This window comes from Lycorma delicatula, chromosome 1, assembly GCF_047948215.1.
Source record: "Lycorma delicatula isolate Av1 chromosome 1, ASM4794821v1, whole genome shotgun sequence".
NCBI classification, from domain to species: Eukaryota; Metazoa; Arthropoda; class Insecta; order Hemiptera; family Fulgoridae; genus Lycorma; species Lycorma delicatula.
The window spans coordinates 2785239-2842371 of NC_134455.1; the positions used below are offsets into that span (position 1 = coordinate 2785239).

At 32.6% G+C, this 57133-nt stretch overlaps 2 long non-coding RNA genes across 3 annotated transcripts in view; one reads left to right on the forward strand and one right to left on the reverse strand.

Moving 5' to 3' along the window:
* The window catches only part of LOC142318025 (uncharacterized), a 4250-nt gene extending 2931 nt beyond the window's left edge, over positions 1-1319 (reverse strand). Inside the window, exon 1 of the long non-coding RNA XR_012754777.1 lies at positions 986-1319. This is a non-coding gene — a long non-coding RNA (uncharacterized LOC142318025). The remainder of the gene's footprint in view (positions 1-985) is intronic.
* Positions 1320-10924: 9605 nt separating this feature from the next.
* LOC142321288 (uncharacterized) lies at positions 10925-53403 on the forward strand. Of its 2 annotated transcripts, none has more exons than XR_012755605.1 (3): positions 10925-11362; positions 46829-47001; positions 51014-51972. It is a non-coding gene; the product is annotated as an uncharacterized LOC142321288 (long non-coding RNA). The 2 variants fall into 2 exon arrangements; XR_012755590.1 differs by lacking the exon at positions 51014-51972 and adding an exon at positions 52704-53403 and having other exon boundaries at positions 10929-11362.
* The last annotated feature ends 3730 nt before the right edge of the window (positions 53404-57133 follow it).

Sequence of the window (57133 nt, forward strand, 5' to 3'; positions counted from 1 at the left end):
AAAAAAATGAAAAATTTGCTGTAACAATGATGTTAATCAGCAGACTTCTGATGTAAAAATGTACGATAGAGAAATACTGAGGAGTAGGATATTCCAGTATTAATATTTTACAAATGAATTTAATTATGTTAATTCTATTTTTGAGTTCATAAACCTGAGCTTTTCTGTGGAAAAATAGTGTAACTTAAAAATATAACTGAACCTTAGCCCATGAAATTTGAGCATTGTTTGTCACTAAAGCATGATAAAAAAGAAAGTCAAATTTCAGAAAAAAAATATAGTGCTCAGAGGACCTAAAGGGATTGGAGTGAGAAATAAATTTAATCAGGATTTAAATAACTGTCAGTTCTACAGAAAAGCTGTAAACAACAAACATATAAATTAGTAGTAACAGTATTAACTTATGATAATATAAAAAACAAATAAATGGGTAATATACAGAGTATATCACACAGTTCTACCATGACTTTCATAACCTATTATACTCGTGAAAATAATTGAAAAAGTTCATAATAAACATACGTCCTAAAATGCTTTGTTTACGAGTTATGGCTAGTGAAAGATTAGTACCAGAAAGATTAGACTCATGAAGGTAACACACATTATAGTCAGAAAGCATAGATTAAAAATAGCCAGTGTACCTGTGACTTCCAATCTACCACTTGTGCCAGTGTAATTAGCTGCACAAGTGGTCTCATGATTACCTTGTAATCTGTAATCTATCCGGGCATTCACAGTACTTACATTATTTTTACAACGAGGGCCTTTCTGGTTGAAACAGAGGGTTGAAATAGCAAAAATAAAAACATACTTGGCTAAGCTAAAAGTAATTATTTTTTAAAGCTGTACAAAGTGTGCAAATGATATAATACGTTTAGTTCATCAAATTTTCATTCCTGCTAATAAGTTAACCTTCTTGAAATTAATCACATTATTTGATTGTATACTATTTTTTTTAATATAAGATATTATTCAGAGTACTTACCTAGTTTATATGTACAAGTCTTTTGTAAATTCTTGTTTGTATTCATATAACATAACTAATACTCGTAAAATATTTAGAATAAGCTAAACACAAATAACTATGTAAACCAACTTTGGTACAGTTTTAAAATACGCCACTGTAGGTTGCAAAGAATTACATATTTCTTATTGTATATGACAACGTTAAAACAAACACTTAGCTTAATAAGTTATCAGAAAGAAAATATTACATAATATGCAAACTAAGTTTTGTTTATTTTTACATCACTTGTAATGGTATAAACAAATATAATTTTTCATCAACTTGCTGTAACACAGATTTTGACAGACAGTTGTTTTGACTAACTGTGGCGCAGTTTTTTTTTTTTTGTTTTGTCTAACTAGATGTAATGTGAGAGAGTCGGATGCCGTCGCAGCAATTACGCTATCTTGTTTCCATTCTCTGTAAACACTCCCTCTCACAATCACCACTACGTACAAAATTGCCGCAGTAATTAAATGTTTTTTCTTCAATTTTGTCGTTTTGTCGACTTCAAGTTTGTCGAAGCCATGTTTTTTTTTTACAATAGTTTTTTTTACTATTACTTCCTTATTGATCTGAATTATTTAGTTTTAATTTTCGATAGTATACTTTTAACATTTTCGTAATATATTTAAAAAGGATTTTTTAAATGTAATTAACAATTTTTTCACAAAACAAAAACAAAAGGATTTTTAATTACAGTTAGATTATATATGAAGAATGATTATGTATGAAGACCCGGATAATCGACTATTACGCAAATATTATTTTCAAAGTACTTCTTATTTTGATTAAAATATTTAATCATTTTCGTTAAAATACCACTAAATTAAAAAAATTGTTTAAAAGAAATTCTTTCACAGAATATTAGAATCACTGATGAGAAACGTACTTCAATATATACTTGAGGTTACTTTAAATAAAATTTCAAGCTAAACACAAACGCACACAAGATTTTATTAACACCCCTCTTTGTAATTATTAAGTGCAATATTATACTCGAATTCCATCTAATAGTTGTACACAATAAATAAACCCTGTCATTGTAGTTACTAAATCTGTGTATGTCCAAATATTTCAGTTTAACTATTACAATTTTCAGATTTTAAAACACGTGCACTACGATAGATTAATAAATGATAGTGTTGATTCGTGTTTTTACAGAATAAACCGTTTGAAAGTAAGGCATGTTACCAAAGGGTTCTGGCTTCGAATCCCAGCAAGACTCAATATTTTTACACCCTAAAAATGCATTTCATAATTAAAGAGAAAAAAAATTTTTTAACATGTTAATTAATAAATTAATTATTTAAGATGAATAGATTATTAATGTTTGTTTCAGTAATGCGTGATAAAAACTGTTACATAACAGTTCCGCGCAGCACAATCTGGGTAGCATCTCTTCGCTGAACCCACCGGGTTGTCTAGTGGTGAACACGTCTTCGCAAAATCAGCTGATTTCGATTTCGGGAGTTCTAAAGTTCAAATCCTAGTACAGGCAGTTACTTTTATACGGATTTGAATGCTAGATCGTGAATACCGGTGTTCTTTGGTGGTTGGGTTTCAATTAACCACACATCTCAGAAATGGTCGACCTGAGACTGCACAAGACTACACTTCATTTATATTCATACATATATCCTCATTCATCCTCTGAAGTTCCTCCGGTAGTTCCGGAGGAGACAGTAAACGAAGCATCTCTTTGCTATTCGTGATTGTTTCGTAACCCTTTCTCCCTCCAACCATCTATGAGGGTTCAAGATTAGACAGTCTACCACTTAATACATCATTTACATGATAGTAGAAATGAGAATATTATTTTATAAAACAATTAAATAAAGTCAAAAATATCAAATAAAAGGTGACACTTTACGCTTTACATTCGCTTTCATCGTCTGATTATTTTTATTTATTTTTGAATCTATTGCGCGCTTAAATATTACTTTTATGATCAAATTATGAATGGCATATTAAAAAAACCGTTAATTCAAAAAATGAAACCCAGTACCTTAAGTTTTTTAATCTGGTTACATTTTAGGTGTCTTAAACCGAAAATCTAACCTAGGATCTGCAGTTTTTTTAATCTGGTTAAACTATAGGTATGTGAGCGGATGTCTAAGTTGGGAATTAAACCTGAGACCTTCAGAATATCAATCGATTCTTTTCAAAATTTTAATTACGAACCTATTTACAGATGATTCTTAGTAAAACTGAACAATGTAAAGAATAAATCGATTCCGTATCTAATATTTATATTAATATAAGCGATTTGAGAAAGAAGCATTACGCAAGTAATTGTGTGGTGATCATTATCCATAATGATTTTTAAAGATGATATCAGGATAGGCATATTACGTTGCGAAGTGTCTCCAAGCAGAAAAATACCTTAAACTGAAGGTCTAAAGGTTTTAACTGCCTTTTTTAACTGGCAATATCCAGATAAGCTTAAACATATGAGTTAGTGTCCAAGCCAAGAATTGAACTCAAAACCCTCAGTATATCATTCGTTAGTTATATTAAGGAGGTGACAAAATAGATTATAAAAATCCGAGATCCGAAAAAATTTAATTCCTTGTCACTTAATGAACTTTCAATATAATTTTTGAATTAAATTTTTTATCCAGTGACACCCAAGTATTATTTAAGAACAACGAAATATATTTTAAAAGATCTAAATAAAATAAAATAAGGCTTTACAGGTATAATAAAGTGTATTAATAAATAGATGTGTGGATCTATGTATGCGCACAACACCCATTTGATTTGGATACTGTAGACAGGCTGAACTGTTAAATATGGTGGTCGGTTGGATATGATTACTTTTAATTTTAGAAATAATATTAATTGCCACCTCCTTACTTACCGATCATGGTATCTATAATTTATATCATAAAAGATGTGGTTCTGTTACTTTTCACTTTGAGCTCAATTTTCCAGATCGTAACCGGGTATCGAATTCGGAACTTCTAGTCTAACAGGTACGCAGCTACCTCTCTAATAGCGTGGAAGTCATGTTTCATCTAAAAAAAATTAATACTATTTTTTTTTTTTAATTCCTGATTTGATATTTAAACAAATATAGTAATAATATTGTATGGGCGCGCGGCGTGAGGGTATGTATTTAAATCTACTATATATAGAGCTTGATTACGTATATAAGCTGATTATTAGATGTAATTAAAACGAGTTGTTCTAGCAGTGGTGAAAGCGTCTTCCCAAATCAGCTAATTTGGAAGTCGAGAGTTCCAGCGTTCAGGTCCTAGTAAAAGCAGTTACTTTTATACGGATTTGAATACTAGATCATAGATACCGGTGTTCTTTGGTGGTTGGGTTCCAATTAACCATACATCTGAGAAATGGTCGACTTGTGACGTACAAGACTACGTTTCATTTACACTCAAACATATCATCCTCATTCATCCTCTGAAATAATACCTGAACTGTAATTCCCGGAGGCTAAACAGGAAAAAGAAAGATGTAATTAAAAAAATAAGTGAAAATTTCATTATAATCCCTTTGTGTGTGGTTGGCTGTTATATTAAAAATTCCATTTATAGTTAAAGTAGAATGGAATGGAATGCAAAGTTGGCAGGAGTCTATTACTCCCTACTTCATCGCAGAGCCTGGACAGAGTCCCTTGCTGCTGGATCTTTCTAATCGGGCTTGTTTTTAAAAGGGTCACTTTTAGTCTCGGTTCTTATTTTTCAATTTTTGTATATTATTATTATAGTGAGTTTAGGACGGATTTAATTGCATTCCAATTCCGTTGTTATACCAGCGTTACCGAACCCATTTTATGGGCCGACCGCGGAAGGCTAGGCTTATAAAGCCTGTCCTCCCGACGTAATTCCCCTTCAGACCGTCCACTGAAGTCCTTTCGGTGCTAACTCTTTAATAGGCTAGCAGGAATACGCCACAACGGGGCACTATCTGTGAGGAGGGATTAATGCGTCCCCTTTTCCGGAGGAGTCGCAATTGCTGGGTTATTTGGTCTGATTGTAAGTTTGAATTAGGAGAGGTTGTTAAGAAGCTCTTCATCCGCTTCTGGTATGGCTGCCCTTCAGGACGCATCTCTGCTGGGCTCTGTTCCGGACTCCAGTCCGTGATGTTGAAACGAGTGGCTGGTCTTCCTTCTTCTTCATCTTCTCCCTCTTCTTCTCCCGAAGACCTCTTCTTTCTTCTTTGGCCTGCACTTTCCAAGAATTGGTAGTAACCGAAGTTACATACCGTTAACCTTGTAATTCCCGAAGCCCCGAAGGGCTGAACGGGGGAAAGTGCAGGTTTCTTCGCTCTTCTGTGCTGTCAGTGGCTGCTGGGCAGGTCGCTGCTGGGCAGGTGGCTGCTGGGCAGGTGGCTGCTGGGCAGGTGGCTGCTGGGCAGGTGGCTGCTGGGCCGGTGGCTGCTGGGCTGATGGCTGCTGGGCTCGTTCCCTCTTTCTTCTTTCTTGAAAGGAAAGGAAGGTAATAGGGAACTTACAAATGCTGATACCTATTCGCGATCGCGGTTTTGGGGCGGCGATTTTTGTGGAAGAAGTAAACAGTAATTATTCACTCCACGTAATTATTAACCTTCAGACACACGTGTGTCTGAGAAGGGGTTGGGGGGACCGCGTGGCCGCAGTGAAGAAACCATTTGTTTAGTGGTGGCTGTTGGTATCTGCAACAGAAGAAACAGAACACACACACGGAAAAAAAAAAAAAAAAAAAAAAAAAAAAAAAAAAAAAAATTCTTAATTATAACTTTTCTTTCGGCTGGCAGGATGAGACGGCACGTCGAGTCGTTCCACATCCACGTTTCTCCCGTTTCTGAAACAAGAGAAACAGAACAAAACACGCAAGCAAAAAAAAAAAAAAAAAAAAAAAAAAAAAAAAAAAAAAATTTTAAATTTAGACCGCGTTTTTGTTGTATGCGCGACTTACCGTATTTGAAGTCTTCAAATTATATAACTCGCGAAAAACTAATCACTCGCGACCCCGGAAACGCGTCTGACGCACTATTCCGTTTATGGCTCATGCGATATGGAGGCCCCTAAGCCTGGTTTGTCGATTTTCGGCTACCGCACCGCACCATCACGGTGGTTCGTCCAGTACGGCGTGAGGCCGCTTCCTTACACCTGTCGGAGTTGGGTCCTCTCTGCAGATGTCCCGAAGATGACTGTGTTCGGACACAGCCGCTCTCCCGAACAGTCTGCGCGCCTGCGCCACCCCCACCTCGGACACGGATTGAAATCTCGCATCAGATCGGAGAGTGGCGTTCCTGACGAACCACGGAGCTCCAAAGATCGTCCGCAACGCTATGTTTTGGACGGCCTCGATCTTCTTTTGAAGCGAGGAGCTCAACACTGCCCCCCATGCCGGGTAAGCATATGTTAGAATCGGCAGTACGTACAGCCGAAAAATGAGCAGCTTAGTTGCCAGTGGGTACGGGCTGGCACTGTTCAGCACTGGGTATAGCGAGGCTCTGGCGGCCTTAGCCCTTCGGGTCGCATAATTGACATGCTCGTCGAAGGTAAGCCGCCTGTCCAACACCACCCCCAGGTACTTAACTGTTTTCTCAAAAGGGATTTTCTCCCCTGAGATTTCCAGCTCTCTGGTCGGTTTTCGTGTCTTGCATGTGAACATCACGGCCACCGATTTTTCACCGTTGACCCTGATTCTCCACATGTCGAGCCACGGTTCCACTAAGTCCAGCTGCCTTTGGAGCCTCCGGACCGCGTAATCCACATTTGCGGATTCGTAGAAATATGCCGTGTCGTCTGCGTAAAGGGCCGTTTTGACCCCTTCCGACAGCGGCATATCGTTCACGTACAAAGTGTACATGAACGGGGAAAGTACTGCTCCTTGGGGAACCCCAGCGGCTATTTCTCTGGTAGAGGAAATCGTTTCCCCTACGCGCACGACAAAATGTCGGTCTAGTAGATATGACCGCATCAGTCTGACATAGCGGTACGGGATCGCCGATCGCGCTAGCTTATAAAGCAGCCCGCTATGCCAAACTTTGTCAAAGGCCTTGGCCACATCCAGAAAAACGGCTGCAGTCACCCGTTTCCTGTTCAGGCCTCCGACAAGGTCATCTATTATTTTTACCAGTTGGAGGGTAGTTGAGTGACCCTCCCTGAACCCAAATTGCTCGGGCCGCACTTCTCCCTCCATGTATCGCCTCAGTTTTTCGAGAAAAATCCTCTCGAACAACTTAGACAATACCGGTAACAGGGAGATTGGCCTATAATTCCGTGGGAAAAGTAAACTTTTCCCCGGTTTGGGTAAACATACGACTTTGGCCGTTTTCCAACAATTCGGGAAATATCCAACGTACAAAATGGACGTGAATATCACCGAAATTGCCGTAATCACGGAGGCCGGTATGTTCCGGAATGCACGGGCGCTGATCCCGTCGACACCCGGGGCCTTGTCGGGGCTTGTGGCCTTAATGGCTGCGGAAACTTCCGCTTCAGTGACTTGGTCAATCTCTAGAGGGGCGTCCTCCACCTGTGAGAAATAATCTACAAGAAAGGATTCCACCTCGGTTGTGTGCTCGTCGTTCGGGGAGGGAGGGGGGTTTGGAGTGAACTGCTCCTCCAAGGTATCGGCGAATACCTCGGCCCTCTCCGCCTCCGAGTATGCAAGAAAACCTCGCTGCCCCACAACCGGATGGCGAGGCTTCTTCCCTTCTCGCAGTCTCCTGTTCAACCTGAACACCGAGGAGATGTCGTCAGAGACCGAGGCGAGGTATTCGTTCCACGAATCCTCTCGATGGCTTTTTAGTAGTTGTTTTACCCTGTCCGTTTGATTATAAAAGGCCCGCTTATCAGCGGGGGACAGGGTGATTCGATATCTCCTCCTCAATCGTCGTTTCTCCGTTATGGCTTCGGAGATATGAGGAGGGAGGTCGTTTCGAACAACTGCTCGAGTCTTGGCCGATGAGCTGCCTGCCAGGGCCTCGGTCATTGACGACGTGACGCGCCCGACAGTGTCGTCGATTTCCTCCGGGGTGTTCAGGAGCTCAGGATTTACCGGCCTGTACTCCCGCTGGAGGGTTTCGTAGAACCTTTTCCAGTTAACTGACCTTCGGGGTATAGGCGGGGGATCTCGGCCACCCCCTGCCTGACCTAGTTCCAACAGGACAGGGGAATGGTCCGAGCTGAGGTCTTCTATCGTTTCAATCATGAATGGGAGGGTACCCCCCTTCATGACTGCGATATCCAGCACGTCAGGCCTAGATCTGCCTGAGCGATGCACGAACGTGGGCACCTCAGGGCCTACGACGACCAAGCGGCGGGCTCTCGCCCTTTCGTACAGCAATCTGCCATTTGGATTTGTCAGATTGCTGTTCCATGACACGTGTTTGGCATTGAGGTCGCCCATGAGTATCATGGGCCCATCCCAATTTTCCAGCACGGCATCCAGATCTGCGCCGGTTACCGCGTCGTTCGGCTTGCTATAAGCCGAAACCAGCCGATACACCGTGCCCAGATGCTCCACATGCACACACGTTTGCTCCATCACGTTTGTATGAAGAACAACGCGCGTATGCATGTGGCGTCTGTGGACTAAAACCGCAGTTCCTCCAGAGGAGTGAGATCCGGGTCGAACTGGCCTATCCGTCCTATATGTAAAATAGTTCCGAAGGGTCAGTTGCTTGTTTGGGTTCAAGCACGTCTCAGACAACAGTATCACGTCTATCAGTAGATCCTCGGCCAGACGGCATAGTTCCTCCTTCCGGCCTACTACTGAGTTGGCGTTCCACTGCAAGAGTCTGAGGGTGGGCCTAACCATACCTGGACAGTACAGTCATGAGGCACTCTATTAAGGACTGAATACAGTCCTTGAGAGATTTTGCCTGGAGCAGGCGTGGCAAAACCATCATGATATCTGGCAGGATATCCTTCACTGTCATCTGCGACAGGAAGTCCCTGCCAGTGGTCTCCAACGGGGTAGCCGGTTTCGGATTGCCGCTGGGGGTGCCTTTTGGCGCGGCCGCCCTTTTGGTGGGGCGCGGGGCCACAGGGGCCGCGGTGTTTTTAACAGCCTGCTTGGCCTTCCCAGCCGGAGCAGGCTTTGCCTTTCCCGTCGAGGAAGGCTTGGCCTTCTTCGCCGGGGCCGGCTTTGTCGCCGCCTTTTGTTTTACCACCTTCTTGGTGGTCGCCGCCGGTTTTGGCTTGGCGGGTGTTGGGGAGGGTACCTCCCCTTTTTTCACCACCGCCTTGGCCACAGGTGCCGGCACCTCCGGTTTGGGGGCTGATATTCCCCCACCGGCAACACGGGCCCAGCTGCGGCCGTCAACAGTCGCGGGCTTTTTAATACCCTTGACCCTATTGACCTGCTCCTTATAATAAGGGCAGCCCCGGTAATTGGCCGGGTGAGGCCCCTTGCAATTAACGCATGAGGCTGGTTCCTCATAGTTAAAGTGAAAATTTATTCTCTTTAATATTTTATGTAAGTATAAGTTCCGCAAGCTTAATAATAAATTTTAAAAATCTGATGGACACTACATGACTTCCTTGTACGCCTATTAAATTACATATATACATTTTTTGCTGCACTTCATTTAATTAATTTCATTTGAAAGTGAGATACGATCCTCCATTTCATTAATAAAGTGGACATCTGCTGAAATATTAGTTTTTATTAACATCAAATATTTATACAATAATTAATTCAACAATTTTACATGAAATATTATGATAGAGTAAAAGTCCTTTTATTTCTCGTATTACTAGATAACTATTATTCGTATCTTTATGAGTTGCTGATTAACAAAAGTTTTAGATTTCTGGAGTGTCGTATAAACAAAAGTTTATAATAATTAAACTATTCCGTTTAGTGAACTCCTGTATGGTTACAAATGTTAATTTCTACCTAACAGTGTAAAATATTCATTTTTTATTATTGGATTATTTGGTGAATAATCAAAAATGAAAATCATACAGGAAAAAGAAAAATAACATGAAGAAATGTATCTCAAAAACTACAAGAAGATGAATATGAAGGGGAAGAAAACGTTAAGACCAAGGAAATAATAAATTAAGAGGATGATGAATATAGAGAAAAAATTTGAAAATTAGAGAACGTGTACACAAATTAAGAGTAGAAGAATTATATCAAATGAAAGGACGATTAAATGAATGGCAACAAAAAACAATTAAACGAAATGATGATCAACTCCGACTTAGGGAGAATATTGCCCGACAATATCAGAGGAGTAATGAAGTAAAATATAGAAATTTTTTGCAATTTATTAAACATCGGGTATGTATGCCTCGGTGTATATGTTGTTCTTATAAATGTCTATTTTCCAATCACTCAGTAGTTAACTTTAATATAGATAAAATTAAACAGAAATTCCACAATAATTAAGTAAAATTAAACAGAAATTAAACTAGAAAATCCAAAAATAATACGATTTTAAATTATAATTTTAGTTAATATTAAATAAGATGTTTCACCAACATCTATTTTACATATACACATATGTAATGCCTATTATTACATTTACACATTTTTAAAAGTACATAAAATTTTATTTCGCTAATAATTTTTTTTATTATCGTTGAATTATTACGTATTGTAAAAATTTTTGTTTACTATCACGGGTTAATAATTATTAAATCAATATATTTAAATTAAAGAAAAGAAAAGAAAAGATGAAAAAAACAAAAGGAGATGAAGCCTTCATTTTAAGATCAAAATATTTCATTAATTAAAATTTTAGTTTTAATTTGCAATCAAAAAGGGATGTGCACAACTGTAGGTTACAACAGTGCTAAATCCAAAATTTCAACATCCTACGGCTAATCGTTTTTGAGTTATGCGACATACATACATACATACTCGTACAGACGTCACGCCGAACTGGTCAAAATGGATTCAGGGATGATCAAAATGGATATTTCCGTTGAAATCTGAAGACTAACATTTTTCGCGATCACAATACTTTCTTTACTTCGTATAAGAAGTAAAAATAACAAAAATAATTTAATATTAGACAGCATATAATGGATGATCCATTGTAAAAGAAAATTGACGGTGAATGAAATAGTTTGCGAACCAAAATTTTAGATGGAATTATTTTTCATGATAATTTTGTTGTTTAGATGTAGTGGTGTTAAAGATGTCTACCGGTGACGATCGTTGTCGTAGTGGGGGTAAAGCAGAAGCAAGTGTAAACAGAGAATAACATATGAAATACAGCTACCAGTCTTGTGTTATAGTTATTGGCGGTAAAATATACATAGATACTCAATAAGCACTACAATTAACGTTTCGAGAGAACGCTGTTGCTTAACGTAACCTAATCCAGTTGTAATGTCTTCCAATTTACATCTTTTTATTTAGATATTCGTTATTAGTGATTAAGGTGAGTTTTATTTACTTTCTTACAATTTTTGAAATAATAATTTGCAGTTGTTTTATTCTTTGTTTGTGTTATTCAAATAAAATACGAGTAAATTAAACAATCTTTTTAACAGAAATTCTTTCGTAGAAAGATTAGATTACTGAAGAGAAACGTACTTCACTATAAAGTAATTGTACTTCAAGGTACCGTAAATAAAATTTCACACAAAAGATTTTATTCCCTTTGAGATTATTGAGTGCCATATTACACCCGAAAACCGTCTTTATTACGTTCGTTATTTAAACAATAAACTACCTGTCATTGTATTTACTCGAACATTCCATTTTTAAAATATTTATTAGATTAAAAATGTTAGAATCCAATTTACACTCATTTATTTTTACAAAATAAATTAATAATGTATCTAAATAGAGCGAAACATTATCGATAAAATAAACAAATAAAACGAAACAAATTAAATATTTGGTTATTTGACCATTAATTAACAAGGGAAGTAAAATATATTGTATATCAAATTTACTGTACTGATATAAGCAAAGTTTATTTCTTAATAAAAAGAAAGAGTTTTTACACATGGAATTTAAGACATTTCATTTTTGATATATTAACAAGTTTTAATTTGGGTAACGAGAATGAAGCTTACTAAGCAAGGTAAAAATTCGCAGCGGTATCGTTATCAAAAATATATTAATTTATTGGAGCTCCTGGGTTCATCTCCCAAATAACTTACCATTTGTTCACCGATCTTAGTTCTTGTCGTTAAATATTCATAAATGAATTTATTCTCAGGAATAACAAAAAAAAAAAAAAAAAAATTTGCTAGGAAAGAAAGCAGCAAATAAAAGCAACATTTTAATAAATTTGTAAAAAATATTTTTATTAATTTACTGGCTGTAGTTTTTAACATATATAGTATTTTTTTAACATATCTATTTAATAAAAATTAATTGTAAGAGAGGATAAAGCATCGGTAGTTAGTTTGCAGAAGAGCAACCAATACTTTATAATTTACGTAAGGTTCCGAGTTCGACTCCCGGTAAGAGCTTGATATTATCATGTAACATCTGATTACACATACATAATATTTAAAGCACAAATTATTCGAAAACAGTACAATGAGATATATATGACAATAATTCATTATGAGCTTTTATATTTAACATTTTCCATATTTAATTTATCTTTTTTTTAAGTTAATTAAAAAAAAAAAATCATAAAATTGTTGAAAATGTATAGTTGATTATTCTTTTAGAGGAAAATGATTTTTAATAAAAATTTAATGAACTTCCTTAGATCGATCGGTTGGTAATTTAACAGACTGGATATACCATAATCCTGGGTTCGAATCCCGGCATCATTCGGGATCTTATCAGTCACAGTTCATCTCATTAACTACACATAAGTAAAAATTTAAACAGAAATTACTCATAAATTACATGAAGATTAATTTTTTCTTTCGGAGAAACATTCGGAGCGAGCGTTAAAATATTTAAAATTTTATTCGTAACGTTTAAAAAATATTTACCGATAATTTATAAAAGCGTCGGAAAATATAGTAATAATATATTTCAATATATATATAATTAAAATTGTGCGCGCGTGTGTGAGTGTACAAATAAATAAATAATTTAATTAATGTATTATTTATTAAGAGATAATAAGATTTACTGAAACTGAAAATTATTTCAAAATTATTTAAGACACCGGTTCGCTTCGGTTGATATACAGAGAATCTATTCTTAATAGGAAGCTTGTATTCATCATAAAACACAGTTTAAACATTTAGTGACTGACAGGTCCTATGTTGCCATTTAATCTGACTTTTCCTTCACCCTTGGCCCCGTTCCCGCCAAATTTGGCATCATATAATTTGCTGCGTTTCGTTTGACTTATTCAACAATACGTAGAACATCCAAGCTAACCGGTAAGGAAGTGAAAAAAAAAAAAAATTATTTTTACGGTAAAATTTTTTTTTCAATTTTTTTAAATTTATTAACGAATCAATATATTATAATTTTACTATTATTTATAAAAAAAAAAAAAAAAAAAAAAAAAAAAATCGTAAAATATTTTAAATCTATGTTATATTCTCCATTTGACAATACGGTTGTACTTACTATTAATGAACTTATATCATATTTGTCGTTTTATGTATAGTGTTAAAAATTAAAAAAAAAAATCATACTTAATAACTTTTTTGTTTATTTTAATTTTTACGTTGTAAAAATACAGTTAGTAAAATAATCACTGATTTTATACAACCGACCTCTCAGTTTCTTATTCGAATGTATTTCCGTCCAGTGAAAAAGGAAAAACTGACTGGATTACGCTGTTTAACGCATTTCTTTTTTTATATTATATAATTTTGTATTTATTTTTTCGTTTAACGCCTACATCTCATGCCCAAACTTATAATTATTGTTTGCTTATTTTTAAATATGACATTGAAGTAGATAAAGATTTTGGTACGTAAAAAATTAACGGGATTCGAATCCAGAACCTTTCGGATATAAGTCAGGCACGTGATACATTTAATCTGATAAGTAAAATGAAATGTACTTTTTTGTCAACCATAACGGTAGTAATAAAAAAATAACGAGAAAATTGTGTTCTGTTGCCATTGTAATATATTACGTGTTGAGCGTATGTATCAATTGACCTTACAATTTCTAATGCAGTAAATTTTCTCTAAAAAATGTACTCTTCCCGTACAATTTTTGGGTCAATGAAATCAAAAGAATTGATTCGTGTAATACAAAAAATATTTTAAGTTTTGAGTTTGTTGCGTAATTAAAGAACATGGAGGGCGCGCGCAATACACACACACATACATACTGTTAGGTAGATTTCATAAGAAAGCTATCTATTGTAATGGGTACCATGATTCGATTTCTGGAAAATTTCGACATATCTTCACGTTTCTCCTCCAGACCCCAAAACCACCGTCAGTTCAAAAGTTTATATATGCATTTATATCTGTATCTATATATATATATATATATGTATTTAATTTTCTTGTGGATCCTATAACTGTCCTAATTTTGCGCCAATCACTTTCAAATTGATATATAACATATAACAACCAAAAATCTCTGTCGAGTTCATTATTGGAAAAAATCAGACCACGGTGGATATGGGGGCTTTTTTCGAAAAAAATATCGCTATAACTTTCCTATTAAGTAATTTCTTATTCTTTTAAAGTTCCTACTATTCTTTGCATAAGAGGCTAAAATTTATGTAAGTAAAGGTTTTTGATATCATCAATCATGCCCCAGGGGGTAGAAAAAATGGGGTTTCGAAAACAAACAAAATCATACCTCCCTTAATAGGCACAGTATCGAATCTGTTTAAAGTAATCGTTAGTCCTCTAAATATTACCTAAAACTTTTTTATGAAACAATTTTTGATATGATCAACCCTTCCGGTAAGGGATGACCAAAATATGATTGGAATTGTAAGAAGATGGGGCTTGTCGTATGCTAAACATGTGTAATATTTTTCCACACGCTACCATTGTCGTATTGAGTAAATTTGAAGTTTTTCTTAACTTTACGGTGGAAATCTTTTTTATCCCCTACTTAGCACCGATGAAATCTACCTCCGCCTTCCGGCGTGCCGAAAGGAATTTTTTTTTTTTTTTTGTTTAACTGTTACTCGTATATATTGTTAACAGCGAGGGCGAGTTGTATCTGAAGTTCGTCTGTATCCGTTCTTTTTGTACACTAAATAATTTATATATTTCTATTAATTTTGCACAGTATTACATATTTAGCTTGAATTATTTTAATATATGTATAAAATAAAACAGATTAATAAAGTATGCGTTAATAATATTAATTTTATTATAGTAAACAGTATGAAAATAATAATCGCGAAAGGAGAGTAGTGTCGAATAAAATATTCTCAGTTTGACGTCCGGTTATGCTTGTGATATTTAATTTTTTAATATTTAGACTGTTCATTTAATTTTTCTTTTTAGAAATAAATTTACATTTAATTTTTTAATTTATTTTAATCTTAATAATATAAAATAAAAGCTCAATTTGGCCACATTAATTTAATTTTATTAATTGAACTAAAATTTTACAGTAAAATTATTAAATTTAAGAGATTATTTTACATTATTTAAAACCCTTTTTTTTAAATTTAATTTACGCAAATTTATTTTTTTTATTTTTTAAACATCCCCATGCACCCGATCCTCGCCATTAAGCAAAACACAATCACCTCGGAGTGTCGTGGCAGCAGTCTGCCCACCCTAGCTAGCCCCCTTCTGGGGCTTCCCACCTGGGTCTCCCCAACTTCACTAGGATACACCGACATTCCTCTTCCGGATAGCCGCTTTGTCCTTCCGCTAAGGAGCTACCCATCCTGTCCCTAATCCAACAGTTCCAGATGTACGTTTCGCACATCTTTCACTTCGCGACCCACTCATACCTTAAGGCTTCTTTATGCCATCATCGGGGAGTTCCGAGCCCACCACTCTTGAATGTGGGCGGACCCGAACACTCTAGGCAAAAAGACTACCTCCCTGGCCCTACATGTCGCCACGCTTCGACCCTTTTTATTTTTAATTATAACATTCCGTCACACATACATGAGTGCACCTTATCCTACTTCTCCTGTAAAACAAAGTAATAAAAAAAATATATAAATAAATAAATAAAAATCCCCTTGATCACGGCGTCGTCAAGCATCGCGTGGCCGTTACTTCCTCAAAGCAAGAATTCCTCATAAAGTCCTGTTCCTAGCCTCGTAGAGCCGTCTCCTAATTATGCAAATTAGTTTATTTAATAGGTTGCTTGAAAATAATATTAAAATTATTTTTAATAATAAAGGTTAATTAGTTTCTTGTAATCTTTTAATATATATTATATTAAGGGGGTATAGTCCATCCTGTTTCTTATTATCCTCTAAGGCTTAGAGGATTATAAGAAGAATAATAATAAGAAAGTTCGCTTAGAGTCTAAGCGAACTTCAGTCATCATCTATGTGCTTCAGCAACATTATTATGTTTTTATTGTGTGTTTTGTTTGAATCGGCGTAAGCTCAAAATCGGTGAATGAAATCAGAAAACAGAATATTGGAATTTATTAAAAAGTATATAATAAAAAGTTTGTATTTTTTACCGCTTTTGTTTCTTTATGTACGATTATTATAAATATAAATTTCAATTTTCATTATTTTAATCGGTACAGAATAAATTCACTATGTTTTTTTATATTGACAATTATTTTCACGGTGTTTCACGAAAATAGATAGCTTAGGATAATAATAAAAACAGCAAACCATGATTTGAACTTTAGTTTTAAGAAGGTATCATCATTATCCAGCTGGTTCGGCGTTGTAGTGGTCTTATTTGCGTTCTTCAGCATTTCTATCCACCGGTGCCAAGTCTATACCTTGATGTTCTGTTAGTTCATAAAAGTGCTGATCGATGACATTTTAATTAAAGAACACGAATCAATCTGGTTGTTATCGACGGCCACTACCACCACATGGCAATAAAATTAAGTAATTTATACTACTATTATATTTTATTGAATAATAAAATATTATATTTTTATTATTTTGAGAGGGGGTAGGGAGGCTGAGAGAAACATAACGGTATGTCAGTTAACTATAATTTTTTGTATAAGAAGTTTTATAATTGATAAGATAATTAAGTTTTATGTTATCTCTAGGTATCAAATGTCTCAAATTGTATATATATAATCAAAGACAAAAGTATAAAAACAGTTTACCACCAAGTTTAAGTACCGTACTGTATGTGTGGCCAGCCACACAACAAAAAAATTTAATATTTTACATTTTTATGATTACATATTTTTATATCTTTACAATTTTAATGTTTTAAGTTTAATGTGTGATTTTTTAAAAAGAAAAAGTTTTATTAACCGATTTGAAGAAAACCCTCGAAAGCGCTATTATGAAATAACAATAGGGATAAGTTAGAAACATTATTGAATTCTATACTCTTGGTGGTAAACTATTTTTATACTTTTGTCATTGATATAATTAGTACAGTGTGGAATTTGAGCAAATACAATAACAAAAGAATTGGTTTTGCTAAGTTAATAAATATGTATCTATAAATTAAATGAAAGAATAAAAATATTTCAGTCTCTACTGAGATTTATCTCAATAAAACTGACGTATGCCGTTATGTTTACAAGTATTTTATTAATAATATTTACTTAATTAGTTTATCGTTTTCTTAAAAATTGAACTATAATATTTTAATTAATGATATACATTTTTATTATATTACTAGCCGGCCCTCCGGGCGGGTCGCAGTCGGAATGAGATTATTTTTTTTTTGTCTTCAGTCATTTGACTGGTTTGATGCAGCTCTCCAAGATTCCCTATCTAGTGCTAGTCGTTTCATTTCAGTATACCCTCTACATCCTACATCCCCAACAATTTGTTTTACATACTCCAAACGTGGCCTGCCTACACAATTTTTCCCTTCTACCTGTCCTTCCAATATTAAAGCGACTATTCCAGGATGCCCTTAGTATGTGGCCTATAAGTCTGTCTCTTCTTTTAACTATATTTTTCCAAATGCTTCTTTCTTCATCTATTTGCCGCAATACCTCTTCATTTGTCACTTTATCCACCCATCTGATTTTTAACATTCTCCTATAGCACCGCATTTCAAAAGCTTCTAATCTTTTCTTCTCAGATACTCCGATTGTCCAAGTTTCACTTCCATATAAAGCGACACTCCAAACGTATACTTTCAAAAATCTTTTCCTGACATTTAAATTAATTTTTGATGTAAACAAATTATATTTCTTACTGAAGGCTCGTTTAGCTTGTGCTATTCGGCATTTTATATCGCTCCTGCTTCGTCCATCTTTAGTAATTCTACTTCCCAAATAACAAAATTCTTCTACCTCCATAATCTTTTCTCCTTCTATTTTCACATTCAGCGGTCCATCATTGTTATTTCTACTACATTTCATTACTTTTGTTTTGTTCTTGTTTATTTTCACGCGATAGTTCTTGCGTAGGACTTCATCTATGCCGTTCATTGTTTCTTCTAAATCCTTTTTACTCTCGGCTAGAATTACTATATCATCAGCAAATCGTAGCATCTTTATCTTTTCACCTTGTACTGTTACTCCGAATCTAAATTGTTCTTTAACATCATTAACTGCTAGTTCCATGTAAAGATTAAAAAGTAATGGAGATAGGGAACATCCTTGTCGGACTCCCTTTCTTATTAGGGCTTCTTTCTTATGTTCTTCAATTGTTATTGTTGCTGTTTGGTTCCTGTACATGTTAGCAATTGTTCTTCTATCTCTGTATTTGAACCCTAATTTTTTTAAAATGCTGAACATTTTATTCCAGTCTACGTTATCGAAAGCCTTTTCTAGGTCTATAAACGCCAAGTATGTCGGTTTGTTTTTCTTTAATCTTCCTTCTACTATTAATCTGAGGCCTAAAATTGCTTCCCTTGTCCCTATACTTTTCCTGAAACCAAATTGGTTTGGGATGAGATTATTAGGTTTCCAAAATTGATTACCTCTTTTGTAAAAATTAATTATCTTGAATGATGAATATTGATATAACGAAAGTTAGATTAGAAATTTAACTGTAGAAAAAGATACTAACGAATAGGAATTTTCGCGCTAGTGATCGGTACATTCTGGTGCCTACTTTTTGGTTATAGTATATTATTTTACGAAGAAAAACAATCGCATAAATAAAAAAAATCTGACATGGGCACCGTATGACTTCCTTGTACGCCTATCTATATATATAAAAATTAATGTTTGTCTGTCTGTATGTCTCTTATGGCATCCTAAACCGTTCATCCGATAGCAATGAAACTTTGGGGAATGGTTAGACGCATGCCAGGGAAGGTTTCTGAATTTGTTTGGACCCGCTAGCTGGCGCTGGCGTCGAGATATTTTGAAAAATTGTATTTATGGTCCGATTTGCCTCATGTTCAGAATATGTGTTACTCACATGGAAAGAAGTATCTCTACAAAAAATGGACCCGCTAGATGGCGCTGGGGTTGAGATATTTAGAAAAATTATAATTATTGACCGATTTAGTTCATATTCAGAATATGAATATTAGTTACGTGAAAAGAAATATTTTTGCAAAAACTATACCCGCTAGCTGGGGCCGGTGTCGAGATATTTACGAAACAAATACACGAACAGACCTTTTTATCTATATATATATAAGGCATGTTCGTATGCGTGTCTGCTAAAGACCAAAAAACTGGAATGGACCGATTTACGCGCGGGCCAACGGGAAAAATGGAAAACGGGGAAAAGGTGGAAAGAGAAAAGGGAAAAACGGGAAAGGGTAAAAAGGAAACTGGGAGAGGGTTGAGGGAGAAGGGTGAAAGGGAGAAGTTGGAAAGGGAAAAGGGTAAGGAAAATAAGTGAAAGGTAAAATTTGTGAAGTTCCGTAATGTTCAGTTTTTTAATCTTTTTATCAAATTTTCAATTGTGTTCATTTAAACTCTCTCTCTCTCTCTCTCTCTCTCTCTATATATATATATATATATATATATATATATATATATATATATATATATACACTCAAATCTGGCACTAGCGAAGCATTGCCGGGTCTGCTAGTTAAAGACTCAAATATATATCTGAAATCGGGAACAAACGAAAAAGACGTCAATATATATAGAACTGAGGTTAATTATATTTTTTTGCTGTTATGTATATTCTTCAACAGTAAAGAATTTAAGTTTCTTGCTATGTATGTAAAATATTTAAATGATATTTTACTACAAAGTACGTAATTATTTTTTTCCTAATCTCGTCCTCACCATGCTAAAGTAACGAATGTAAAAAACTCAACTTTTCACGTACGACGTATTCGCTCCAGAAACTGATTCAGGACACCAAAATGTGCAAAAAAGTTCATATCGACATAAGTCCTACTTTGTTTTGTTTTCCTTCTGGACACCATTTTGTGATTTTCAACAAAAAAATTATTTCTCAGTAGCGGGTAAACCTACTTTAATTAAATTTAGAAAATATAATTTTTTATTTTACAAAATAAAAAATTTTGAAAACGAAATAAAAAATTAAGACATTTTTTATGCTTCAGTATCTTTGTAATTATTTGATAAAATTTTTACTTATTACAAAATTTATTAAGCATTTTATTCTGAACATAATGACACCTCATTTGTAAAATTCCGTTGACAAACAATCGAGTTGTAGGAGACAAATAACCCGGCAGTACGCTTTTGCATCGTTATGCAAGCTGAAATTTTGTCTCTTTCTATTTCCTCTATTAAATGTAATAAAAATTATCAGCTTTTAATATTTTAAAAGCCCTTGTTTCCCTTCTACGTTATATGCTTGGAAATGCAAACATTTAATCAGGGACACGTATTCGTATAAATAATGTAGTATTAAAATAATTGTAATAGTTCTTTCCTTTAATTCTGCAGTCTAAACATTTTATTTGCTTTGTCCTATGGGTGTGCGTGTGTATATATTGAAAGATAATGGACGCACAATTAGATCGCATAGTCAAAAACCGAAAGGGAAGAATATGAACAGATATGTTAGTTATTCATAACAAATCGTTTATGTAGCAGAGCGCGCTCTCACTCAGTCTCTCTCTACACAGATATAGATATATATTAAAACGTCTGACTGTTGTATAAGAGATACGAAATTTCAATGCTTGTGTTTTTATATACTGGACAGCTGTCGCTATTTTGTCTACTGTAATAAGAGATGACTCATTGCTTTTATGTCGACTGATTTATGTCTGATCGGTTCTCTTGCGGTTTCACTTCCTTTTTTTTTTAACGGTAATGTTTTTTTCTACGCTAGTTTGTAGTTGCTTCATAGTACTTAATTCGGTCATATTCTTCCTAGTAAAAATAAAAATACAATTTTCCTTCAAGATATCTTCCATTTGAATTATTAAAAAAAGCCAACATAATCAATCATTTCTTTAATCTTTTCTCTGTTTTTTCTCTAAAATATTATTTTTTTTCAGTTGCGGATCATTTCTTATTAGTTATTATTTAAAATAAGTCCTACAACCGTATCTGCAGCAGGTTTTAAGTAACCTGTGTGAAAATTAATAAAATGGGATAAAAAACCCTGATTTTATGTTTTATGTACAATAACTTTGTTAAATGGGTAATAAATCGTGTGTGTGTGTGTGTGTGTGTGTTATGGGTGCGCGCGTGTGCAGTTATCTTTTTAACTCAACAACCACTGACGTGATTTGAACAATCCTTTTACCAATATTTTAATTAAACTTTTAGAGAATGATTTTAATTAGAAATTTATCCAGGTATCTCTATTATCGTAGAAGCTTGAACTTTAGTAGTTTGTCAGAGTTGGATCAATTGTTCTTGTGAAGTAAACTATTAAAGAAAAAAATCTGATGTGGACACTACATGACATACTTGTGCGACTATTAAATTACATATTCACTTCTTTTTTAAATTGATAAGTACATAAAATTTTATTTTATTAATAACTTATTGAATTCTAATTTACCGTAAAAGATTTTTTTACAATCAAAGGTTAATAATTATTAAAAAATCAAACATGAACTTTAATTTTACAATTAACATTATACAACTGGTATATATATTAACTGTAAATAATTAACTTTTAACATTTTGCGTATATGTTAATGAATTAAATAGGACGATGAAGTGTATCGAACGAGTACTGCAATAGAACTTTACTCGACGTATCTATGTAGAACTGAATAATTATTCTGTACAAGGTTGCAGCTGCATCGGTAGATTTCTAAATGTTAAGTGATATGAAGCACACGTAGCTACGAGTGCCATAAGCCTGTATATTCCTGGGAATACACAGGCTTATGGCACTACTGGGTCGAATTGAAAATAAAACTGGAAACATTTTATTTGTTATTATGTCATTAGAATCTTTTTTTTATATAAATTACTTTAAAAAACGAATAAACTTTATCATAATATTTTTAATATATTTATTAAAATTAAGGGAGATTAATTATTATTTTAAATAAAATGTAATAAATATAAAATAGTCGACAAATCTTGATTTAATTTAATTATATCGAACGTCCATACGTCTAACGTTTACTTGCACAGCAATAATGACCGTTACGTTTAGGGGGGTAGTATTTGAATTGTACCACCGCGTGACAAGTACTGTCCAACGGTAGCCAATCAGACTCAACGGAAGACAACTACGCAGTTTTGTTTGTTAGCCTCACACCATTCTCGCATTAGTCACAGACTGACAAATCTTTTCACTTGAAGCTTGCTGCTACCACAAAAAATTAAACAAAAAAATAATTACCTCTTAAAATTTCTCTTCGCAAAATAGTCTATCTCTATCACCGTATGACTGATACAATTTTATAAATTATTGTATTATTTTATTATTGGCTATTGAATTACTTTTTTATTATTAAAGCATTTATTACTATAAGAAATTTATTTTATTTACATTTATTTATGATTAAACATTTCGCTTTAATTATAATCTGAATTTTTAAAATCTAGCACAAATGATGTATTACAATAAATAAAACTGTACCTTCAAAACTAGATTGAATATACCAGCGGTTCACAAGGGGTTGAAGCTTTCTACTATTTAATCAAATCTAATGTTCCATCTTGTTAAAATTATGTGTGTACATGTCTTCATCAGTAATGGAAGCGTTCGCACACACACACGCGCGGGCGCGCGCACTAAGGAAGAAATCTATTACTACATAATTATAATTTTTGCTTTTTAATTTTTATTAAAATATTAAATAACGTTTACTTATTAGCAAATGTTACGCATTCGTAAATATATTCACGAAAACATCAGAATTTTTAATTTACTAAACAATTTACACGAATCACAATTACCGGTACATTACAAAATCTGACAGCCCATTTCAGTATACTTTTCAAGTAATCACAAAACATAGTATTATATTTTAGAAAGGGTATATATACATAAACGTAACAAATGATAACGATGATGCAAGATTAGCATTTTATTAAAACACTTCAAAGCAAGACAGTATGATTTGACTCACTGTAAATGAAATAGGTTTAGTCATCTCATGAAAATTTGCTACCTTATCACGAGACGGTCCAAACATTTTATAAAATGTACAACAGAAATGTTGTTACTAATGAGAATAACAATTATGTAATTAGCAACGTTATTAATAATTAAATTACTTTTTACTATTATTAATAATAAAATTATTACTTTTTTAAATTCAATTTAGTATAATTAATGATATGTGAAGTAAATAATTATAATATATAACACTTTATTGTTCCTGAGGATGGATTAATAATCTGAAAGCGCTCGAACATTACTATTAAAGATTGTTGGTAAGCGAAAACTTAGGTTAAAAATTGGCGCACAGCGGAGTTGGTTTCAAACTCAAAACCAAATAGTCAACCACCTTTTGTCAGGACTCTAGAGGCCATAGCCCGTATTCAAAGAACAATATCTGCCGGTCCAAAAAAATCTATAGAGTAAATTATCGCAGCAAGATTGTGTAAAATACACATATTGCCGTAAGATTCTTCATAACTTAAATTTAAAACTTTATCGCGTAAAAAAATGCAAACAGTCAAACTGTACAACGGACAAACGGAAATGTCTTAATTGTTGCGACTGATTTCTCAAAAATATAGTCGATGAATAGTTAGATCCGAAGTTGTATTTCATGTCAGAAGAGGCACGGATTCATTTATCAGGACGTGTTAATTCGCAAAATACAAGGTATCGGGTGGCTAAAAATCCTCACCGAATGTTTGAGCGTCCACTTCACTTTGAGAAAATCGGTGTATGATGTGCTGTTTCTGATAATCGTATATAGAGGCCGATATTTTTTTTTAACCGGACTGTCAATACAGAAGTGTACCGTACAATTTAAAAATAATTGTACATTCAATTAACAGATCGTGAAAAATAGTACGCCTTCTTTCAACAAGACGGAGTAACTTGTTACATACCAAACTATTCACTTGTAGTAGTTCTTGCTGTTTTACAGAAAGAACCGTCAGCAGAGAACTGTTGATTTGGTGGTCTTCGGATTCCTCGCGTTGTTTAGTTGTGATTTTTTCTTTCGCAGCAACTTGAAGAATACGGTTTATGAATCAAACACCCATACTATCGATGAACTGAAGGCGAACATGCATTAGAAATCCATCGATTTCTATTTGTCAACGGCATTTCGTTGACAACAATGTGTAAAACGTTGTTGTCAACGTTCTTGTGACGTCTGACGAAAATTCAGATGACGCTCAATATGATCACTTGGAACATTTTTTACAAATATAAAACATATATTACAAAAAAATATAAATCGAGTACTAGCGTACCCCGTCGCGACTTCGTCCACAATATAGATGTAGCTTCAATCGCAATGCTTTTTTAATATAACAATTTAAGATAAACAAACAATTTATTACAATCCCAAATCTAGCATCCCATCGCGGCTTCGCCCGTACTCTAAGGTTACTTGCGCTTCCCGTCACGATCAGAGTGTCATGGCACGCTTCGCTCTCCCTTCCCGTTTTTTCCCGTTTCCCTTTCCTTCTTCAGTTTCTCTTTCCCTTACTTTCCCTTTTCCCTTCATCTTCCCCATTTCCATTTCCCCCTGCATCTTTCATTTTTTCACTTTTCCCTTTCCGTTTCCTTTTCCCCTTCTTCCCTTTTTCGATTTTTCCCTGTTTCCCCGGTTTTCGATTCCAGTTGGTTTCCGATGAATTTTCAAACATTTATTTTAAATTGGAAAAATATAAACCACAATGAATATTTGTTTTTTAAAGTAAATTAAAAGTATTTTAATTTTTCAAAGGTTTAAATATATTTTACTAAAAAAAAAAAAACTAAAAAAACTTTATTTTAATTTTTTTACAAATCCTTAAAGTTTTTCTGTTAATTTTTTTTCCATAAAGTATATTACAATGATTTTCTCAAAATTAAACTCTGCAAATTTGTTTAACAAAGTTATTCTACTTCAAACCTAAAAAACGTGTTTTTCGTTACTGAACTTTTCTGTCCTACGCTGGATGTCATAAAAACAGGGAATGACAGTTCTGGGTTTTGTTTTATTCAATTTTTCAGGTCATAAAACATAAGAAACCATCAAGTTTATCCCTTACATAACGCCTTAAAAATTTCAGTATGACCTCATTTCACCGGGGAACTGAAATCCGAGCGAAAGCTATGCTAGCCGTAACTCGACAAGAAGCCTTTTCGAACATATGTTTGTTCTGACATCTGACATATGTTTGACATCTGATTGTTCTGTCACCTAAAGTTCTACTTTCAATTAGACATGAAAGTAAAAGATATCTGTATACATTTTGTTTTTGAGATTTAATTAAATAATGTGTTTTATTCTGATTAGTGCATCCCAACCCCGTAGGGGGAAGCTTAACCCGTGGGGAATGGGTAACCCCGTAGGAGGTAACCTTGTGACGTAACCGGTCGCTACACCATCCCTTCCGTTCCGAGCCTTGAGGGGCTTTACCGGAGGTCGTCTTTAGATCCTCTTAACTGATTACATCTCACAGTCATCAGCCAGGCCTCGGCCGGGATGCCACCGATGTAAATGCCTCGGCAGACATTTGCATCGTCCCAACCCCTTAGGGGAAGACACTCGCCTAGTGACGTTCCGGTCGCCACCCCCACCGTTCCTTGACCTGTTGGGCTTTAACGGGAGTCGTCTATCGCCCTCTGACTTTTTACATCTCAGTAATAAGCCTGGACTCGTTGGGATGCCACCGATGCAAATGCCTCGGTAGACATTTGCTTCGGTGATTAAATAACTCAGCTTATTACCTTCGCTGTAGGCCTCATCCGGACAGACATTTGCATCAGTAAAATATAAATCAAATTTTGTATTTAAACGGACATCTTCACATCCAATCTAACATGATTCCCTTAAACTAACTAACCGAAACCGCGGAAGCGCGGATCCCCCGCCTAGTCAAAGTTTGACAGACCGTTTGAGACTGTGAATGCCTCAGAAAACGAACGAGTTGAAAGTTAAATCAGTGCTACACTCGCACCAATCAAAATTATATTTTACGTAACATAGAAATTCAGACCTTGCACCCAAATAAGTCGACTAAATTAGGTCATGGGAACGTAACCTCATTCCGTTCCGCGTAGGAGCCGGGGACAAACCCCGCAACACCACTCGGGGTCCCATCATGTAGTCTCGCGCGGCATTACCAGGTCACAATCAGGACCGCCATCGGCGGAGCGAAGCATTGATTAGTGCAGAATAATATATTGTATAAGAGTATATAATACTCAGGAATGCACAAATATGCTATTTCATTAATAAATAAGGAATTATCCCAGCATTTACTTGGATGGATCAAGGGAAACCGTGGTGAAACCTTAATCAGAACAGCATGACAAATTTCATTATCGATTACAAAATAAAATTAGGTGTGATTTAAGTCCATATTAATTATTTAAAATATAAAAACAGATAAAATAATATTGAGATAAATAAATGAAGGAACCAAATATAAATGTATAAGTATAAAATAATTCACAATTGAGAATGCGTTAGTGAAAATTATTTGAGATTGTGTTTTTGTTTACACAATGAATAGGACACGGAAAATTGCGGTTTTTTTACATTTTAATTAGTATAAAAATTTATGAACACAGTAATATTTTTTCTGTAGAACAAAATCATTTAATTGTTTTTTAAATAGATAATTGATCTTAAATAGTTAAGTAACAGAAGCATAATGTGGGCAACAAACATATCTTTTGTCTTTTAACTCGTGATTTCTCATAAACTACAAAAAATACAGTTCTGAGACCAATTTCTTTTCATTTTTCACTTCAGATTTTTATAAAGAAAATGAAAACCATTACATTTACTCTTTAATTTGGATACACAGTTTGGCTAAATTTTACCAAACTGTTAAAAATTAAAGTAAAATTTTTTGCCAGACAAGACTCGCTAACAAACAAAATTAAATTTTTAAAACTATTTGAATGAAATCTAAACTTTTAATTGAAGAAATATATTATCTTCTTGAGGGGTTAATGATTGAAATCGTTGAGCGACGATCTTTTCCGATTTCATCATCGACGCGTTTCAACAAGTTGTCTGTGATCATCGAGGGCCTCCTCGAACATTCTTCATCGTGCACATTATTCTATTATTTCTAAACCTTTCACACCATTTTCGGACGTTTCTTTCATTTATTACATTATCACCGTACACAGCAACCAACTGCCTATGAATTTCAGCCGGCTTAACGTTTTGATCGTTTAAAAAATGTACGGCTCCACGTATTTCACAGTGGGCGGCAACATCAATTTTCCTATTCATTTTATAACGTAATAACTCACACGTAATCAAAGATACTACAACGCTACAACTTACAGACAACAGTGCAGTGAGTGCATTACTAGCGAGGCCATGAACGACACGGTTCGCCTACCTTAAGGAGAGAAATTTCCGAGCGGTCTTTACTTTAGAGATATCCCTCGTAAGTTAAATCCATCTACGGATGTCTGTTGCATATGGAAAAATTATGCAAACCATAGAAGTATGATTTTACTCACAAATAAATATACATACAGATTGTTTATAAAAGAAGTCTTTGGTTTCAAGTATGATTTAAACAGCATTAAGTTTAAGGTAGTATAACTTACTGTACATTAGTGTCTATCCTGAAAGGGTAGATTCTGAAGTTTTTCATGGTGTTAATTCCATGGAGCACTTCGATATGTGCACCATTCGTTCCCCTGCAAGTGTTTACACGGTAATCCAGCTCTTCCCACATACTCGATAGCATGTCGAGTGTAATGTATGCTACTGCCGCACTGCAACAACCCTCTCCCATAGATGGTTGATGTCGCAGATTTTCTCCGAACAATGATTTTTACATGTCCTCTCAAAAAGAAATCTAGTGAGGTTTAGGCTCCTTGATGACCATGCGATCGGCCCTCCCGTTCCATTCCACTTTTTTTTTAAAAACCGATGTTTAATGCAGCACTGACACGGTTGCTGACATATGACGTCATATGACGGAGCGTCATCTAGCTAATAGAAAATTAATCCTTTTTACTTCCTTGTACGAAGTAAAGTTAGTAAAAAGTATTTGAGTTAAATTTCAACTTTTAATGATACAGGGCTACATTAATTCGGCATTAAGCAGGTAATAAAAAAAATTACAAAAATAAAATTATAAATAAATAATATTTATTTTTATTACTTTAAGTGTGAATAAGAATATCACAAAATTCCACGGAAAACTAAATGAACTGTTCCGGCATTTGCCCCATTGTATCAAGGGAAACCGTGGGAAAACCTTGATAAGAACAGTCTAACAATATTTATGTCTATGATACATTATCAGATTACAGGCATATAACATATATCAGTAAAAAAAAAACTTATACATTGCTATAATATTACAAATTTATAATAAATCTTTATGATTTATAAATTTCTTCCACATCTGATATCCATCCTTTTTCCCTGTAAAAAAACAAAAACAAAAAACTAAATTTATTATAATAATAACGATCTACAATCTTTTATCAATAAAATATATAGAAAAGGTTTTCACCTGTTACAACCGTCTTCAGGAGAATACAGAAAGAATTGAGTGAAAAAAAAAACATATATGACACGATTGTTCATAACAAAACTAGTATATTACTTCAGTTCTAACAATCGATTATGAATACATTTTTGAAAAAAAAAAAATTAAAAAAAGGCTTATATAATATGAGGAAAATTACAATGAATGTAACCAATATATAGATTAACAGAATAAAAGTTCTGAAAGTACTTTGAGAAATGAACTCAAACATAGAAATTTAAAATTACATAATCTATTCTGATCGGTTCGAGATAAAAATTTAAACAGTATTTTGGTCCTGTGTATTGATGAAATTTGCCATATTATATATATATATATATATATATATATATATTAATTTCTGGATTTTGCAACAAAAGAAAAACACAGATCAATCAATTATTTTTTTATTATAGAAAATAAAAAAAATATTCTGCTTTAATGAACAAAGATCTTTTACTATGCTTAATTTACAAAATGTATGAACAGAATTTTGCCTTTCATTTGAGTGACGTAAACAAATCGATTTCAACTTTAGGTGAGGGAGATAACATTTAATAATTCAATCTTTTTTTAACTAATATTTCTTCTGTTATTTCTTTTGGCTACCTAATGATGGCATATAGATCCGCAGTCTGGTCTTTAAACCCTTGCAGATTGTAATCTTAGTTAACAGTCATTTTACTGTTAAAGCTAAACATTTAAAAATTATATTTAGGTATAAAACAAATTGTTAGAGATGTAGGATGCAGGGGGTATACCGAAATGAAACGACGAGCACTAGATAGGGAATCTTGGAGAGCTGCATCAAACCAGTCAAATGACTGAAGACAAAAAAAAAAAATAAATATAAAATAAATAATAGAGTACATAGGGGGCTCTTACTCCCTAGTCAAATGTACGTATCGCATCGATTTAAAATATTAAATTTGGCTTTATAATTGGTAAAATAAAGTTAAAAGAAGTCTGGGACAGAATCTCCTTTTAAGAGTAGACTGATCTGCCGCTGACAATTCATCTTTTAGCTGCGCGATTACTGATACGGGCGATGTCTGTGTACTGTTATGGTCACAAGCATGAATTTAGCCGATGGTAGGATCTACCTAACAAAAAATCGACTTTGTTGACTGTAGTTGAATGAATCAACAGATTGCCACACAATCAATCCAGCAGTGTGGCTTAGGCCATAAAGCTTCACCGTTAATGACAGACCATTTTTCTTCTTGGCTTTTAAGTTCCAGGATGTTATTGCCTTTGGCATCTAAGAGTGTTTATTTAAATTAGTTAATTAAATCTTGTATTCTGATCAGTAAATAATAATACATTATATACAATGTTATGCTACTCCTGCTACAGCTGAAAGCAATGGGAAACTACAGCTGCTTTATTTAGAAGAAAATGTAACTCTGTAGTAACAAAGATGGAGGCACCTTCCTTGGTAAAATATTTCAGAGGTAAATTAGAACTCTGTTTGGATCTCTGGATGGGGACTGCTAAGGAAGGGGTCATCAGAAAATAAAAAAAACAGGAGCATGGAATGTTCCTGGTCATCTACGAATTGCAGCGTGGAATGTTAGAAGTCTAAAAAAGGTTGGTAGGTTAGAAAATTTAAAGAAGAAGATAGATAGATTAAATGTAGATGTAATATGAATTAGTGAGGTTTGGTGGGAAGAGGAGAACGACTTTTGGTCAGATGATTTTTAGAATAATTAACACAGCTTCAAATAAAGGGCAGGCAGGAGTAGATTTTGTAATGAACAAGAAGATAGGGAAGAGAGTAAGGTATTTCAAAATGTATACTGACAGAATCATTGTAATAAGCATAAAATCAAAACCTAGGTCGACCATGGTTGTTAACGTCTATATGCCTACCAAATGCTCATGATGATGATGATGATGAGGTAGTGTGCGTATAAGAAGAAATTGATGAAGCAATTACACACGTAAAAGGGGATGAAAATTTAATAATAGCTAGAAATTGGAATGCAAGCATTGGAAAAGGCGAGGAAGGAAATATTGTGGGTGAATATGGGCTGGGCAAAAGAAATGAAAGAGGAGACTGACTTATTAGAATTTTGCACAAAGTATAATTTAGTAATTGCCAACACCCAATTTAAAAATCATAATAGAAGAATACACACATGGAAAAGCCAGATAATGCTGCAAGGTATCAGATAAGATTATATCATGGTTAAGCAAAGATTTAGAAATCAACTTGTCGACTGAAAAGCTTATCCTGGAGCAGAAATTGATAGCGACCATAATTTAGTGATAATGAAATGTAGATTGGGGTTTAAAAACCTGAAGAAAAGGTGTCAGATGAATTGGTGGAATTTTGAAAAGTCTGAAGAAGAGGAGGTAAAGAAGATTTTTGAGGAGAACATCGCAAGAGGTCTGAGTAAAAAAGATAGGTAGAAAATGTAGGAGAAGAATGGGAGAATGTTAAAAAGGAAATTCTTAAATCAGCAGAATTGAATTTAGGTGGAACAAAGAGAACTGGTAGAAAACCTCGGATATGAGAGGATATATTGCAGCTGATGGACCGAACATAGAAAATATAAGAATGGTAATGATGAAGAAAGTAAAAGGAACTATCGACAACTAAGAAATACTATAAACAGAAGTGCAAACAGCGAAAGAAAAGTGGATTAAAGAAAAGTGTTCAGAAGTGGAAAGAGAAATGATCATTGGTAAACTAGACGAAGCATACAGGAAAGTTAAGGATAATTTTGTAGTATATAAATTAAAATCTAATAATGTGTTAAACAAAGATGGTACACAGATTTATAATATGAAAGGAAAGGTGGATAGATGGGTGTAATATAATGAAGAGTTATACGGGGGAAATGAGTTTGAAAATGGTGTTATAGAGGAAGAAGAGGAAGTCGAAGAGGATGAAAGGAGAGAAACAATACTGAGATCTGAATTTAAGAGAGCATTAAAAGATTTGAATGGCAGAAAGGCTCCTGGAATAGATGAATGAATTCCTGTAGAATTACTGTGCAATGCAGCTGAGGAAGCATAGATAGATTATACAAACTGGTGTGTAATATTTACAAAATGAGAAATTCCATCAGATTTCAAAAAGAGTGTTATTGTCATGATACCAAACTAAGCAGTAGCAGATAAATGTGAAGAATACAGAAGAATTAGCTTAACTAGTCATGCATAAAAAAATCTTAATTAGAATTCTGTACAGAATTGAGAGGAGAGTGGAAGAAGTGTAGAAGACAGATTTGGTATCAGTAAAGGAATAGAGACAAAGGAAGCAATTTTAGCACTCAGATTAATAGTAGAAGGAAGATTAAAGAAAAACAAACCAACATACTTGCCATTTATAGACCTAGAAAGGGCTTTTGATAATGTATACTGGAATAAAATGTTCAGCATATAAAAAAATTTAGGGTTCAAGTACAGAGATAGAAGAACAGTTTCTAACAATTACAGGAACCAAACAGCAACAGTAATAATTGAAGAACATAAGAAAATCACAAAATTGTATTGGGGTAGTAAAAATACCCCGCTTGGTAAAATAAAGGTGTCAAAAAGCTTGGCAACAGGAGGGTTAATTTAGACTGGGTCTAAGCCACACCATCAGACAGGAAAATAAATTATACTATGATATTTTAACAAAAAATATTCTATTTGAAAAGTTATATTTTACAAACCAGGAATAAATACTAGTTAATTTGGAATATAATGCATTATACTTGTTCTTTTGTGCATATTTATTGCTGTTTCAATTGAATATTGAAGTTTCAAGAGAATCTTTAGGAATTCTGAAAATTACAAATTCATAATTATGTATACATTTAGAGTCGTACATAGCTGCATGATTTCAGTTAAGATAAAGATAAAAAAGGACTCTAAATCTAACAAGAATTTCCACTAAAGCTGCTGGCAATCTTGGTCATTACTTCATAATAATGGGCAGAAAAAAAGTTTTGCACTAATAAGCATAATGTTTCTAGTTTACAACTATTCTACACAAACATGGAATGACTACTTATTTTTAACAGATGACCGAGATCGATAAGTGTTTCAAAGAGAAACTTTCTCTTTTGCAATACTATTAAAAATTTTACTGAAAAATAAAACTTTTTTTTCTACTAAATTTAAGTAATATTGTACTTACAGAACAGATCTTACAGATCCCAGAACAGTGCACTTGTCTCGTACAAGAACTCATAAAATATTAAATAATTTACCATAATCTGGTGAATATTTCATGCTCATTGTTTTAGATTTCTCTCTCTAAAGTTAATTAAAAAAAGTTAAAACCATGGCAAACAGGGCTGTAAATAAAAAAAAAGTATAGTAAACCCCTAAGCATAAGAGCAACAAAAGTTAATAATTTTTTATCAGAATAAATTATATCCTAATATTGTGAAATTTAATAATAGATATTGATCACCTTAATTCATTCTCCCTGACAAAGTTAGGAAGATTATTTATTTATTTATTATTTTATTTTGCAATTATTATTTAACCATTACAAAAAAAAAAAGTTGCACATTTGGTTTAAATGAACAGAGAATTATATTTACTCTTCCTGATTAAAAAAAAACACAATTTGTTCTCTTCACCATTATGTAATGTTAAAAAATATTACCACGAATTACATTACAGAAAAATTGTTTTAATACCATGTGTTTTTTTTTTGTACAATTCAAATAATTTCTATCCTAGCATTCAGTAGAAGTGTTACAAACTTGATTTTATATCAAATTTACTTCTATAAATCATTTAAATACATACACTCCTCTTCTAGTGGTTATATAAAAGAAGCAATCAAAAAATTCAAATAAAATTTTTAATAAACACAATATTGTTCAATTTAAAGAAAAATTCCCACCATTCTAAAAAAAAAAAAAATGTTAACGAATTACATGCATTTAATAAGGTGAATAGTACTATTTGTGCGATTTCAAATCTGCAAACTAGAATTAAATTGGAGAACAGGGTATTTAGTAGCACAAATTTAAAGAAAACCTGATTAACAAATTATATAACCTAAAAGTATGATATTACCTTACCTAATATCTGTTTTTCTTTAGTTTTCTTCTGAATCATCCTCAGGAATATCCATTTTCATTCTCCAGAAGTAATCAGCAAAAACTTTTTAGGCACCATTTTCCCTGGAAGCATGTTTCCATCTCTGACATATCCTGAGGAAAGCGTTCATCATGCTTATCAGTAAGATTGCTAAAGTTAAGTGAAAAAATTTCAAACGTGAATGTAAAATATGTAATTTTATTTAGACATATTTCTATTGAAGTCACTTTCTTGCTTAAAATTATTTTCTCTGTTAATTTTATCCGTTCATTTTTTGTAAAATCTTGTTTTTTGTAATAGTTATGATCTTATGTTTGTCCCAATTTTTTTCATATCATTCTTTTTTTTTTGTCTTTTTATTATCCCATTTTACATTTAGACACAACTATAATGTGGTAAGAATGTCTCTTCCTGGATGTAATTTCCATTCCATAATTTAGTTTGGAAATCTCTCAAATAGTCTAGTAGATGGATTTCACCAATATATATAAAACTTCTTTTATGAATTTTAAAAGGAAATCATTTTGATTATCAGTTTATACATTTTTTGTGTAGGAGGAAAATTTGCGACCAGACATATAGCAGCCCACACCATGAACTTCACACACCATGGGTGTGTGAAGTTGCCATCAGAGATGAGGACTCAGTAAACAACCTCCCCCTAAGACAAAATGCCCTGATACCCTTCTGTTGGCATTACTCAGGGTATACTGTTTCTCCTGTGGGACACACAGGGTGGTGTTGGGAGTCCTACACATATCACCAGTGGCAGCGACCCAAGGGCCCCTAACCACCTCCATGCATAGGCTATCCCTATCCCACTCACCCCATATGCTCCAGCAAAACACATGATCGATGGATCCTTTGTTCACAGTGAAACCTCCTCTCTATTTACTTGTGTGCAACTGGTCCAGTAGGGGTTCAGGGATCAATCTACAGCACCACAATTAAGGGGGAGATCACTGTCTACATCCAATGTTAGCAATGCTACAGATCTGCTGGAAACAAACAGAGGTCATTGTTGGCCCCAAGCCAATGGGTTGGAGAGTCCTGTACACCTTGACAGTAGTGATGACCCCAAAGGAGCCCCCACCACCTCCTTGTACAGGCTGTCACCTCACCATCTGCCTGTGAAGGCTAGCCCTCATGCAATAATTCCTGTGCCGTCTTGATTTTGAGGATACCCTCTGCCAAGGCAGCCACTTCTCGCCAGATATTTCACTGGTCAACATTGTCTTCAGCAGATTATCTTTGGCAAGCCCACCAAAAGCAGCAAAGCACTGGGATCTCTTGCTATCACCAGTTTATACTTAACTAAGAATTCTGAAGGTTCAGTTCTTTAATTTTTTTAATCTAGCTCATACTATCTTGACTACTTTTCCTTCTCATTATTATAAAATTCATACATATAATAAACCTCTATCAATCAGATAGTGTTGTTTAATTTCCCTCCATATGTGAAATCTGGTTTATTTAAGTCAATTTAATGTAATGCTGTAATGAAATCTCGCTCATGTTTTACAGTGGTAGTTCAATGTAAATTTGAATGAATTTTTGCATTTTAATGTATGATCAAATGAAAATTACTCTTTTGATCCATTTTTGTTCTAAACTTCAGCTCCAAGGTGGTGTTTGATGCCAGCAGGGTTCTTAGACAGTTAGAGTCTGAAGGTAAGCTGAGAGCGAGTCTGGTTCTAGTAGAGAGTACCAGGCCTGAAGTATTGCTTGGTGATGGGATGGAGATGAATGATGATAGATAGATTCCACCAAGGGGGAAGACTCCGCAAAGCTTGAGTGTTATCGAGCATTGCTTATGATTAACGCGGTGACGAAGCTTGACTTGGAAATCAATGTGGTTGGTAATGCAGTGGGAAAAAAAGTGCCTTCGGAAGGCTGCCGAGTATGTCATGAGGAGAGTCGATCGGAGGTACTCTTTCTGGTTGGTGGCAGATAGTGCTGCTAAGCCAACAGCCACGGGTGGAGACAAGGGTAGTGTTCAATGAATGGATATGGTGCCAACCCAAAGTAGGAATTTAGTGGTTAGAGCAGAGGGACGTTTCTTATGTGGATTATCTTTACTAACCATATCTTACTAATTCCATCAAAACATCTTTCTATAATTTTGCTGTCTCCTTGAATAGTTTCATTGATCTATGATTTCGCAATTGCAGCTGAAACTTTGATCGATCATCAAATCCCCTCATGTTAATTATCAAATTAATTTATTTTGAAACTTTCAGCCACTTTTAACTTTAAATATTTATTATAAAAATTGTGGCCACTTTCGAACTGTTAAACTCGCTTGTAAAAATTTGCACGATTAATAACTGTATTACTTACTTAATAAAGGTGGTAATAAATTTTAGGTGATTTTTAACCCTTTACAACATTAATCTTATCGCTGAGTTTTTATTCAAAAATACACTTTTCAAGAAGACTTAATGAATAATTATGATAGTTATATAAACAAGAGTATTTATTATTCACAGTTTTTACTGTTTACACAGATGCTCCCAACTAATGATTTTATGATTTTGAAAGTAACACAGATCTATTTTCTTTTTGCAATTGTACTGACCGAGGACCGGACCCACTTTTGAAGTATTAGTCAGTCCCCACCCAGTGAGAGGTCACCACCTACGCAAAATGGCCATACTGGCATCGGCCACACAATTGCAATTAGTTGCTTAGTGCAATTTCAGACACTGAAACAATCTTACGCGCCACAATATATTTTAAGAGCTTATATATGCATATATATATATATATATGTGTGTGTGTGTGTGAGTAGACTATTTGACATACTCCTGAAAGTAATTTCTTACATATAAAGACAGAAAATACCTTTTTTGAGAATTGTACATAACTACTATGACAAACACATAATATGCAAAAATAAAACAATAAAATTCACAACAATACAACATAAGCCCCGACCTGAGTACTCACCTACATTATACATGAAAACATGATTAATAAAATACACAAAATACATGCATAATACCAAAGATGCAACATCACCTATACACATAAAAATCAATACACTTAATACATACAAAAACTAATCTCGCCCAACTACATATATCTACATATATACAATACTATGAATAATAATGAAATACACAACAATAAAACGCAAGCCCCGACCATAAAAGAGAGCACTACATCAACTACGACCCATGCAAGGTACTCCTACTTGTCGTCCTCTGCCTCTCTTCCACACACAATAGCTTCAACCATGGCAGTTTTACCCCACCACGCTACTTCCAAGGTAAGCATCTTAGGGACTACATTCCCGACCCTTAACTTCCCAAACTCATCCATTACTGGGCGCCACACGCTAGCATAACATGTTCTGGGGAGTCAACAACCCCACAATACTGGCATAGGGGAGAAGCCCTCTTTCCACTTCATCCCAGTTATACAGAGGTACTGTAGGCATTGCCGTGAAGCTCCTTGAGCTTCACTGCAATCCCTACTGAGGTACCCTCCCATAACACTGCTTCCGGCAGTCGACCACATTGCACTTAGCTGCAAGCTCAGTGTTTGTCCAACAAAGCCCCCCGCATAAGAACGACCCTTTGCTCTAACCACTAGAGTCCTACCTTGGGTTGGCACCATATCCACTCATTGAACACTACCCTTGTCTCCACCCATGGCTGTTTGCTTAGCAGCACTCTCCACCACCAGCCGGAATGAGTACCGCCGATCGGCTCTCCTCGCGACATACTCAGCCACCTTCTCAAGGCAGTTACCGCTGCGAAACCGACCACATTGATTGCCAAGTCAAGCTTTATCACTGCGTTAATCTTAAGCAATGCTCAATAACACTCAACTTTGCAGAGTCTTCCCTCTTGGTAGAATCTACTATCACGATGAAACTATGCCGCTCATTCATTTCAATCCCATCACAAAGCAATACCTCAGGCCTGGTATTCTCTGCTAGAACCAGACTTGCTCTCAGCTTACCTTCAGACTCTATCTGTCTAAGTACCTTGCAGGTACCAAACACCACCTTAGAGTACCCACTACTATTAACATTAAAATCCAACACATGGACCACATCACTCCCCAGAGTACTGGTGGCATTGGGTTCACTCACGCGGGTAAACCATTTCTCCCACCAGAATCTCTTGTTCAGGACAACTACTTCCTCCTCGTTGACCCTCTCGATGACCAACACTCTGCTGGAGCTTCAGGACAATGTCTTTAATCTCCTTCTTAGTTTTGGTGTTCTGTTTTACAAGCAGGGTCAGTTTCCTGACTTCTTCCTCAACTACCCTGACTGCCTTCAACACCTCAGTGTCAGATCCATACCCCATAAGATCCACCATGTTCTTCCCCAGGCGCTGACTCCCAAATTCAACTGGACCACCCTCCTTAGCAGGTCCCTCTGCAGCCTGCCTACAAATGGGAGACCTAGACAGGCTCATACATGGCCTAAAGCCGTTGGCCTGCAACATTTCACAGCAAAATATCCATTGGTCACCTGCAAACTGTCTGTCAACCATGAACACGTTGAAGAACTGGCCAGTTTATTCCACCTGACCTCAATTCAGAACAAATCTATTTAGATATACTTTTAACTAAAGATGTTTCTCTCTACATATTGAACGATTCTTTTATTATAATACATTATATTTCCTACTCTCTATTTATAATATTTATACAAAGTCTGATGTCAATAACAAAAAATATTAATGTTTGGGTGCTTCTTCTTAAGTTTTCTTTGTCTACACTATTCTTTTTTTTTTTCTCATGCGAACGATCATTGTTCTTCAGTACATATATTGCACTTCACTCAGTAGCATATTTTATCAAATTACAAAAGAATTCTTTGATGAGTTTAAATAAACTTCATAGAGAAATACTGAATTGATTGTATAAAATATTATAATCCAGTTAATTAAAATCCTGCAAAAAAAAGAAGAAAACGTTCTTAGTATATTATGATTTAAAAAAAAATAAATTACAGTAATAAACAATCTATGTAGAATTCAAAGTTCATTATTAATTATTATTATTCATGCATTTCATTATTATTACTTCATGTATTTTGGGAGAGAGTAAAATACAAAATTAATTTTTGTTACAAAGGGAATCCAACAAGCTGGTAGATTTTCCAAGTTGGAGAAGTTTGCTACAGAGTGGTGATGTCTGAAAGGAGGTAGTGTTTGTCATATTATGCGCTCATACTGACTTACAGTAAAAGTACACGGGTGATCGCAGGTAAAAAAGAAGGAAAAATCCAGTTATTGGAAACGTAATACGTAAAATAAGATAAATAATGGTATATTAAGCATTTGATCAACCACAAGGGTGATTTACAAGGATATAAAGACTAGTACTGGAATGGAAAATGTGAATGAAAAAATGAACAAGGCTGACAGTCGGTTTGTGCATGTAATGAAGATTGAGAAGGAGCATAACTGAAAGAATTTGTGCAAGAGGAAATACAAGTCTGGATGAAGATCACAGAGGTGATGGCTCAGTAAACTTATAAAGGGCATAGAAAAGGAAGTTAGGGGTATTTCAAGAGTATTTAGAAGCAAAGGAAGGTTTAAACAAGAGAAGGTTGTTTCTGAAAGGCTTACTTCCAACAGATAGGTGGATAAAAAGGAAAGAAGAAAAATCTGCATTCAACTCACCGGATTGGCAAGTGTTCAGCATTGTTACTGATAAGCTGGTTTTCAGTTCTGTAGGACCCTTAGTTCTGACAAAACTAAGCAAGAAAAAAGTTTTAAAATAGGATTTAAAACATTACCACTTATTAAAATTCAGTTATCTCATGATCTGTTGATCTGAGAGTTAATATGATTATTAAATGATAAAATGATTTTAAAAAAAATAATCAAAAAACTTTTTACAATGTACATAAATTATCAAATCATTTTGTGTTTTACTCTAGTATTTTTACTATTCAATCTAGTGATCAAATTTCATTAATCTACGAGTCATTTTTTTGTGCAAAATGTATCTTCTTACTGTATCGTACTGTTTTTAACAGTTTTACAGATTGAAAAATTATTGTTCATTAAACTTTCCAAACTGTCAGACCTTTGTGTCTACTGTGGACAAGTTGATTCCATTGAACATACTGCCACCACTGGGAGCAATCGCAGGCAGAATGTTAACAACAAACACTGGAACATCTAGATCCTGATAATGTTATCCTGCATGCTCAGGACCAGGAGGAACTGGGCTGTGGTAGAATGCATGATCATCAATGCACGGACATCATCAAGGATAAGCTGGCGGATAGGTAGTGGGTGACAGCCAGTCTCCAGGAGTGGGCAGCAAGAGCCCACCCATGTTGTCATCTGCCAATGACTCCTGGTGAATATCAGATCCTGCCGCTCAGAAGCGGCCAGTATATGTATTGCGCACCTGTCACATGGAAACCATGTTCATGCCTCGCGGCCAAGTTCAGTTCCTATGGAAAGAAGGGATTGGTTTTTTAACAGGTGTGAACCCTGCACTGCCGTCAGAACGGGCCTGATGGCAGCTGGTAAAGCTTTTCCCTCCCCATATGGAAAAAAAAACTGAATAAGGTTTTCATAAGGTTTTCAATATGGAAATTGAATAAGGTTTTCAACAAATATCTGCGTTAAATCTTATGAATTTTTTTTAAAAATGACCAATTTTAAGATCCTTTAGAAATAATTTATTCAGTTTAAATCACTTGATTATCTTGAACTTGGTTGATTTATTTTTCGTCTGTAGAGAAATATAATTTAATCATAAAATTTTTGAAAAGACTGTACTAACCATCACACTCATGTTATTGTTAGTAAAGTTAGTTTCATTTAAGTAAATAATTGCTTTGCCGGCCTCCATGGGGTGAGTGGTAGCGGCACGGCCTTTCATTCGAATCCCGATCAGGCATTTTCACACAGTACTTGTCATTCATCTCATCCTCTGAAACAATAACTAACCGTGGTCCCAGAGGTTAAAAAAAAATAGTAAATAATCGCTTAGAGAATGAGTAATACACAAGAGTTTTTCCAGAATTATCAATTTATACAAATTTTGTTTTAATCTAAATGAAAATAAAACTCTAAAAAGTTAAAAAATTATTTCAAATAATGAAAGCTGGCATATTTTTATTTTAATTGAGAAATTGTTTCAAATAAAACCAGTTTATTTAACTAAGTTTGACGATCAGCACAATTAGTTTTAATAAATATTAAAATATTAATAGATATTAAATATTTTAACATTTATTATTACAGATATAGCACACTTATTCTTACCTATTTTCAGCAGCTATAAAGACAGAATTCATCCACCGATTTGATGATATCAAATCTAGTGAAGGGTTAGGCAGTTTTAAACAGATTTAAATTTTTTCAATGTTAAAAATTTACTGTTTTTGTTAGGATTCAATTAATGGTGGGTACTCTCTAGGGAAACTCAGCCTGAGACTAATAAAAAACGAATATTAAATAGCTAAAGTATAACTGTATTTTGATCTTGAGATAGAGTATAATGAAATTTAATTTAACAATATTATTTTTCCAATAAACTAGATGGAAAAAGCACAAACAAAACTGGAGTATTTAACTTTAATTTTCTTTAAAGTAAAAATTTTGAAACACAATACTTACTTCATCTGTTTATATTTCAAATGATTTTTTGCATTACCAATGCAAAATTATCCCTCTACTTTTGCTGCTTTTCTGTTTTGCTTGAATTATTTAGCTAACTTCTCACATTGCATTTTTTTTTAAGATGTCAAAACTGGTTTAGTTTTTCATTACAGATTCTATCCATGATTCTACTCGCACCAAAACATTTTCTTATAATTTGATCATTTTTTATTCTTTATCTTGTTAGGTTTTCCTGTATGTTGTTCTGGAGCTAGAGTTTCTGATTTTAATGTTTTGTCTCTCTTTATGCAATTTATGTCTAAAAAAAAAATCAAGTAAACCCTATCAGAAATTTCAAAGTTAGTGAACAGTTGGACTTTGTTGTAACTAAAGATCTCCTAAAACAGAAAAGAACTTTCTACTTGGATTACTAGTATTCTTCCCCAAACTTATTTGTAGGACTATTGAATTGGTGCACTTATTAAAATAAACTGAGTAACTTAGTGAAAAGAGATATTAGAAACAAATTTGAAAAAAGGAGAACTGACATTTAATTCTTTTCACAATCTGTTGCGCCTAAAATGGCCAGACAGAAAAAAATGTTGTGATTTTTTTTTTGTATAAAAATCCCTCGTGCAAAATATTTTCAAACTACTAAAAAAAATTAAATTTAAAACTAGTACACCTGACTCACCTTGCGACACATAAAATGTTCCACATAACAAAAATCTTCACAAATCTATTGTTAACAAATAAGCCTGTGTTAATAGGCTAGTTGACTGTTTTTGAAAAACCGGTTTATATTATACCTTAACGATCATTTACACAATGTATTCTGCATTTTTATAAACCAATTAAAATTTTCCTGCTAAAACTCTCCAAACTGTCATGGCCCCTCGTATGATGCCACGGCTTACAAAAAAATCAGATGTTTTGTGGAGTCTTTAAGATGTTGCGAAAATTACAAAGTCTAAAATGAATTCCAAGTTCTACAAGTACTATAAAGTGCCTCAGTGTGAAAGTATTACCATTAAAACTCCAAACAAATTGTTTATTTAACTGTATTTAATTATTTATTTAACGAACTTAATGTTCCGGGCTAAGTATATTAAAGTTAATATTAAATAAATTAACAAATTAGGTTCATTTTCAATATTTTTAGACTAAGACCAATTGTAGAAAGCAAAATTCTATCAGGTTTTCCCTTACTGTCATCTAGCCTATTATACTTGTTTATTTTTACTTACTGCCTTTTCCATTCCTGGCACTAATTTTTTTTATTGGGGAAGAACCATTTTGTAATCACCCAATGTTCTTCCCTAGATTTATTATCTCATTTATACAATAAGCGTGAAAATTTAGAGCACCCCCTTTGCTGGCCCAAAAAATACCTCATAGTTTCACATTATAGTCCACAATGTTCAGTATATTTATTTGCTTTTAGTCAATATAGGGTAAAACAATTAAGGTAAATCTCTTTATATGGATATTGCAATACCTAACGGTGGACCTGGAGGTTGATACTGAAGTAAACCTGTTTCCATCTCAAGAATATCCTTTAGACTATTTTAAGTCAATAAATAAACACAATGTGTTTGATAATAAATTATTTCTAGATGACTGACCGTTCAAGACAAGGTCTGCTCAAAAGTTAGAATTTTTCCTTTTATCTCTGTATCAGTAGAATTTCTGCCAGAAAATAGAATATTTATCCTTTCAATATTGATCCTAAAAGTTATTAATTTATTTAGTAAGAACCAAATTGTGAACAAAATCCTTCATCTTTGGTTGGCTATAGATTCTAATCTTCAAAGGCCGGTGAAGAAATTGTGTCAATTTTTTCTATATGCTAGGTGGATAAAATTTTATTGTCTTGTAACACAGATTGAAGTCTTAAAATAGGAGTATCCTGTCCATGAAGCACAGGTCTTATGTCAATGGCAGATTAATGAACTGAATAGCATATTTTTTTTTAACTACAGATATTTTGCAAACAAAAAATTGAAATGATTTTGTTTTTTACACTATATCATTCGAATACCAAACAGCATAGATGAATGAATCCCTTTGTATCACTATTAAATTAATGTATCACTTTGTATTAAATTTTCTGCACAAGATATACAGAAGACATACAAAGCCCATGTTTGTTTTTTTTATTTCAAAGTTCATTTGAAAATATGCCAATCAAATTTTGCTTTGCCTCATTAACAACCACTTATACTGTTTGGTATAAGTTTGTTATAGTTTTCAAAGTATTTGTTCAGCCTTCTGTTCAGATTAGCAATTTTTAATATCATGAAAACAAAACTCACATAACAGAATACAAACCACCAATTGCATATAAGAGGGGGTCCAGTGAGTTTGCTAAATAATAGTTAACTTACTAGGTTAGCATTGATATTGGTGGAAAGCAGCCCATCTTTAAATAGCCCAGAACTGGTCTAGTGGTTAACTCATCATCGCAAATCATCTGATTTTGAATTTGAGAGTTTTAAGGTTCAATCCTTGTAAAGGGAGTTACTTTTATATGGGTTTGAATAGTAAATTGTGAATACTGGTGTTCTTTGGTAGTTGGTATCAATTAACCACACATCTCAGGAATGGTCGATCTGAGGCTGTACAAAACTACACTTCATTTACATTCATACATATGATCCTCATTCATCCTCTGAAGTAATATCTTATGGTGGTTCTGGAACCTAAACAGAAAAAGAGAGAGCCCATCTTTAATGTGACATAAAATAAAACTTGTACTAGACTATGGCAAACACAGATTTAAAATGCTTACATGATTAATATAATGTGTCTTATAGTGAATTCAGCAACTCTTTTACTACTAAAAATAGGGTAACAGCAACAACATCTAAAATATAGTATTGGGCAAAATCGTTATAAATAATTATTGAGAAAATTCAATTTAAAACTATTGCCACTGATTCATCTTCAGACACATAAAATGCTCCATGTAGTAAAACTCTTCACAAGTCCGTTTTAATTAATAAATAAGGCTAATTAATTATACTTGTTTATTTTTACTAAAACTGTTTAAACTCAAATGCAGTATTCTGTGAAATGTTTTACCATTTATGATGTCAAAAATTAAAACTGTCTTTTAAAAAAAAAACCCTTCACTTATTTTGTAAAATAAATCTGATCATGAGGTTTTTACATTGTTTTCCTATAATCTAATTAAATTTAAAATTATACTCACTCATGTCATCTAGCTGTTGATTGTGTTAATCTTAATCTGATCATCATTTTGACTTTTGAAATTAGCCTTTTCATCTTATTTTTTGTTATATATTCATCACATGTATAATTTTCTAAGCATCACTTTAGTGTGTTGTTCCAGCATTAATTAGTTAAAATATCGCAGTTTTCTATGCCTGAAACAGACTTGAAACACTCTGGAAAAAAATTAGTATAAAAATAATAAAATAAATTAATACAAATTAACAAATTATTAATATTTTAATTCTTTTGGAATCCATTTTTCATCTTTTTATTCTTCATCACACCATTTTTTCATCATTGATTAGTTAAAATATTACCATGATCGATAGCTGAAACAAACTTAAATATTCTGAAACAAAATTAGTAAAAATATCAAGGCAATTGTTAAAAATAAAGTTTGATGAACTTGAAATATACATACATAATAAATAAAACATTATTTCGGAAAATTCCCTACAGGTTAACATGGCTTAACAGCATGCACTTAATCTAATCTTAAATAAATAAAAAACATATTTAAAATAATATCTCACTTTATAATTGGGCCTACTGTGGGTGGGGTATGGAACGCGATCGCGACTTAACATACTTAATTCTAACTTAAAATATATAATGAACCTGTAAAAAAACACTACACATATAACATAATTAAAAAATAATTACAACCTACTGAGGGGCCTACTGGGGAAACGCGATTTTTCTTTAATTCTAACATGCAAATTTACTCTAACATGCACATGTTTACAAAACAAAACAAAAATATATAATTACCTGAAAAAGAAACTTAATCCTACTAGAAAAGGAGCACCAGATACAAAGTAAGTAGTCCTCCCTTTAATTGTTATTATAAAACTAATTAGTTAAGCCACATTAACGCTGTTCACTCTTAACCTATGTAATTAATCGTTGTCGTACCTGCAACAAAAGATAAAAAGAACAATGTTAGTATTATATATGTACTATTAGTAACAAAAATTTATTTATTTAGTAGCATTAAGAAAAAACATACTATCTAATTAATAGCTATTCTATAACAATGTTATAATTCAATTTTATGACTTAAAAAAGTGGAAAAGAGCGACTTTAAAGAACTTGTGTATCTATTTATTTATTGATCTAAGAAAGCAAGACCATTTATCCAAAATACTTAATTAAAAGGAACATTGCTAATCGTTATAATAGAACTAATAATTAAACCGAAACTTAACAGTTCAAGAAACTCATTATATAAAGAACTCAAACTAACTTATTGACAAAATTAGCAAGTAAATTTTCAAATAAAAGTTTACAATTGCTCACTAAATACTATGAGGGAGATTTATAAGCAGCCTATGAATGCCTAAGTAAAAGTGGATTAGAATTAAATAATGTGCCAGAGTGGTGCGTATGGTTAACGATATCTTTCCATAAAGAAGGTATGAGATATGCATCACAGGATAAATATGTTGACAACTTATACAGTAATGTAGTAGTAGCAGTAATATTATGTTGTATGGTTTAAGAAGATTTGCCAGAATGATTAATAAAAAAAAATCAAATATTGCATTAAGTTTATTATGATCCAATTTCACTAATAAACACGGTTTTGTTAAATGAAAGTTTTATTGTTTTTCTGATGTAAATTTTATACTGAATCAAAAAAATGCAATCAAAATTTTTCCACCATCTACTGTTATAACATTTTTTGAAGCATATTTTTTATGTACTTCTCATATATTTCTACATATTTTTAAGTAGAATTCTATGTATTTTTTTAGGGATAACTTACGTACATAAAAGAATATTTTAAATGATTTCTAATTGAGAGTGAATACAAATATATTATGAAGGCAACAGCTGTATTTGGATGATTGATTCATGTACAGTAGGTTCTAACACATCAGTAGAGAGCAGTCTTCAGAGTGATTCAATTAACACACCAATATTGTTTAAACATTCACTGCGTATGCACATACAGTGGTTTCATTCTGTTTTGTGATTTACAGGTACTGTGTCAAGTGTGTTGCGTTAAGAGAATAAATATGCCAAGAAGTGTGTAAATGACCCAAACTTCTGTTACAAGTGTGGGGATTCGATGCTTGAAGAACAACTATTATGTTTAACTACATTAATTAAAAAAGTTATGAAGTAAATTCCGGCATTAAAGTTGGAGATCAAGGTAAGAACTGATCCCATCACATCTACTGTTAAACCTGTATGAAATATCTCACTGTCTGGGCTAGGGATAATTGGCACATGAATTTTGCCATATTAACATGTGGTATGAACTACAAGATCGTTGGACTTTTATTTCTGTATTACAAAAATAAAAGAATAGCTTGTAAATCCAAACATACACCATCTGATATTAGAAGGCACATGGGGACGATTTACCAGTACCGCAACCTCCAACACATTTAACTTTAGAAAATTAATCAGAATATGAGGTAATCACTGAAGTCTGACAAGAGGAGCAAGAAGGTCCTGCTTTTGAAGCAGAATCCTCTAGCCCTGAATCTTATTAGGTATCAAAGTGAATTATGATCTTCTTCGGGATTTGAATTTGTGAAAGAAACAAGCCAAGCTTATGGGATCTAGGCCGGAATCTTCTCCAAACTAACATGAATCTATTTATTTCATTGTTATCAGGAAGAGTTTCAAGATTAACATTCTGACAGAAAAATAGTTTAGTGTTCTGACACAATATTTGTGCCATGATGGATACACTGCATAATGAACACAACTTTACAGAAAGAAGATTGTTCATAGATTCTTTGAAAATTAGTTTAAAAACTATCCTTTTGCACAACGGCAAAAATTATCCTTCTGTGCCATTAGCAGATGCAACTAATATGAAAGAAAGATAAGAATATATGAAAATCCAATTAGAAAAAATTCATTAGTTCTAGTGAACTGCCCCATTTACAAATTAGCAGATTCCGAAGTACCACTGAACTATATGTTGCCGTTTAATTTATTGCGTTTTTAATGGTTTGTAATTCAGCTGCATTAAATTTTGTTGCTTTCTGTGCAAATGAGGCAGCAGGAGCAAAACAAATCATTATAAATAAGGAATTAATAACCGAAGCGTGAAGCATTTATGCCTGGACAGAAAAGTGTTTTACATCCCTTACTAGTTAACTTGAAAATGATTTTCTACATCCATTTCACATAAAATTTTCAAAAACTTTGTTAAGGCAATGCATAAAAATGGTACTGGATTTCATTATTGTAAATAAAAATGTCCTCGCTTGAGCGACACTTAAATCAAGGAAGAAATTTTTGTGGGTTCCTGATAAAGAACATTGATTAGAGATGGACAATTCAAACAACTGTTAAGTAAAGTCAAAAAGTCTTTGTGGAGATCAATTAAAAGTGTTGTCCAAAACCTTTTAGTAAATTTTAAATTTCTGAACTATTTTGGACATTATGGAAAAATGCTACAGTTGTACAAACGTGTGTAATATTTCCCTAAAGTTTATTTCTTGGATTCGCACCTGGATTTCTTTTCGTACAATCTCTGCACAATCCGTGACAAGCACAGGGAATGCTTCCACCAGCAAATTTAAGTCATGGAAAACAGGTACCAGCAACAGTAGAGTGTAAGAATGGTTGCAAACCTGATAAGACACTAAAGAGGGAAATTGTAGATGCCAAATACGAAAGGAAAACAATAACTACCACCTTTTAGATAAGTTGAATACTGTCCTCCAAATTCTCCAAATGTTCTAATTAAAAAGAATTCTTTTTGAATGTAATAATGCCATAAGGTAGGTATCTGTTAAATATAAAACAAATAGATTCATGTATATAGCTTTTGTGTCGTCATGTTTATCGATAGTTTTAACTTTGTGGAATTAAGAAACTTTTTATCTTAATTTTTTTTTCAAGTTAGGAAGAGATACACTTAGAATGTGATTAAAAACTGTATTGTATTTAATTGTGCTTATTCATTTAATATGTAATTATGTGTTCTACTGAACACAATACTTTATAGAATGTGTACAATATCAACATTATTTTCTATTTTGGTGAATTTATAACTCATATAAATGAGATGTTTGAAAAGTATTGAATATATTCCTACAGAGAGATTTTAGTTCAATTGTTCAGAATTTATTTATATATCTTTAAAACTATAAATAAGGTGCAAAGCAACTCACATTGTTACCAAAATGATGGACATTATCTGTAAAGTTAATTAATTACCTGTATGATGTACGATTTGTTAATATTTTTATAGTTTTTTATTATTATTAAATTATTTTTATTCAGTTAAATCTGGTATTCCAGTTGTTTTATTTCATAACTTAAACATTTTTTCTCTTTAGAAAAATACTGATGAAGCAGTATATAATGTACCTGCTTCCTGTAGTAGATTTTTTAGTTTTTCATTAAGTCAATGATGGTCTAGAAGACTACCACAATTATTGCTATAGTTTAACATGTGCAGTGTAGCAACAATGATATTCCTTTTTTTATTTAGCTGTCAACACCGCATTCTAATTTGAATAATACCAGTGTATTTATATTTTGCCATTTGGTCTTAAGCTTTACTTGAAATTATATAAATTTGTCCAAAGTACAAGACGAGAGATCACCCCAGAAATCAAATTCACATTTCACATGGACATTACAATAGAATGGATAGGAAGTAGTTAGGAAGCAAGAAAATAAGCAAGAAGAAATTCGGTTGTATAAAATTTTCCATAAAAAAGAAATTGATTACCTTCAGCAATACATATACAGAACAGAATAGAAACAAAAAGAAGTTTCATTGACATAACCGGAAACAAGTGTGGAAGTGACAACTGATCTTCAAGTTCACAGTATCTTAATGGCTCTAATTTCTATCATACAGCTGTGAAACAAGATCACCTAAGTTCATTCAGAGAACTGATAGGTATGAGGTACTAGACAAGAAAACAAATTTTTTATGACACACAAGGTGATTTTTTTTTTTTTTTTTTGAAAATGGATGCCGATGTAAATACCACTACAAAACATGAAGGTGGCCAGTATATAAACTGTTAAATCACCACCGATGAAGACTTTTCATTCACTCAGATTGATATTAAACTAAAAAAGCAGGATCAACCAAAGAAGTTAGAAAAAATAATATGTGAATAGAGTATAATAAACTATTTTAAAAAAGAAATATTTTAGCAAATATCCTTTGTTGGAATCTACAGGTAGGATTCCAGATTTAAGAAGAAAGTTGGATTATTGATAGATTTATTAGGAAGATCTGCCAGTTGGTCGTGCATTTTTAAAAAAAATATTATCGACGCTACAAAAATTAAAATAATAAATAATCCACCATCTGATGAGAAAAGGAAAGAAGACTGAATATTAAAATGGACATTTTTTAATAAAAAGAAATAAAATAGTATTCTTTATCACATCATTTTAAGTTTACTGTTTTGAATCTGAACAGAATGGAATATTCGTGTTTTAATATTTAATTATGTTTATTAATAACTTTTTATACATTTTTTGATTAATAATAAATTAAGACAAAATTTTTCTTTACTAAAAGATAAATTAATTAATTAATTTGGTTCTTTATATTCTGAGTATTTCTTTTATAAATACTTTAAAAATAATGATAAACACTAAAGTATTTTTATAATAAAAAAATGTAGCAACAAATTAATAAATGTTAAAAAATTTAATTAAAAAGTAAAAATTATTTAATTATTTATTTATATTAATAAATATTATTAATTTAATAATATTTATAAATATATATGTATATATATATATATATTTATATATATTTACAATTATCAGTGGCAGCTTGTAGCTAAAATTAGTGGCGGTGTTGCCCCAGAAAATTTTTTTCTGGGCCTTTTCAAGATAGGGTTAAAGTTTTCTGAAAAATAAAAGAACCGGAAAAAAAATGAATCGTAGAATAGCTGGAAGCAGGATAATAAATTCTACACTTGTATCATATTCAAAAATATGGCACAGTTTTTAAGCACATTGTGCTTAAAAACTGCATTCAGTTTAATCGAATAAATAATAAAATGTCAATACAGATAATATTTTTTAGCATCATTAGATAATAATTTAATAAAATGTCTGCTTAAAAAGACTATGGTCCAATGGTGCTTAATTTTATTTTCTGTGTACACAGAAACAAATTCATAAGTACGTTTTACTAATTACCTTCTTTTTCACATTTCCAGTGTGTTTTTGGACAGATTTGGCAATCAAACAGCCCTTGCTTTCTGCCATCTTCTGATCATTACTGAAAAAACAACTAAACCGCTTTCATAATCCTTCCACCGACTAAACAAGAAAAGGGAACAAACAAGGAATGTTCCATACACACGTGGAGTAAAAAAGAGACTACCTTCCACCAGACACCAGGGTCAACACTGCGGCAGCAACAATGCTCTCTCTGCTTCACAGCCTTGTGTGCATGCGCACAACAGCCAAAACCGTGCTGCTGGAACTGTGAAGTGCACAGTTCTGTACAAAGATTTTTGTATCTTTTTCATAAACTGTGGGTGGGGGATGGCTACTGACATTAAGCTTAGGATTATATATTGTACAAGTACAAAGAAGGAATTAAAGAAAAAGGGACATTATATTAATTGTTATTAATAATATAAAGTGGAAATAGAGGATCCTGCAGTTCCACAGTGCCTATACGCATGCCGCCACTGATGTATATTATAATATATTAATATTAACCTTTCTGTTTTGCTTAAAAAAGTATTTTCAATACATAAATTAAACATTTTAAAAACTTATACATAACGTCAAGTTCATTAGTATATGTTGGATTACATAAGAATGAAAAAATCTATCGATTATACTAACAGTAACTACACCACACCTGTTATGTAAACTGTACATTATAATGGTTAAATATTTAGAATGATTGTTAAATAGATAACATAGGACTTTTTTTTAATTTCCATATTAAAAATATTTACATAATGTAACAAAAATTTATAAAACTAATTTAAATATTATAGTTCAATTTTATAAGAAAAAGAAAAATCATAAAAATTTACCTGATGTGGCAAATATTGATTGGATATGATGATATCATGACTTTCAGTACTAATCAAGTTCATATTGTATGAACTTATAAAATATAAGTTTAAAATATTTAAAGGGTAGATACATAAATACATAACGGGTAAGTCAGTTTTATTGAATTAAATCTCTGTAGAGATTGAAATATTTTTATTCTTTTACTTAATTTATATACTTATTTATAATAATTTGATGAATAAGATAAAATATAATTATTTTAAAAATGATAAAACTTCTCTTAGAAAAAAATTATGGTTAACTGACATACCATAATATTTCTCAGTTCTGTCCCCTCCCCCCAAATTATAATAGTAGTGTAAATTACCTTAATTTTATTGCCCTGTGGTGGTAGAGGCCTTCAATTGCAGCCCACGATAACAACCAGGTTGATTCGTCTTCTTTCTTCTAATTCCTCAAACATGATCGACCAGCACTTTTATGAATCATCCGGATATCAAGGTACAGACTTGTAGGTATCCGCCGGTATAGACTTGGCACCGGTGGATATGAAGCTGAAGAACTGCAAAGAAGGCCACTGTACCGCCGAACTGGATAATGATGCCTTCTTAAAACTAAAAGTTCAAATCAGGGTTTGCTGTTTTTTTACGATCATAGGCAATAATCCATTTTCATGAAACAACATGAAAATAATTAAAGGTATAAGAACATAAGAGATTTATTCCGAACATAGTAAAATAATTCAAGTTGAAATTATTTCATATTTCAAATTATAATCATATATAAAATCATAATCATATTTTTAAAAAAGAAAAAATTATAAAAAATTTTATTATATGCTTTAAATGAGTTTTAATATCTGATTTACAGATTTAATTCACCGATTTTGAGCTTGCCCTGATTCAAACAAAACACATAATAAAAACAACATAATATTGCAGAAGTATGTAGATGATGACTGAAGATCGCTGAGAGGATAAGGGCCAGGGTGGACTATACCCCCCCTTAATGAAAAAGTATATAGTAAAAGTTAAAAAGAAATTAAATAATTTTCATTAATTACATTAATTCTAAAATTTTTTTCTAGATACCAATTAAATAAACTAATCTGAAAAATCTAAATGAAAAAAAAAGCTTTAAAAAAGCAAACTTTATAATTAATTTTACAGTTAAATTTTAATTAGCTTAGAGTAATAGAGTAATTAGAGTAATATAACTAAAAATGAGCTTTTATTAAAATTAAAATAAAAATGTTAAATGTAAATTAACTTCTAGTGAAAAGAAAAATTAAATGGACAGTTTAAATATTAAAAAAATTATAATTTTGAAAAAAAAGAGTAATTCCCCTCTGGTGGATAATTGGGAGGACTGATGCTGTTGATGCTGAAGCGATGAACTGAAGAAAATGTAGACTGTAGCTCGCTGGATGGGGTAAAGGGCCAAGGTGGAGTATCCCCCCTTTATTGAATAATAATAAGTTTAATTATTTAAATATTTAAAAAAATGTAATTATTGTGAAATAAAAATTAATTATTAATGTTCAAAAATCATTCTTAAAACAAATCAAAAATTACATCCCCTTAATGGAAATAAATTCCTACATAATAAAATTAGGTTATTTCTTTAAAAAAATATATAACAAAAAACAATATAAATTGTGCATTTAAAAATATTTTTAACTTTAAAAAAAAAAAAAAACTTTATTAAAGTAGTTATGTATGTATTTTCATTAAAAATCTAATTTTATAAATACTATTAAAACTAGAAAATTAATAAAATCTAAAGAAAAATTATTTTAATATAAAAAGTACAATTTTGAAAAAATGAGATGTTTCTTTTGGGTGGATATCAGGGAGGACTGCTGCTGATGGAACTGCTGTAGTCGGACCTGTAAAGAAACAGCACAAAAATATATATGGGTGTTAACATTAGTAACACCAATCTAGTCTACCCCGTATCGAAGAAAACGGCCGGTGTCCGACGCGGTTGAACGCGTACGGGTCGCGCACTCACTTATTGAAATATTACAACATATTTATGCTTCTTTCATATCAGCTGAAGAAATTAATTATAAGCAGAACATGTATAGCAATATCTGTAAGACCATAATTGTGTAATATTTCCTACAGATATATACATTTGTATTCTTTAATCAGAGCACACTTGTTTTTGCTGATATGTACTATTTCCTGCAAAGGCAGGAAACATTCAGTTATGCATTGACATTGTACGCTGTACACCGCAAAGCAGAGCACAGATAATGGTACCTGATATATGTTACATACTCAAGTACCAAACATTTATGCTGGTTACTGTTAATTCAACATTGAATTGTAATCTTATTACTATACACCCTAACTGGAACATAAGACCAGAACAATATTTTCATTTAAGTGGCTTATACACTGAAAAATGCCGAGTTATAATAAAGTTAATTGAATTTAATGACAATGTATTTATCAAATTCATTAAAATAAAGAGTAGTAGATGTTGTTATTGTCGCAAGTTATACTATGAAAATATGGCACTCGTAAGAATATATTACACAGAGAGTTCCTAATCAAAAATAAATTTATGTTTTTATGTATCAACATTTCCAGTCATTCTAGAAGCTTACACATACTGCTTCATGCTTTGCCACCCAAATCGTTTCAACCTTGTCCTCCAACAACAATTTCTACAATATATTTTAAGAACGAATTAATTTTTATTAGAATATAATTTATCAATAAAATCTAAAATAAGAAAACGAATACTATAAGAATGGAGGAATAATCTCTTCTTAAAATTACTAGTCATGCAGAGATAAAGGGCAGTATAATGTTTCACAGACAGTCAATTTACTGGGTTAGAACAGTTGTAGCTCAATGTTATTTGAATATCTAGAAAAAGGATAAAAGCTTTTTTCTTTGTGATAAAAGGGAACAGTAAAATGATAATCTAGTAATAAAATGGCATAAAACTAAAAAGATTTTAAAAAATAATAAAAGTTTACTGAATTTACACTCAAAATAATAAATAAATTAATTTGATGTAAAGAGGATAAATATTTTTGGAAAATACTTTCCTAAAGATTTGGAATCTATTGATTCCAGAACATAAATACATTAGATTGACTGTTAAAAAAATTATAGGTAAAACTCTTGAGTTACAACAATAGGCTGAAGAAGGTTATTCACAGCGAAAAGTAACATAAATTAAAGCGCAATTTAATTATGATGATGAAAAAAGAAAGTTTATTAACAGTAGCAAAATAATATATAATATATTAGTAGAATAATAATATCAGTAGAAATAATTCATTCACCTCATTGGAATAGAAGTAAACAAAAGAATATTTTTGCATTGGGGGTTGATCACACCAGAAATATTGAAATATATTGGTAGATTAAACGGTACTTGAGCGATATATTTGAAAGAATTACTGACCTGTACTATGTAACAACTTCAATAATAGGAACTGGGTCAAAATAGTTTTAAATATCATCTAATTATTCTGAAATAAATACAACCAATTAATTCATACAATTATAACTATTAGAATCATAATAAGAGAAGTTCATGGGAAAGTTATCAGAAGAATGTAAAATTAAAACAGGAGTAAAGGAGAGGGGTAGTTTATCACCAATTCTTTTTAACTGTGTCTTAGAAAAATTAAGAGAATGGGAGAAAAAGATGAAAAAAATTGGAACATCATGAAATAAAACTGGGTTGGAAGTTAAAAGTTACTTGAATTAACTGCCAAACCTTTCCTAACAACACTGTAATTTTCTCAAAAAATCTCACACAGTAGCAGAACAAGTAAACCACATAAAAGAAATCACAGATAAATTAGGGCTCAAAATTTCCTTCAATAAGGCAAAATTCATGACCAATAAAGATTCGATTCAAAATATGAAAAAATGAACAAAGTTAATAAATTTAAATATCTCTGGGAAATAAAGTTAATGGTTTAGATAAAGAAGTCAGTCATTTAAGAACAAGATGATTTTGTTCTTACATTTTATTTTTATTAAAGGATTCTACTGTGAGAATCTTAAAAAAAGAAAAAATATGATCCAAATAAGGTAAAAAAAGAAAACGCCTCTCAAACTGTATCTCATGTAATTAATAACTAATTTTCTTAACTTCAAACAATCAGATTTTAGTTAATTCTTTGAATACTTTGTTGATCAATAAATAAATTCACCAGCAATTATGATTAAGCTTAATGATCTAAATTTAAATATATTATAGCAACATAAGCATATACTATTTTTATAGTATATATTATAGCTATGTTATATATAGCTATATTATAGCAACATATATAATACACATAAAAATCCACCACCAGTTAATTGGCTTATAAACTATTTCAGTACCCAAAGTAGTTGTTAATGTTAATGGTTAATAGTTAGTAAGTTAGTATATGATTAGTTGTTAAGACAGATAAAAAAGGGGGATTAGGTTAGGAGACAGATTAAGTTGTTAAGACACAGATTTTTTTTATGTGTATATTAATGTCACCATAATTAAGCAAAGAAAATCTTTTTTAAACATTAACATAAAGAAAATATCAATCAATAACTTTTCTCCAAAGAAATTAAAAATTTAATTTGACAATTATAATTATTATATATATATATCTCAGATTATATAACAAATATATATATATATATATATATATATATATATATATATATATATATATGTATATGAATGTTGATTCAAACCAAAATTACAAGTAGAAGGCAATTAACATTCAATTGTGGAAAAAGACAATAAAAATATTAACCAATATGTTAAAGTTACTTAATTTGTAAAATTTTAACTTACAGGAAGGATTTATAAGTACAAATAAATTGTACAATAAAACACAAAATTGGAGTACTAAAAAAAAATCTGGACATTTATGAAAAACAAAAAGAACTGTTACTTTATTTGGTCATACAACAATAATAATAATAAACAAAGGGATAAGTTGAAATTAAAGTTTTAAGATGCAACAAAAAAATTACTTAAGAGAAACAGCTTTTTATGTAACAACTGTTGGATAAGAATGCTATTAAAAATTATATTTAAACTGCATTTATGTCCTGAGTCAGTTATAATATATTAATGAATTAGTTAAATCTATAATAAAAAAAAGGAATGTGAAATCCTGGCAGAATATTTTGGAAATTACTCAATTATGAAGAAACAGAGGAAAGATTCTCAGAAGTAGAACCAGAACAATGGATCAGAGTCAGTGAAATCTGAGCAGAAATGTGGAAATATGCCAAGGAGAGTACAATCTGCTCGCTAAGTAAAATGCTTAC